We start from the raw sequence: 69,491 nt of genomic DNA on the forward strand, positions 1-69,491 counted from the left end.
CCTCCACTTCCTCCATTTGTAAACCCCTCCCCAACACTCATCCTGATCTAACATCCTGTTCTGTAACCCAGTGGTTTGCAACCTTTTTCATTTGTGGACTCTTCCAAGCATTTCAAATGGAGGTGCAGACCACCTTGGACATCTCAGACATGCTCTGCAGACCTCCAGGGAGCCACGTACTCTAGGGTGAAAACCACTGACCTAGACCCCCCCCGAACATCTACCCTCAGCTTCTCTGTCCTGTAGACCCCCTGCCCACTCCTTCTTTCCTGCTCTAGCCTTCGGAGATGAAAGGGGTCTGGTGGCTGGGGCCTCTGCCATCACCCCTGGTGGATTGAGGACAGACTGGCCCGTGGCAGGGATCTCCCAGTACAGTTTAACCAGCCAAGACTGAGGTGGAAAGGGCGGGGGCGCCATAGTGGGTGAGTGGGGCAGGTGTGGGGGGGAAGCTGGACATCATGGCGCAGTGTGGGGTTGGTAGGAAGGGCTGGGGTTGGATGGATGGTGTGGCATAGTGTAGAGTGAGAGGTCTGTCTGGCTAGGAATTAATAATTGGGTTTAGAATACAGACATCAAGAGCCAAATTCTAAATGGCTGTGTACTGTACACACCTTCCCAGAAAATAGATCCATAGGGTGTGTGCCCAGCTTGCTCCTCTGAATGTGAAGGGCCCGTGCCGCAGGAAAGCTGAAAGAACATCCTGGTCTCTAAGGAGTGAAGGGAGGTCTGGTTGTATGTGTGTAGCTGAAGTTGCATAACTTAGATCAGTTCCCCTTCTCCCCCCGCCCAGTGTAGACCATGCCATAGAGAATTGCCAGTTTAGGCCCACAAGGTAGCGAGCTGACTGCTTGTCCCTTCCATGTCTTTAATACATCAGGCAGAACAATAACCCCCTCTGAGCTCATCAGTGTCACCCTGGATATACCTTAGTGCCCCTACACAATGGCTGGTTTTCCTGGCTACTTCCCCTCAGAGTCCGAGTCCTCCTCAGAAATCTGTAGACACAACCTACTTGTGTTAACTAAAGTGAGAGTTCAGTGGCCCTGTATTCTCCGCTTTTTTTTCCTGAACAGGGATTAAAAATAGTTTTCTTTCCCTTAACTCCTCCTCCTCTCTCTTTCACTCTGAATTCCTAGCAATTGCCTGAGGTTTTTTCCCCTGAACCGTGAAGTGTCATGTTGTAACTGTATTACTTTTAGTGCTGTATTACTGCTTATTTTTTAAAACCAGACTCATAAAGAGCAGCCTAGTGAGCCGCATTATCTGGTTGCCAATAGAGTGCCCTTGCTTGGATTTGCTGTGTATAGCTCTTGTATATGTACATAGCTTCAGATTTCAAGGACTGAAGTTTGAGGTTTTGAATTTGGGTTTTGAACCAAGTTCTCTTTGCTAATCTGTATATTATGGGGGCAAAGAATAAAGTAGTATTTACTCCCCGTCTTTATTCAGGCCTAATCTGATGGTGTTCAGTTTGCGAATTCCAGTAATGCACTTTCACCTTGCAGTCTGGTTTTGAAGTTTTTCTGTTGAAGAATGGCCACTTTTAGGTCTGTTTTTGAGTAACCAGAGAGGTTAAAGTGTTCTCCTACTGGTTTTTGAATGTTATAACTCCTGATGTCGGATTTTAGTCCATTTATTCTTTTGCGTAGACAGCCCTGTTTGGCCAATGTTGCCCTCACGTTGCCCCTTTCAAACATGGCTGCCGCAGAGACCATGGCCCCGCTGATTGGTGTGAGAACGAGCCAATAACCCTCCAGTCTCAGTCCTCACGCCGAGCCACTCTCCTGCTATGGAATTAGAGGAAAGGCTTTGAGCAGTGATTGATGGCCCCTCCGCAAATAGCGATGGGACTCCTGGGGTCTCAGACCAATAGGGAGCGGAGGGGGGCGGGGCAGTGCTTCCAGGTTGGGGAGTGAAAAGGGCTGGAGCTGGGGCCTGAGCGCAGGTAGTAGAGCGAACCCTTCCCAGATGCCTGGGTCCGCTCCGTGTCTGGGGGTGGGGGAAGCCCGGACGCCTGGGTCTGCTCTGTGTCTGTGAGGGTCGGGGGAAGCCTGGACGCCTGGGTCGGCTCCATGTCTGGGCGGGGAGCCCAGGTGCCTAGGTCTGCTCCGTGTCTGAGGGGGCGGTGGGAGGCCGTATGCCTGGGTTCTGTTTTTGGCTGTGGGGCTGTACTGGCTCCCGGTTGATTTGAGGGGGTGCCCCATGTCCCCTTGTAGGGAGGAGCCCCGCATCCGGCCCTGCCATGGAGACTCTGATCCCCGTTATCAACAAACTGCAGGAGATTTTCAACACCGTAGGGGCCGGGGTGATCCAGCTGCCCCAGATCGTGGTGATTGGGGCCCAGGTGAGACTCCACTCTTCCCGCCCTGGGGGGATCCAGCTGCCTCATTGGGGCCCAGGTGATACCCCTGCCCCCCTCATCCCACCCTTCCCTTCCTGGGGGAATCCGGCTGCCCCAGATCGTGATTGGGGCCCAGGTGAGACCCCCCCATCCAACCCTTCTGTCCCTGGGGGGATCCAGCTGCCCCAGGTCATGGTGATTGGGGCCCAGGTGAGACTCCAATCCCTCCCTTCCTGAGGGGATCCAGCTGCCCCACTGGGGTCTAGGTGAGACCCTGCCAACACTCTTTAATCTCTGAAGCCCCAGGCTCCTCTTCTCCCTCTGCCCACCACGTCTGGCTGCCCCTCACCCTCCTGTCCCTTCCAGCCTTAACCCCGTCTCTCCCCTCCTCACAGAGCAGCGGGAAGAGCTCAGTTCTGGAGAGCATTGTGGGTCGTGACTTCCTGCCCCGGGGCTCAGGCATTGTCACCCGGCGGCCCCTGGTCTTGCAGCTGGTGAATGTGCCATTTCTGGAGGAGCGGCAACATGCAGCCAGTGGGGAGACAAGTAAGGGGGTGCTGGGAGGCATGGTGGGCTCTCCCTGGGCTGAGGGGACAGGAAGCAGAAGGTTGTGGGAGGCCAGGACTCCTTGGGTGTAACCCAGCTCTGGTAGGGCAGTGAGGTATAGTGGTTAGAGTGGGAGTGGGGGGCTGGAAGCCAGGACTCCTGGGTTCTCTCCCTTGCTCTGCAGTACCATTCACTGGGAGGCCTCTCACCCCCTCCCTGCTCTGGGAGGTTGAGAGTAGAGACCTCAAGGGCTGAGGTGGTGAGACCACGAGATGTTTGGCTCACTGTGACTCCCTCTCTCTCTGCTGCTGGGGAGCCCGTGTCTGTGGGTTGAAGCCAATGATTCCTATGGGGAGCCAGGGTCCAAAACAGCTGCTTTCAGTGGGGCTGCGCAAGCCCCTGAAGCCCTGTCCACACCCTGGGGGGCTGAGAGTGACCCCAAATTGGCTCTCCGTGCAGGTACCCTGGCCGAAGAGTGGGCAACCTTCCTGCATTGCAAGCACAAGGTAGGGGCCCTGCTCGGGATCTGGGGGTGGCCACCTCAACCCCTGTCTGAGTCTTAGGGGGGAAACATGGTAATTAGAGGGGTGGCGGATGCCCCTTCCTGACCTGTCTGTCAAGGAATAATGGGGGTGATATTCCCAGCACCCATCCCTGTCCTTTGCTGGAGATTGGGGCAGCCTCCCTTACCCATCCTGGCTGTGGGTCATTGCATGCCCCCTGTCCATGTACTGTCAGCTTCGGGGCAGAGGGAAGTGCCGCTGGGGCCATGGAGCGTGTCTCAGGGCCCGCCATGCCTCCCTGTCCCCTCTCAGACCTTCACCGACTTCAGTGAGATCCAGCAGGAGATAGAGACTGAGACCGAGAGGACGACAGGAACCAACAAGGTAATGAACACCTGTGACAAAACCTCCCCAATGTTTGTGTGTGAAACCAGGAGTCCTGATCCCAGCCTCCCACTACTATAACCCACCAGACCCCACTCTCCCTCCCAGAGCTGGGGAGAGAACCAGGAGGCCTGGCTCCCAGCACCCTCTAGTATAACTCTGTTGGTTATTGCCCTGCAGGGGATCAGCCCGGAGCCCCTGTATCTGAAGATCTACTCCCCACATGTCCTGAACTTGACACTGGTCGACCTACCGGGGATCACCAAGGTGAGAGGCGGGCGCCCCATGGCATTGAGGGATGGGATGGGGAGGGATCCTTGGATGGGGTGGGGAGGGGTAATGCCCCACTGTGGGTGTCTGTCAAAGCTGCCGCTAAAGGGATATTTCCAAAATCTGGCTTATTCCTGTTCTCACTGGGAGACCTTCCCAACTATGGACCCTCAGCCAGTCGATGTCTATAACCATGAGTCCTGGCTCCCAGCCCCTCCTGCTCTAACCACCTGCCCCTGCTGTCATCCCAGAGCTGGAGAGAGAACCCAGCAGTCCGGGCTCACCTGTATCTTGTCTGGCAGGAGCCTGCACTCACTCTTCTCTCCCATCTCCAGGTGCCTGTGGGGGACCAGCCCCCCGACATTGAGGGCCAGGTGCGGGAGATGATCCTATCCTACGTCTCCAATCCGAACTGCCTGATCCTGGTTGTGACAGCTGCCAACACCGACGTGGCCACCTCTGAGGCGCTCAAGCTGGCCCGGGATGTTGACCCCGATGGTACTGATGTGAGGGGCTACCCCAGGGGACCTAGGGCATGGGTGGGGCTGAGAGCTAGTGGGCTGTGAGCCCTGCATGGGGGGAGTGGAGGCAGGTGGTAAGGGGGATGCAGTGGATTTACTGAGTGTTTGGTGCTGCAGCCTTCACAGTCTCTCTTTAGGGAGTGCCGCCCCTTTTAATGTGCTAGGCTCTCGCTTTGTTCCCCTGTAAGTCCCTTGGGGTCCAGCCCCCCTGTTCCTCTCTGTGGCTGTCCACCACTCTAGGGGAGTTTGGGTCCCTAGCGGAGACTTCAGCCCTGCCAGGAGTACTGCAGGCAGCAGGGACCAGGAGAGATGCAGGGCGGCCATAGCAAAACCTGCTGATGTTTGTTGGACCCCTGCAGTCTGGGATCAGAGGGCCCAGGCTAGAGAAGAAAAGTCAGGCTTAGGTCAGAGTCTGTGTCGGCTGAATCCCCTGCCCTGCTGCTCCAAAACTTCCTGGGGGTCTGCCTCCTGCCCTGGCTGCACTGTGTGGGCTCCAGCGGCTGTGCCGGCCCAGACATGGGTACCCGATTGAGGGGCTTTCCTGGTGCTGTAGGAATGCCACCTAGTGCCAGAAACACTGGTCTGCCAGCACAGCAGTGTCTGTGCTGGGGGTTAGGTCGCCCTTTGGTGTTTCACACCCTGACCCAGGTCACTAGGTGGGTAAGTGTAGCTTGGGCCTAGGTCTCCATCTCTGAGCCTGGGCCTGCCTGATCATCCCTACCCTCTCCACTCCTGCAGGATGCCGCACACTGGCCGTGGTCACCAAGCTGGACCTGATGGACGCTGGGACGGACGCCATGGACGTTCTGATGGGCCGGGTCATCCCTGTCAAACTGGGCATCATTGGGGTGGTGAACAGGTGGGTAGGAGGGTGTTGGTGTCCGGGGGGAGGGATGTGGAGATGTAGGGCATGGGGGTCTGCTGAGAGGTGGGAGGGGCTGGAGTTGAGGGGGAGGAGGGTTCTGGAGAATGTCTTTGGTGGTGGGATGGGGGTGCTGTGCTGGAGTTTGGGGGATTGGAGGGGCTGCAGGGGGCAGCAAACCCAACGTTCCCCACCAGCCTGGAATGGGTGCGGGGAGTGGGAACAGACAATGACTCTGTCCCGACCCTCCCAGGAGCCAGCACGACATCAACACTTGGAAGAGCATCACTGAGTCACTGCAGGATGAGCAGGTCTTCCTGCAGAAGCGATACCCATCGCTGGCCAACCGCAACAGCACCCGGCACCTGGCCAAGACCCTCAACCGGTGGGTGCCAGCTTGGGCTCTGCTCTCCCTGGCGAGGGGCACTGGGGCCAGAGGACTAGGGCTGGGCAGGGGGCAGTTAAGGGATCTGTTGCAGAGGAGGGAAAGGACGGAGGGGTGTGTGCTGCCCCAGCAGACGGAATAGAAGTGAGCCCATTTACAACTGACCAGAAAGGGGGGTGTGGGTGAGTATCATACCTGACATTCTCTAGCAGAACTCAGTGCCGCTAGAGAGTGGCCAGGAGCATGGGGGGCAGCAGGAGGAGCAGGGCAGCACATGGTGGCAGGAGACCCTGGAGTCACCCCAGCGGAGGAGTTGAGCCCTGGCTGTCAGCGCTAGGTGCTAGAATGATTCCCTGGAAATTCAGGAGCCGGGAGGCTGGGTTAGACGGGCCCATTCCTGTGCCCTGCCCCAGGCTGCTGATGCATCACATCCGGGATTGCCTGCCGGAGCTGAAAACCCGGGTGAATGTGCTGACGGCCCAATATCAGTCAGTGCTGCAGAGCTATGGGCAGCCCATTGAGGACAAGAATGCCATGCTGCTGCAGATCATCACCAAGTTCGCCACCGAGTACTGCCACACCATCGAGGGCACGGCCCGGAACATTGAGACTTCAGAGCTGTGAGTGCTGTGGGGGAGGTGGACCTGCCCCCTCAAGGGCAGGAATTGCGGTGCAGATACCTGGGAGCTGAGAAGTCAGGGGGCATGAGGGTGGGCGGTGCTGAGAGGCAGGGGTGTGTGGCCATTTTGGTGGGGGGGGCTGTGCTTTGGCTACTGTTTCTATGCTCCCTCTGAACTCTTCTGTGTCTCTTCCCCCCCACCCCGCCATCCCCCAGCTGCGGGGGTGCCCGCATGGGCTACATCTTCCACGAGACGTTCGGCCGGACGTTGGAGTCCATCGACCCGCTGGCTGGGCTCACAATGCTGGACATCCTGACGGCCATTCACAGTGCCACGGTATGGTACCCCCCTGGGCAGTGCCCCCTCCACCGGCCCCTGTTCTATTAATTTAGGTGGAATAAATGGGCCACAGATGTTCCCATGGCCCACTCACTGTCCCACATTGAACAGTGCGACATGAGGTTTGGTACCCAGAGACCTCGGCCTGCCCAGCACCATAGCAAATACCACCCGCTGTCCTCGTAAACTGTTGTTAATGCTAAAGAGGAGACTGCAAAGCCATGGGCGGCGTCTGAACTGCTGGCTTTGGAAGGCTAGCCCCTGGCTTGGCCCGTACCACCCTGCCCCTTCTGTCCCCCTTTCTTTGCTGGAGCCCGAGCACCCCTGCCTCTGTGTCTGTCAGCCCCCCTCCATGGTGCCTCTTACCAACCATGCCCCAGCCTTGCATGGTACGATAACATTGCCTGATTCTACATGGTAGGGGCCCCTCCCCGACATGTACCACATTGGGGAAGGTACCGAGCCATGAAGGAGGGGTAACAGACCATAGTGGACTGCGGGGCGAGTGTGTGTATGTGCCCCCCTCCCAGTCCCCTGGAGTGGGATGTGCCCACCCCACAACACTCTCAGTCCCATCTCGCTACGGCTGCCTGGGACCGACTAGCCCCCTCCTGGCTTTCTGTGCCCCACGAGAGTGGAGAATGGGATGAGGCTGGGTGGTGACAGGGGGTGGGGTTGTCTCTCTCTCTAGCCCCACTGGAGAAGCCACTGCTCTAATGGGGTCCCTGCCTCCCCCTCAGGGCCCCCGTCCCGCCCTCTTCATGCCCGAGGTCTCCTTCGAGCTGCTGGTGAAACGTCAGATCAAGCGTCTGGAGTACCCGAGCCTGCGCTGTGTGCAACTGGCGCTGCAGCTCCTCGTGCACATCATTCAGCACTGTTCCACGTACAACACACAGGTGCCCCCCCGCAATCATCCATCCCTGCTCCATGTACAACATGTGGGTACCTGGGACCCCCTCCCCCCACAGCCCATCTCCCATCATCCATCCCTGCTTCACCTATAACACACAGGTGCCTCCCAGGGGAGTGTCTGACCTTAGGCCAGTGCCTGTGGTTTGCCCCACGTTTTCCCCAAGGGGCTCTGCCGGGGCTAGCAGAGCCCATCCAGCTTTCCCTGCTGCACAGTGCATTCATCTCAGATAAAAGCGTTACAGTGAGAACACAGCGTGAAACCATCCCCCTGTCGCCAGACCTGCTGTGCCCCTGGTGTCCCCCATCTTCTCCCTGAGCTCTCCCAAGTGCCTGCTGGATTTGCCCCCTGGTTATGGTCTCATGTCTGTTTCTGGGTTACATTCATCCTTGATACCTGATACCAAGGACCCTTCTCTATCTCCTGGGCGCCTCAGGCCTGCTCTGACCCAGTTTGTGCAATCCCCCTGGGGTGTGTGTGATGGTTTGGGGGGTCCACCCAGACCAGCGAGGGGTTCTGTGACCCCTGCCCTGTAACCTGGGTGCTGCGCAGCTGGGGTTGGATTCCCTGACCCCCATGGGCTCTGACAGTAAAATAACATAGCATGCAATCAGGTGGCATAACTACTTTTTTTACCTCTGGCCTGCGCTCATCAAACACAGCTGGAGCAGTCTCTGGCTAATCTGTGGGCCCATTTGTGTCCAGCACATCTCAATAGCCATCTTTTGAAGTTTCAACGTTTCCAAGATCTTTCCTCTTTCTCCCCCACCCCCCGCACCAGGAGCTGCTGCGCTTCCCCAAACTGCATGAAGCGATTGTGGAAGTGGTGACAGGCGTCCTGCGGCAGAGGCTGCCCATCACCAATGAGATGGTAACACCCCAGGGGGAGGGGGCTGCTATGGGACATCTGGGATCCATGCAGGGTAGGGGCCTGATATGGGAGTGGGGGTTGAAGTCTTTGTCCTAGGGGAGACTGATTGGATTTAAATCAGCAAGTGGGAAAATGCACTTTAAAAAAAAGTTGGATTCTCACTGGCTGATAACCAATAAACCATGTTAATTTGCAGCTAAATATAGTCTTTACACTAAGTGTGGTGCTTCTTTCTGCAAAGCAGGTGGATACACTAGAGTTATACACGTTTATTTAAACAATTATGTAGTTGAACCTACATTTATTCAGAGTTTAATTTTCTGGTATTAGAAAATGGTGAATGATGCCTTGTTATTAACTAGATAATTAATAAAAACAATTAAATGCTGTTTCTGGGCATTTTTAATGGAATTCCAGTTTCCATCCAAATAGAGCTTGACACAAATTACAAGTAAGAAAATTAAATTACCTTTAAATGTGCTGTGTCCAGAAGAACAAATGTCAAGCAAAACATGTTTTGCACTGAAAACTGATCTGTTCAACACAGGCCTTTCCTTTTGTCCTTTGAATGAAAGTTAAGTGTAAGAGGGGGAGGGATAGCTCAGTGGTTTGAGCATTGGTGTGCTAAACCCAGGGTTGAGAGTTCAATTTTTGAGGGGGCCATTTAGGGATCTAGGGCAAAAATCTGTGTGGGGATTGGTTCTGCTTTGAGCAGGGGGTTGGACTAGATGACCTGCTGAGGTCCCTTCCAACCCTGGCAGGTCTATGATCCTAAGAGGACATGCGGTTTGATGTCCTTAAGATGTCAGCAGCAAGCATGTACTGCTCTTGATTAAAATCCATTACAATTCTGACAACTTGTGTTAAGGGCTAAGCTTACAATACTCTCAATATTACTTTAAACAGTTTCACAACAAAAATCACATTTATTGAGTTTAAATTAAATCTTGTTTTGTTTTGAATCCACCATGCTGGGCTCCATCCCATCTCTCTCCCATACAGGTTCATAATCTGGTTGCAATCGAGCTTGCCTATATTAACACCAAGCACCCGGACTTCCTGGACACAGCACTGGTGTCTGCCTCTGTCAGCACCAGCAAGGTAATGCTTCTCTGCTCCTATATCCCACTGCTGAGCCTCTTCCCCCCCTCCTCCTCCACTGGATACCAGTGTCACCCCTCTTGACGTGGCCAGCTGGTCTCTGCTGTACCCAGAATGACCCCCCTGCGGAGGGGAGCCGGCGTTGGAAGAGTGACAAAGTGGAGGATGCTGGCATGGAGGAGAAGCCCAAGGGGAATGCCCAGCCCCCCTTGTATTCCAGCCCCTGTCGCTCCCATGCTGTCAATCTGCTGGACACACTGAGTTACACCCTTCCCACACAGGCAGGTGATAGTGGGGTAGTGACAGCAGGAGAGCTGTATCTGGGCCAACCTCAGTGCTCTGGCTCCCATTGCGCCTTTTCAGAGCTGCTTTGCTTCCAAGGCCAGCAGGGACCATTTTGATCATCTAGTCTGACAAACACACCCTGCAACACCCATAGGCCAGAGAACTGCCCCAAAGTTATTCCTAGGGAAAAGCTGGCCAGTGCTGGACAATGCACCACATTCCATTCTTTCACTCTTAATGATTTCTGCCTTCTCTCCAGTCTCAATGTCTCCAGCTTCAGCTTTGACCCACCTCGTTGGAGAATGTTCTGACCTTTGCGTGTGATCCTAACGTTGTGCTACTGGAACTGGAGATTGCCTGGCTTTATAACCTTACTACTGTTATCCCTGGGAGAAGGCCCTGCGTGGTGGGACCCCCCCGCTTTCCCTTGAAGGCCCATGCCCTCTCTCTTTTCCCACAGCCCATGCCGGCCACATGGAACCTGAGCCAGCAGGAGCAGCAAGATTGTGAGGTGATCTGCAGACTCATCAAATCCTATTTCCTCATTGTGCGGAAAAGGATCCAGGACAGGTAAGATTGAGGGGGTGGGGGGGGAACGACAGACAAAGGTGTGTGGCTGCAGCCCCTCTCCTGGACCCTTAAGGGCCATGGGGAATTGAAAGGGCTTGAGATGGGTGCCCTTGTGACCTCTGCCCCTCCTCCACAGCGTCCTCAAGACAATCATGCATTTCCTGGTGAACTATCTCAAGGACCATCTGCAGAGCCAGCTGGTTGGACAGCTATACAAGCAGCAGCTGCTGGATATGCTGCTTACAGAGTCAGAGGACATGGCACAGCAGCGCAAGGAGGCTGCTGGGCTGCTCCAGGTGAGGGAGGAGGGGGGGTGTCAGGTCTCTCTGCCACCCTACCTTTGCTAATGTCTTCTGTCTCCCATCAGGCCTTGCAGCGAGCCAGCCAGACCATCTCTGAGATCTGGGAGACACAACTCTGGTGAGGATGGCTGGAGAAGCTGAGTTTCCAGACACCACACACACCCCTCCCTCTGGTTCTTTGCTGCCTATATATCTGAGCCGGTATGATGGTGGATTGGTGTTATGAAATAAAACCTGTTTGCACAAAAAGCTGGCTTGAATTCACTGAGTGGCTAATGCACTATGGGCACCAGCCTGGCTCATAAGAATGCTTTTTAAAGAACTTCCTTGCATTTGTTTTAAACCTGCTGTCTATTATGGGAATAAGTAAATAAGGAAAAGTTATCTACTTTCTCAACATCACTCATGATTTTATATACCTCTATCATATTCCCTCCCTCCCCCTTAGTCTCCTCTTTTCCATGCTGAAGAGTCCTAGCCTCTTTAATCGTTCCTCATATGGGACCAGTATGCTCCCTACTCTGTTAGCAGCCTATACTGCCATTTTGTTCTGTCCTTTGGTGCACAGTTGTAGTTGTCCTTGTCAGCATGACCTGCAAGCCCAGTCTCGTATGTTGGAATAAAGGATGGGAAATGCCCCCAGCTCTGAGCAACCCCTTTCAGGTGGCATCTTGGGCTGAAATGCAGGGATGATAACCATAACTACACAAGAGGGTCTTAACATAAACCAGAACCTAGGAAATGTAGAAAATTGATAAGGGAACAAAGAGAATCTAAAAACGATTGAAGTTCTTCACACTTTGCTTTGGGCTTAACTATCATTCTGAGAGAAACCTTAATGACTAGTTCTGCAACTTCACATTTCCTCAATTTGTCACCTACAAAAGCCAACTCAGATTTGAGAATCTCTCTAACATCCTCAGCTGTAAAGTCTGAAGCAAAGTTTTGTATCTCCATCATCAAGGGGCCCCACTGGTTGTTGTTTAGCAGGCTTCCTCCTTCTGATGTACTTAAAAAACATTTTATTACTACCTTTGGAGTTTTTGGCTAGCCCTTCTCCTGACCTGCTCCTCCAACTTATCCCAGAAGGACTGGGAAAGAGATCAGGCTACTCTCCCTCTCCCTGGGGGGCAGGGGTGCCCCATATCCCCAACTTACCTTTCTTTCTCCAGCTGGAGACAAGCCTCTGCCCTGCCCAAATTCCATTGTCTGCCTATGGCCCTGACAGCCAGGGGAGAAGGCCTGTGGCCAAGCCCCACAGTCTGTGCCTTGTCTCAAACTGCTCAACAATCTCACAAAACTAAATGATTTGGGCAACAAAATAACTCTGGCTATACATATAATATGATAAGGGCTGATTTAGCTACAATAAGACAGTTTGTAGAGGCTGTCAAAAAAGCAAACAGGATGTTAGTCTCAGGAATAACAAATAAGACAATCTTATTGCCCTTTTATAAATCCATAATATGCCCACATCTCGAATACTGCATACAGCTGTGGTCGCCTCATCTCAGAAAAGATCATCTGGCACTAGAAAAGGTTCAGAGAAGGGCAACTAAAATGATTAGGGGTTTGGAGAGGGTTCCATATGAGGAGAGATTAAAGAGGCTAGGCCCCTTCAGCTTGGAAAAGAGGGGACTAAGGGGGGCTATGACAGAGGTCTATAAAACCATGAGTCATGTGGAGAAAGGGGAAAAGGAAAAGTTATAAGTGGGGTTTACAAGGGAACTGGATAACTAGCCAGGCTGGGTAAGGAATGGGGTCCCCAGCCTCTGTCTGTCAGGGGGTGGAGATGGCTGGCAGCAGAGATCCCTGGTCACTGCCTGCTGGGTTCACTCCCTCTGGGGCACCTCCGCAGCAGGACACGGGGGGCTTCCCCCTGCCTGGCGCTGGCCCCCGCCTTCTTCCCTGCTCGGAGGCAGCAGCCACCGCTGCTCCCTGAGCGGGGGGCGCCCCCTGCTTTATCACCGCGCTATTGGCCGCCTCTTGGCCACGCCTGCCAGGCGGCCGCGCCGGGTCCACGGCCTGTTGTCAGCCGGGGGGGGGGGGAACCTGGTGCCGCTGTGTCCTGGCCCGGGGCTGGGAGTCCCCTGGGGGGGGGCTTTGCGCACCAACTCACCAGCTGCTGAACCCGCCACTGATTGAACCAGGAGCCAGGACGGGGCTGGGACACCGGCTCTGCCCGGAACCCCGGTTTCCCTCCCGGTCCGCCCACAGGGACCTGCAGCTGGGGCGTCTTTCTGCGCCAGCCCCCTCGCTGCCCGTCCGCACCCGGCCCCCGCAGCCACTGCTTGGCCCCCAGCACCAGGCTTCTCCCTCAAGCTCCGGCTGCTCCTTGCCCTTCACGAGGCAGCCGGAACCTCAGGATCGCTGCCCATGGGCTGAATTGCGGCCGCTCTCACCGCAGCTCCTAAGTAATCAGCAGCTACTTCGACCCCCCCAGAGCGCCGCCCAGAGGAGCAGCCCCAGGAACGTCCTAGGAGTGCGGGGGGGGGTCTCTGGCCCCAAGTCCTGCATGAGCCGAGGGCCTCGCCCCACCTCGGCAAACATCAGTGTGAGCTGGCTGACCCCATGCTGGGCTGGCTGCTCCCAACAGAGCCCTGGGCCCCATGTACAAACCTTGGGCAGATTATGTCCCCAAACAACCTGCAGCTCAAATGCGACGAGGTGCAGCCCGTTGCCTCTCTTCTCTCCTGGGTCCGGACCAGGACTGGCGCACACCCCTTTGCTTTGCACCGTCGCTGAACTCCTGGCGCTCAGCAGAGTCAGTCCTCAGAGCTGTTGTGTGGATGAGCCTACGCAGGTGTTAATAGCTCAGCTGCCAGTCAGCGTCCCACGGGTGGGGAGGGGGAGAGCGAGCATGCTTGTCGGGGCATACCAGCCACAATCTCTTAGGCCTGGTTTGCACCAGGAATTTACATCAGTGCAGCTACAGTGTGAAGAACCTGAGAGAGGCAGCAACACTGACCCACCCCTGGTGTAAACAGCACTAAGATGGAAGAATTCTTCCATCAACCTGGCTATAGCCTCTCGGGGATGTGGATTACCTATGACGATGGGAAACCTCCCCCCGGCCCCCTGTCAGCATGGGTAGCTGACACGGCACTGATGGGGTGTTTGAAGTGCGGACATCCCCTGCACAACCAAACCTGTACTACACATGGCATTTGGAATCCCTCCGACACCTGTCTCAAATACGAGCTCTCAGGCAGTGACTCTGCCAGCATTCCTGGTGCAGCTTGCCCCACTTCAGTGCTGGGACATCGATTCCAGTGCATGGGGGCAACAGAATATTAAGGGCTGGAGTGACAAGGGGGCACTTCCAGCATTTATGCCTCCCCCCAGCATTAACAAAACCCCCACTCAGCTGCTCCCAATACTGCAGGCATCTATGTCCCCCCAGGAAGGGGCCACAAAATAAGGGAGGATCATATTTTTAACTAAAAAATGGAGATTTTTTTATAATTAAATACATTTTTGTTTTTAAAAATAAAAATATAAAATTACTTGTGAAATTAGCTCCACCTTCATGAAGGTCACCCCCCCAATTCCTTGTCCCTCCCTCAGGGGCCCACCCTACAACCCTGGCCACATGGGTGTCTATGGAACAGACCACACTACAGTGACTCCACAGCATGGACAGAGACTGCACTGATGGAAGGAGGCTTTCCAGCAGTATAGGAACACACACCGGGGGGGGGGGGGGGGGGCTCCAGCTCCCGCTCCCAGCACAACCCTCTCTCTCCACCTCTGCTTTCCAGCCAGTGTACCCTCATCCTCTTCCTTTATAGGAGCCAAGCCTGCACCTCCCCAGCTGCTGCTCATCCTTAATTAGCTGCCTTCCATCCCTCTCCAGGATGGGCTAATTGGACCACTCAGCTGCCTGTTAACTCTTCCCCTGCCAGCATGGAGCACATGTCCCTTTGCGGGGGTAGGGGGTCTGCAGAGGTGGATTCTGGGAGACGCTGTTTGTGGGTCTTTGCGAAAGTCCCATCTCCCATACTGGGCGGAAGGAGGATCCCAGGGAGGGCTGCGTAGCGGCCGCAGGGCTCATTAACCAAAGGGAGGGGAGAGTTCCTGAGAGGGAGGCTGTATATGGGGGCGGTCCTGGGACAAGGTTGATCCCAGCAGGCTGTGCTGGGGGAGGTTCCAGTGGGGTGGCTCCAAGGGGTGGATTACAGCCTGGGGAGGGGATGGGAGGGTCTTTTTCCTGCTTATATTCAGACAGGCAGGGGTTTCTACTGCAGCATTTATTGCAGAGTTCATCACAACATGGGTGGGGTTTATACAGAGCCCCCTGCATAGAGTCCTGCAGCCCCCCCACTACAGCCCCCCAGCAATGTGCACCCCCCCCGGGCTCATCTAGTCTCTGAGCTGAAACCAGTGCAAGATGCCCCAGCCTCTCCCCCCGCACAAGCTGTGACCCACACCCCCAGCTTCTCTTCCCCCTCAGTCCCAGGGGCCCCAGCCTCTTCCCCCCTACAAGCTGTGACCCATTCCCCTACTGCCCCCCCAGCTTCTCCACCCACTCAGTCCCAGGGGCCCCAGCCTCTTCCCCCACCCAAAGCTGTGACCCATCCCCCCTCCCCCAGGCCTCCACTCATGGGAATCTCTGCAGGCATGACAGGACACCCGCTGGCTGACCCCAGGTCTGCCCTTGGGAAGGCAATCAGCTGGGGATGGGGAGAGGAGTGGGCCTGGCCCCCAGGAAGGTTGAAACGGGAAGGTGGGGGTCCCACCTGCTCGAAGGGGCTTTTGTCCTCCACCCCCTTGACCCCCACGAAGACCCAGCTGTCGCGGAATCCAAGCTCCTTGGCCACACTGCTGCCAAGCTCGCTGAAAATCCTCCACATTTCTTTGTTCATCCGGGGGGCAGAGCCCTGGCTCAGCAGGAGGATCAGGGCCTTGCACCAAGCCAGCCAGGGCCCTCACCTTGGGGCTAGATGGGAGCTAGCACCTGCCAGAGGGGAAAGACCTCAGGCCCCATTCCCCACCCCACCCCTCAAGGCAGCTAGTCCCTGCCCTGGGGCCAGATGGGAGCTGGTGCCCCCTAGAGGGGGGAGGACCTATATCCTGCCCCCCTAGCCAGATAGGCCCCCAACACTGGCCCTGAGGCTTGATGGGAGTCAGCACTCCCAGAGGGGTGAGGCCCCAGGCCGCATTCCCACCCCCCTAAGTCAGCCAGTCCCCGCCCTGGGGCTGAATGGGAGCCGGCACCCTCAGAGGGGAAAGGCCTCACTGGTCCCGCGCCCCACACCCACTTGGTGGCTGGGTCGTCGTATGAGGCCACGAACACCAGGCTGCTCGTGCTGCATCCGAATGAACTTCAGCAGCTCGTTGACGTCTGGGGTGAAAGATGCAGGGTCAGTGCAGGCCTGGACCCCCCTGACCCACGGGGTTCCCCTGAGCCTCCCCCCAGGTTCCTGCCTATCACACAGACCTCTCATACCAGGGTCTCCCAACTGGAGCCCCCATCGATTCCCCCCGCCCCCCAAGCCCCTCCCACAACATCCTCAGTGGCTGCCCCATGACTCCCTGCCCTCCTGCCCCACAGGGCTTCCGAGCCTCCTCCCCCCACACATTCCTGCCTCTCACAGACTATCCACCCCTGCGCCAGGGTCTCCCACCTGGAGCCCCCAACGATTCCCCCCCGACATCCTCAGGTGCTGCCCCCCTCTCACCTCCAGCCCACATGTCGAAGGACCTGGCATCAATGAGCTCCCCATTGACCCCTGGAACCAGAGAGAGAGTCAGAGCCTGTCCTGCTGCAGCCCCCCTCCTTCCCCAGACCAGCTCCCCTTTCCTGGTCCCACTGCCCCCTCCCCAGCTCCCCCTACCCTCTGCAGCCCCCCTCTTCCCCAGTCCCCTCATACCCTCTGGCCTACCCAGTGCCCCACAACAATGTTCCCCCTCCCCACCTCACCATTCACCAGGGCCATGTTCAGGCCCCGCCCCACATTGTTCTTCACACTGCTCATTATCCTGGAATGAAAGTGAGGTGAGAACGGCCCACCCACCACCTACAGGGGAGCCAGGACACCTTGGTTCTCTCCCTGGCTCTGGGAGGGGTGTGCAGTCCAGTGGGCTGGGAGGGAGCCCAGACTCCTGGATCCGCCTCACAGTTCTGACCCTGATTAGCATGCTGCCTTCTCTCACCTCCCATGCTGAGCCCCAAACCTGCAACTCACATTTCATCGTCCAGGTAGATCTTGGGCCCGATGACATTGGTGACACCGCTGACCAGGCGGAAGGCGAGACACTGTTCGGGGCAGGGCTGCGGGAGGCCACATTATATCTCCTGGGCCGCGGCTCTGGGGTTGGGGGTGGGGAGATGTGGGGAGGTCGCCAAGACACGCTCATGTCACACACCACCCCTGGTTCCCTGGGCTAGACAGCTCCCACACCAGTCAAGGGTGCCATGTCCCCACCATGGGGGGGACAGGCTCCTGGGAAGGGGGCACTGGTGGGGGAACGTGAGCTGAGAGACACAGGACCATGGGAGTCATCTATTAAATGGGGGAGTGCTCCTCCCTCACCCTATGGGACTGGGACACCCTCCACCACTGCCGGTAGGGACACCTGAGGTGATGCAGCAGGGTCCCTGCCCCTGTATCTGGGACCCAGCCCCCTGCTACCACCCCCATGGGGTCCCAGCTCCCGGCCTGGGACCCAGCCCCCTATGGGGTCCCTGCTCCCAGCCTGGGACCCAGTCCCCTGCTACCACAGCCCCCCATGGGGTCCCTGTTCCCAGCCTGGGACCCAGTCCCCTGCTACCACAGCCCCCCATGGGGTTCTGGCTCCCGACCTGTCCACCTGATGGAGACCGGGTCACATCCCCCTATAAGATGTTCCCCTTTTCGGGTCATCGGGAAAACTGCCCAGGACCTAGAAAAAGAGGTCAGAGACATGCTGGCTTTGGGGGTGATCCAGCCGTCTTCCAGCCCTTCGGCGTCACCAGTGATGCTGGTCCTCAAAAAGGATGGGTCTATCCGGTCCTGTGTAGACTATTGAAAGCTCAATGTCATCACCATATATGTTGCCAAACCCATGCCTAGGCCTGATGAGCTCCTAGACAAGCTGGGAGGCGCTCGGTACCTCACAACCATGGATCTGACAAAGGGCTACTGGCAAGTGCCGCTGGACGCAGGTGCCAGGCTGAAATTGGCCTTTATCAGCCCTCTGGGGCTCTATGAGTTTCTGACCCTGCCCTTCGGCCTCAAGGGAGTGCTGGCCACCTTCCAGCGCCTGGTAGAACAGCTACTGAGGGGGATGGAGAGTTTTACTGTGGCGTATATTGCCAACATCTGCGTCTTTAGCCGGACCTGGGAGGACCACGTGTCCTAGGTTAAAGGAGTGCTGGACCAACTCCGAGAGGCTGGGTTAACCGTAAAGGCTGAGAAGTGTAAGGTGGTGATGGCTGAAGTATCTTACCTGGGCCATCGGATGGGGAGTGGCTGCCGAAAGCCAGAACCAGCCAAGGTGGAGGTGATCGGAGACTGACCTGCTCCCCAAACCAAAAAGCAGGTCCAGGCCTGGTGGGGTACTATCGAAGGTTCGTGCACCACTTTAGGCCCATAACCGCCCCCATCACTGAGCTGTGCAAGAAGGGGAAGCCAGACAAGGTGGTCTGGACAGAACAGTGCCAGCAGGCTCTCCAGGCGCTGAAGGAGGCTCTGGTTAGTGGCCCAGTTCTGGCAAACCCAGATTTCGACAAGCACTTTATAGTGTTCACTGACGCCTCAGACACGGGACTAGGGGTGGTGCTAATGCAGGAGGATGAAAAGGGGGAGAGACACCCCATCATGTACCTGAACAAGACGTTGCTATCCCGGGAGCAGAACTACGCAGCCATCGAGAAGGAATGCCTGGCCATGGTGTGGGCCCTTAAGAAACTAGAGCCATATCTCTTTGGGCGACACTTCACCATGTACACCGATCGCTCTCCCCTGACCTGGCTGCACCTGATGAAAGGAGCCAACGTCAAGCTCCTGAGGTGGAGCCTGCTCCTGCAGGACTATGAAGTGAAGGGAAGTGCCAACCTGATAGCAGACGTGTTGTCCCGGAAAGGGGGCCCTGAACTTCCTCAGGTCACTGGGCAGAGTGACTCCACTGAGTTCAGTCTCGAAGGGGGGAGAGATGTGATGTAGTAGGGACTGTCTGTGTGGGGGATGGGAGAGCTGGGGAGGACATTAGGTAAGGGACAGGATTTTTAAGCCTGTAACCTGAGCCAGGTACAGGGGGAGGGTGTCTGCACCTTTTCCCGCGAAGCTGGACAAAGGAATCGGCCGGCTGGAGGAAGGGCAGTTCAGTTTCTGTTTTGGGCTGGGTGGTTGGAATTCAGGGTTTCCCAAGCTGGGATCCAAGCACCCTGAACACCCAGAAGAAATAGATTGAGTGGTCCTGGTTGTGCCTCCAAGCTCTGCTGTAACCTGCATTCCTGTTGTCCAATAAACCTTCTGTTTTACTGGCTGGCTGAGAGTCACTGTGAGTCCAGGAAGAGGGGTGCAGGACCGGACTCCCCCGCACTCCGTGACAGGCAGGGCGCTAGGTCGCTGCCCAGCTCTGCGAGCGGACTGGGGAGTAGACATTCCTGTGGGGGTGGGGGTCTGCCTTCCCACCTCGGCTCTGCAAGGGGACAGGGGAGCGGCCATTCCTGCGGGGGCGGGGCGCTGGGTTCCCCTCCCTGCTCTGTGAGGGACTGGGCAGCTGTCGTTCCTGCAAGGGTGGGGCGCTGAGTTCCCTTCCCAGCTCTGCGATGGGACTGGGGAGTGGCCGTTCCAGCGGGGGCGGGGTGCAGGGTTCCCTCCCCAGCTCTGTGAGGGGTGGGGAGCAGCTGTTCCTTTGGGGGCGGGGCACTCGGTTCCCCTCCCAGCTCTGTGAGGGGACTGGGGAGCGGCCGTTCCAGCGGTGGTGGGCGCTGGGTTCCCTCCCCAGCTCTGCAAGGGGACTGGGGATCAGTCGTTCCTGCGGGGCCGGGGTGCTCGGTTCCCCTCCCAGCTCTGTGAAGGGACTGAGGAGTGGCCGTTCCAGCGGGGGCTGGTGCTGGGTTCCCCTCCCTGCTCTGCGAGGGGACTGCGCAGCTGTCGTTCCTGCGAAGTCAGGGTGCTGGGTTCCCTTCCCAGCTATGCGAAGGGACTAGGGAGCGGCCGCTCCTCCGGGGGTTGGGCGCTGGGTTTCCTCCCCAGCTCTGCGAGGGGACTGGGGAGCGGCCGTTCCTGCAGGGGTGGGGCGCTGTGTTCCCGACCCAACTGTGGGAGGGGACAGGGGACAGGGGAAGGGCAGTTCCAACGTGGGTAGGGTGCTGGCTTCCGTCCTGTCATAAACAGACATTTAAGGGTTAATGTCTCTTTTACCTGTAAAGGGTTAAGAAGCTCAGTGAACCTGGCTGATTCCGTGACAACTGGTGGCAGGGGCAGGATGTACTGCACCCCGTGAATGGTGCTGCTTGCAGTAAGTGACTGGGGAGTAGTAAAACAAAGGGGGGATAATGAGGATCAGGTGTGCTGAAGGCTCAGAGAGGGACGGTTTCAGAGGGTAGTTAACCTCTGGGAGTGTGTGACCAGCGAGAAGGACTGTTGGAGTAAAAGGGTCCCCCTGAGCACTGCAGCGAGCAGTCTCAGTAGCGGAGGAGCTTGCCACTCTGCCCTGGGAGGGAGGATTTTTGCAGTAGCAGGGTTCCCCTGGGAATGGCAGGAGCAATTCCAGGGACGGAGGAGTCGGCAGCTCGACCCTGGCAAAGAGGTGGTGACCATGAGAAGGGCTGGCACACCAGGGGTTCTTCCTGGAAACCATGGGGGAGTCAAGAGCACACAGGCCTGTGAGTCCAGAGCCACTTGGGAACGGTGAAGTGATGGCCTATCACCATCTCCTTGAGAAGGACATTGTGATCCTGTGCACAAAGAGAGGGTTACACATGGGGAAGTTCACCAAGGCACAGTTAATCGTGCAGTTGGAGGAGAAGGACTGCTCTGAGGAGCAGATTCCTGACCCAGATGGGGCTACAAGAGGATCTGGGAGCAGCTGGAGCAGCAGCCAGGCATCCCCGAGAATCTGGTGCCCAACCAGATGATGGTTTTCATGACTGGGTTCCCCATCAGAGGATCGGAGATGTATGGGATGGGAGCAGAGCCTGAGAGTGTGAGAGGATCGTGAGAGAGAGCAAGAGCCTGAGGAAAAGCTGCAGGAGAAGCAGCAGCAGCATGGACTTGGAATGGTGGAGCAGAGAGACATAGGGGGCTGCCCAAGGGTCAGTGGGGAAACATGCCCGGGGTGGCAAGACCCTGGGACAGAGAGAACTGTGGTGGTGCAGCCGCAGATGCTGAGGGGCTGTGGGACCTGGGTGACGGTCCCTGGGGTGAAGGAAATGCGGTAGATATAATTTACCTAGATTTCAATAAGGCGTTTGACACGGTTCCGCATGGGGAACTGTTAGTTAAATTGGAAAAGATGGGGATGAATATGAAAGTTGTAAGGTGGATAAGGAACTGGTTAAAGGGGAGACTCCAGCGGGTCGTATTGAAAGGTGAACTGTCAGGCTGGAAGGAGGTCACTAGTGGAGTCCCTCAAGGATCGGTTTTGGGACCGATCTTATTTAACCTTTTTATTACTGACCTTGGCACAAAGAGCGGGAATGTGCTAATAAAGTTTGCGGATGACACAAAGCTGGGGGGTATTGCTAACACGGAGAAGGACAGGGATACTATTCAGGAAGATCTGAATCATCTTGTGAACTGGAGTAATAGAAATAGGATGAAATACAATAGTGAAAAGTGCAAGGTCATGCACTTAGGAATTAATAATAAGAATTTTAGATATACGTTGGGGGCGCATCAGTTGGAAGCGACAGAGGAGGAGAAGGACCTTGGGGTATTGGTTGATAGCAGGATGACTATGAGTCGCCAATGTGATACAGCTGTTAAAAAAGCAAATGCGATTTTGGGATGCATCAGGCGGGGTATTTCCAGCAAGGATAAGGAGGTGTTAGTACCGTTATATAAGGCGTTGGTGAGACCCCATCTGGAATACTGTGTGCAGTTCTGGTGTCCCATGTTCAAGAAGGATGAATTCAAACTGGAACAGGTTCAGAGATGGGCTACTAGGATGATCCGATGAATGGAAAAACTGCCTTATGAAAGGAGACTCAAAGAGCTTGACTTGTTTAGCCTGGCCAAGAGAAGGCTGCGGGGGGATATGCTTGCTCTATATAAATATATCAGGGGGGTTAACGTTAGGGAGGGAGAGGAATTATTTAAGTTTAGTACTAATGTAGGCACGAGGACGAACGGGTATAAACTGGATATTAGGAAGTTTAGACTTGAAATTAGATGAAGGTTTCTAACCATTAGGGGAGTGAAGTTCTGGAACAGCCTTCCGAGGGAAGTAGTAGGGGCAAAAGACTTTTCTGGCTTTAAGAGAAAGCTTGATAAGTATATGGAGGGGATGTTATGATAGGATCGTTAATTTGGGCAATTGATCTTGGATTATCACCAGATAGGTCTGCTCAATGGTCTGCGGGGAGATGTTGAATGGGATGGGAACTGAGTTACTGCAGAGAATACTTTCTTGGGTGCTGGCTGGTGAGTCTTGCCCACATGCTCAGGGTTTAGCTGATCGCCATATTTGGGGTCGGGAAGGAATTTTCCTCCAGGGCGAATTGGCAGGGGCCCTGGAGGTTTTTCGACTTCCCCTGCAGCGTGGGGCACGGGTCACTTGCTGGTGGATTCTTTGCAGCTTGAGGTCTTCAAACCAATTTTGAGGATTTCAATAACTCAGTCCTGGGTTAGGGGTTGTTATAAAATTGGATGGGCGGGGTTCTGTGGCCTGCCTTGTGCAGGAGGTCAGACTAGATGATCATATTGGTCCCTTCTGACCTATGAGTCTATGAGTCTATGAGTCCTGTCTATGGCCCGGATCCCTGTGCGGACCCAGGAGGGGTCTGGCTGGCTGGTCGTTGGGGTTCTCCAGGATATGGGCTGGGAGGCCCCATTGGGGGGTGACTGTGTCTCTCTGGGACAGGATCCAGGCCCTGCTCCTGTAACAGTCGAGGATTTGAATTCAAATCCAGGGAACCAATTGAGTAAGATGGAAATGGTCAGTGAAAATGCAAATGTTGTGGCTGGCGGGGGGAGGGGCTGCTGGGCTCCGGATACCTGCCTACCTGTAACCAGCCCCCTGGGGCTGAGTGGGAGGGAGAGATGCTCCCTCCCCTGCACACTGGAGAGGGGGTTCACGCTGGCTCTGAGGCTGTGACCAAAGCAACGAGCTCGCTGCCTGCCCTCACTTCAACTGCCACTCCCTAGGTCCCTCCCACAGCTGGGGAGGGAAGCCAGCATCCCGCCCCCACTCGAGTGGCCACACCTCACGCCCCTCCCAGAGCTCGGGAGGGAAGCCAGCCCCCCAACCCCCGCTGCAACTGCCACTCCCCGCTCCCCTCCCAGAGCTGGGGAGGGAAGCCAGCGCCCCACCTCCGCTGGAGCCGCCACTCCTCAGTCCCCATCCAGAGCTGGGGAGGGAAGGCAATGCCCCTTCCCCTCTTGAACTGCCACTCCTCAGGCCCTGCCAGAGATGGGGAGAGAAGGCAACGACCCCTTCTCCCGCTCAAATCGTCACTCCCCAGGCCCCTCCCAGAGCTGGAAAGGGAAGCCAGCGCCCCACCCCCGCTGGAACTGCCATTCCCCACTCCCTTCCCAGAGCTGGGGAGGGAAACCAGCACTCCACCCCCACTGGAACCGCAACTCCACAGGCTTGTCCCAGAGCTGGAGAGGGAAGCCAGCGCCCCGACCCCATTCGAGCGGCCACACCCCATGCCCCTCCCAGAGCTGGGGAGGGAAGCCAGTGCCCCGCCCCCACTCAAACCGCCACTTCCCACTCCCCCGCAGAGTTAGGGAGGGAATCCAGCGCCCTTCCCCTGCTGGAACCACCACTTTCCGTTCCCCTCCCAGAGCTGGGGAGGGAAGCCAGCACCCCGCCCCCACTCGAAACGCCACTCCCCAGACCCCCCACAGAGCTGGGGAGGGATGCCACACTCCACCCCTGCTGGAACCGCCACTCCCCACGCCCCTCCCAGAGCTGGACACGGAAGCCACCTCTCCCACAGGAACCTCTCCTTGAAACTTTCCTCATGGACTGTACCGCATTGAGGTTATCCAGGTCCCTTGGCCTCCGCAAGGAGGGATCTTTCTGCAACTGGCCCTGGAACTCAGCAGCTGGGACAGGGATGGGGACCTGCTCTCTCTCGTCGGCTGGGTCTGAGGTCGTAGCCTCTCTGAGCCGTGTCCCTGGGCGTTCCCTCTCCACCAGGTTAGGGTCCTGCGCCTAGGGCACAGTACTTTCCCCGTTGTCCGGGCGCTGTGTCCTGTGCCGACTCTAACTACGGGTCACAACCAGGGAACCCTGGGCGTTGCTTGGCCAGAGCTCCAGGTCCCCCCCATTAACACCTCCGTGGGGAAATGTGGGTGTACCCCTATGTCCTTGGGGCCCTCCTTGGCCCCCCATTTCAGGTGTACCCTCACCACGGCCACCTCAAATGGGGTCCTGCCCACACCCATCAGGGTCAGGTAGGTGTCGGGCACCATCTGATCTGAGGCCAGCACCTCGGGCCGGGCCATCATCACCTCTGCGCCCGTGTCCTTGTGACCTTCCTCCCATCTACCTCCAGGGAAACAAGGCACTTTCTCCGGAAGGGCAGCCCCTCTCCCACCCTGTAAACCAAAAACTCAGAGCCTGGAGCATCCAGCCCCCCAGAGGAGCTGACCTGGGGACCTCCTCCCTCTTTCACCGGTGGTACACTGCCAGCCCCCCTTTCCTGGGAATGTTGCCCCTCATCTGACTGGGTCTTTACCCAGTCAACCCTCTGCGGGTTGGGTCTGCTCGGTCTGTCCCTGAGCTTGGGGCACTGGGCCGGTATGTGGCCTCGTTGGCCACAGTGATAGCAGCCCATGTCTCGTGGGTCCCCTCGAGTGGGACAGATGGACCTGAGGCTGGATGTTCCCTTTTGGTGGAGCTCCTCCATAGGCTCTGCTGGGAGGTCCCATGGTGACTCTCTCTCTGCGTTGAGGCAGGCCTGCTCTTTCAAGACTCCTCTCTGTTATCCCCTGACCGACTGTCCACAAATTGTTCGGCCAGCTGGCCTGCGTGCTATGGGTTCTCCGGCTTCTGGTCCATTAACCACAGCCTCAGGTCAGACAGGCACTGCTTGTACAGGTGCTCCAGTGTGAATAGGTCAAGCAGGTCCTCTTTAGTTTAGGCCCCAGCTGTCCACTTGCGGGCGTACCCCTGCTCCCGGTTGACCAGTTGTAGGTATGTGACCTCACAGGTTTTACGCTGACTCTGGAACATTTTCCAGTACATCTCAGAGTCAGCCCAAACTCGCCGAGCAGGGCCTGTTTGAACAGTTCATAGTCCCCTGCCTCCGCCCCTTTCTTCAGCTGTACATCTCCACGGCTGTGGAGTCCAGTAAACGAGTGAGAAATGGGATCCTGTCTGCAGGGTCAACCCTGTGCATCTCGCAGGCATTCTCAAAGGCCGTCAGGAAGGTGTCTATGTCCTCCCCCTCCTTACGCCGAGCCAGGAAGCACTTATCAAAGCTCTTTGTAGGCTTGGGTCCCCACTCACTCGCCACAGCCAGGGCCCCACTGCTCCTCAGCCAGTCCAGCTCCCGCTCATGCTTACGCTGGATCTCCTTCTCCTCCCGCTCATTCTGGCGCTGGTTCTCCTCATGTTTACACTGATTCTCCCACTCCTTCAGTTCTTACCTCCTTAACTCAAGCTCTTCTTGTCTCAGCTCCCTGTCATGTTCCCTCCACATCCATTCCAAGGACGGGGAGCTCCGCCGGGACGATCCCCTGCTGGCCACCGGGGTCAGGATGCCCTCGGTATTCACTGGGCTTCCCCTAACCTCTTTCCTCGGTATAGGTGGGAAGGGTCTCAGGGGTTCTCGGCAGCAGTCTGGCCCCTCCCAGCCATGTCAGGCCCCAGGGCCCACGCTGTGTCCGCTGGGCAGCTTCCCTCATGGACCAAGCTCCGTTCACCCAAGCGATCCTTCTCCTCCAGCTGGGCAATTAGCTGCTCTTTGGTGAACATCCCAATGCACAGCCCCCTCTGCTTCCACAGCTCCACCAGGTCTTTCAAAAGGCGCTTAGCATAAATCTTCCTGCTGGCAACTCGCCGGCCTGTGCTCTCAGCTTCCACCAGTTCCAGGGAGACCTCTCGTGCACCAGCCCTCTTTTCGGTCACCCCCTCTCTGCCAGGGTTGAGCTGCAAACTCCTCTGCCCCTTGGACCGCTCCTGCAATCCCCCCGGGGGACCCTGTTACTGCAAAGTCCTTCTCTCTGGTCACACACTCCCAAGGGTTAATCACCCCCTGACCCCGTCTCTCTCTGACTCTTCAGCCCACCTGGTCCTTGTCAGTCCTCCTTTGTTTTACTGCTCCCCAGTCAGTTACTGCAGGAAGCGCCGTCTACGGAGTGTAGTAAATCCCACGGCTGCCACCAGTTGTCACGGAGTGTGGAGGAGTTGGGGCCCTGCACCCCTTTTCCTGCTATTCACCAGGACTCTCAGCCAGCCAGTAAAGCAGAAGGTTTATTTCGATGCCAGGAACACAGTCCAAGACAGGTCTTGCAGGCCCAGACAACAGGATCTCCCCAGTTAGGTCCATCTTGGGGCCCCAGGAGCACCACAGCCCCATTTGGGGTGGGGGGTCAGAGCACTGTCTATCCTTCCCTTCCTCCCCCAGCCAGATCCAGACTGCCAAACACTCTTCAGCCCCTCCTCCTCTCTCAATTGCTTTTTCCGGGCCAGGAGGTCACCTGATCCCTTTGTCTCCAACACTTTCAGCTGGCATCTTTGCAGAGGAGGGGCCCAGGCCATCAGTGGCTAGGAGACAGAGTGCCAGGCATTTTCGGTGAACTGGCCCTTTGGTTTGCTAGATACTTAAGAACTGCCATGGGGACACTGAGGCACCAACACAGTATTCACAGATCACAGTAAGAACAGTCCCAGTTCGTCACACCACTTGGCTGCAGGGAGACTGGGATGTGTTGGGCTGAGGGAGGCCAGGCTTGAGACCCTGAGAGTTTCCTGTGCTGGGTTCAACTCTCAATAAACCCTCCTGTTTTATGCTGGCTGAAAGTCACTCTGGGCTAGAGAACAGGAGGTATCAACCCCTTCGGGGGTGAGGAGGCCCGGGGGGTCCAGAGCGTGTGGACTCCCTGAGGGGGCCCACAGCAGAGACAGACGTGCTAAGGCTCAGAGAGGTGCGGCTCCATGATGTGGAGGGGCCTGATCCAGAGTGAGAGTGGACCCTCGAGAAGGGCTGTGTCACTGAAAGTGACACACCCCACAGACCATACAAGGCCATGGGTTGGCACGATCTGTGAGTCCGTGATACAAGGTACGTGAAGGGAGTGTAGATCAGGACAGGGGGAGCAGGGGACGATCAGATGCGAGGGGGGGGCGGGACGCAGGGGCCGATCGGATCTTGGGTTGTGGGATGCGGGGTGGTTGGACCTGAAGGGGCGGGATGTGGGTCGGGAGGCGGTTGGACCCTGGGGTTGGGCAAGTCACAGGGCAATGGGGCAGGTCGGACGCAGGCAGGGGGCACATCACAGGGCCGGGGGGGTGGGACATGGGATGGGGGGCACTTGGACGCAGATGGAGTGGGGGGCGAGGTGGACCAGGGAGAGGTGGGACACGCGGGGGAGGGTGCGGGACACGAGAGTTTGCGGGAAGGTGCTGAGGGGCAGTGGTCTGAGAGGCACTGTCTGTGAGTTTTCTGCAGGGGAGGGGATGAACGGGGGATCTGAGAGGGGCTGGCTGGGGGGTCTCTGCAGGGGGAAGGAATGAGCGAGGGAGGTTTGAGAGGTGCTGGCGAGGGGGGGGTTCTGCAAGGGGCGGTGATCAGCAGGAGGGATCTTAGGTCAGGTGTGCTTGATGGCACTCGCAGGTCGCACGTGGGAAGGATTATGCAGCCCGAACACTTTTGCCACCCCAATACCCCTGGGGTTCAAACTGGGATTGAGTCTTTTCCCAGCTGTCATGGTACAATTCCCCACTCTGAACCTTAGCGTCCAAAAGATGGGGTACCAGCATGAATTCCTCTAAGCTTCGTTACCAGCTTAGTACTTGTAGCGCTGCCACCAACCAGGAATTCCAGTGCCTGGTACACTCTGGTCCCCCCAAAACCTTGCCCGGGGACCCCCAAGACCCAGTCCCTCTGGATCTCAACACAAGGAAAGTAAACCCTTTCCCTCACCGTTGCCTCTCCCAGGCTTCCTCTCCCTGGGTTACCCTGGAAGATCACTGTGTGATTCAAACTCCTTGAATCACAAAACAGAGAGGACAATTCACCTTCCTCCCTCCTTCTCTTTCCCCCTCCCAGACTCTTTCTGAGAGAAAGTAATCCTGGCACAGAGAGAAATTAGCCTTTCTCTCCCACTTCCCTCCTTTATCCCCACCAATTCCCTGGTGAATCCAGACCCAGTCCCCTGGGGTCTCACCAGAATAAAAAAACAATTAGGTTCTTAAACAAGAAAAGCTTTTAATTAAAGAAAGAAAAAACAGTTAAAAGTTATCTTTGTAAATTTAAGATGGAATAGGTACAGGGTTTTTTAGCTACCGGCACTGGGAACACCCTCCCAGCCTAAGTGTTCAAGTACAAATAAAATCCTTTCAGCAAAAATACAAATTTGAACTCCTTTCAGTCAAATACGCAATTAAACTCCTTTCAGCCAAATGCACATTTGCAAATAAAGAAAACAACCATAAGCCTAACTCGCTTTATCTACCTAGTACTCACTCGTCTGAACTTATAAGAGCCTGTATTGGAGATATTGGAGAGAAACCTGGTTGCACATCTGGTCCCTCTGAGCCCCCAGATTGAACAACAACCAAAACTAACAGCACAGCCCCAAAACTTCCCTCCCTCAAGATTTGAAAGTATCCTGTCCTCTGATTGGTCCTCTGGTCAGGTGACAGCCAGGCTCACTGTTCTTGTTAACCCTTTACAGTCAAAGAGATATAAAGTACTTCTGTGCTATTAACTTTTCTTATCTGTTTATGACACCAGCACTCTGGGCTGCCATTCGGGTTCTCTTGGTTAAGAGCCCCCCCTCTTGGCTTTTGGCCAGCTTTGCTTTTGGGCAGCCGCTCCCCACCTGTTGGCCCAGATTCAACACCTCTGCCGTGCCCACCTTATACTTTTCAGCTTTTACCGTCAGTCCTGCCTCCTTGAGGCAGCCCAGCCCCCTCTTCACCTGGGACACCTGTTCCTCCCAGGTCTGGCTAAAGACACACATGTCATAGTATGCCAGGGCCATGTTCTCCATTCCCCTCAGCTTGTCTAGAATCTCCCCAGGCCTAGGGATGGGGTATGCATTGGACACTGCGATGGCTTTAAGCTTTCGATAGTCCCCACTAAACCAGATCATCCTGTCTCCCTTGGGGATCAGCCCCACGGGTGAGGCCCATGGGCTGTAAAATGGCTGGATCACATTTAAAGGCAGCATGTCCTTGACCTCTCTTTTCAGCTTCTGGGCTGCTTTCCCAGTGACTCTGAACAGGGAACTCCTGACGGGGAGATTGAGTCCCACCTCAGGGAAGAGATCCCCCAGGGGGTCTTCCCCTTTCTCCTCCCAATCCTTCCCTTCCAGGTTCAGGGGTCCCCTCACTCTCCTCCCGTCCAGCAGCTCGAAAGGGAAGAACCCTGTGGATTCCTGGGACATCACCAGCTGCCTCTCGATTCCCCCCAGTTCTACTCCCATTGGGGAGCCCATTCCCGGTACAGGAATCCCTTCTCCCGCAGGACTCTGTCTCTGCAGCCTTCCCCAAGGGGGTTTTCAGCACTGTGGCCAGCAAGTTCCTCAGCTTCCCCAAAGAGGGATACCTCTACAGATCACCCCAATGGTTGGGAGGGGACTGGGGAGTTGCTGTAAAAGCTGAGGTGGGGCGCTGGCTTCCCTCCACAGCTTTGCCAGGGGCTGGGGACCGGCCGTTCCTGTGGGAGCGGGGCATTGGGTTCCCTTCCAGGCTCTGCGACGGGACTGGGGAGTGGCCGTTCCTGTGGGGGCAGGGTGCTTCCCTTCGTCCCCAGTTCTGCGAGAGGACTGGGGAGAGCCTGTTCCAGCGGGGGTGGGGCGCTGCCTTCCGTTCATAGCTCTGCAAGGAGACTGGGGAGCGGGTGTCTCAGCGGAGGCGGGGCACTGACTTCCTTCCCCTGCTCTGCGATGGGACTGGGTAGCAGCTGTTCGAGCAGGAGCGGGACACTGGGTTTCCTCCCCAGCTCTGCCAATGGACTGGGGAGCGGCCACTCCTGCGGGGGCGGGGTGCTGCCTTCCCTCTCCAGCTCTATGACGGGACTGAGGAGCGGCCTTTCCTGTTGTGGTGGGGCTCTGCGTTCCCTCTCCAGCTATGCAAGGGGACTGGGGAGTGGCCGTTCCTGCAAGTGCGGGGTTCCCTCCCCATCTCTGCCAGGGGACTGGGGAGCGGCCGTTCCTGCAGGGGCAAAGCGCTGGGTTCCCTGCTCAGCTCTGCCAGAAAACTGGGCAGTGGCCATTCCTGCGGGAGCCAGGTACTGGGTTCCCCTCCCAGCTCTGTCAGGGGACTGGGGATCGGCCGTTCCAGCGTGGGTAGGGTGCTGGTTTCCCTCCCCAGCTCTGCTGGGGGACTGGGGCGTGGCCATTCCAGCGGGGGTGGGGCGCTGGGTTCCCTTCCAGCTCCGCGAGGGGATTGGGAAGCGGCCGTTCCAGTGGAGGCGGGGCACTGCCTTCCCTCCCCAGCTCAGCGAGGGGAATGCGGAGATCCGTTCCAGTGAGAGTAGGGTGCTGGGTTCGCTCCCCAGCACTGCGAGGGGACTGGGCAGGGGACGTTCCTGTGGGGGTGGGGCACTGGGTTCTCTCCCCAGCTCTTCGAGGGGCCTGGGGAGCGGCTGTTCCAGCGGGGGTGGGGCTCTGGGTTCCCCTCCCAGCTTGCGAGGGGACTGTGGAGCGGTCGTTCCTGTGGGGGCGGGGGGCTGCCTTCCCTGCCCACCTCTGCGAGGGGACTGCACAGCCGCCATCCCAGCGTGGGCGGGGCGCTGCCTTCCCTCCCCGGCTCTGCGAGGAGACTGGGGAGCAGACGTTCCTGCAGGGACGGGGCGCTGTCATCCTTCCCCAGCTCTGTGAGGGGAACGCGAAGCGGCCGTTCCAGTGAGGGCGGGGCGCTGGGTTCCCTCCTCAGCTCTGCAAGGGCCCTGGGGAGCGACCGTTCCAGCTGGGGCAGGGCGCTGTATTCCCTCCCCAGTTCTGCCAGGAGACTGGGGAATCGGCAGTTCGTGTGAGGGCGGAGTGCTGCCTTCCCTCCCCACCTCTGCGAGGGGACTGTGCGGCACCATTCCAGTGGAGGCGGGATGCTGGGTTCCCTCCCCAGCTCTGCGAGGGGACTGATGGTCCTCCATTCCAACGGGAGCAGGGTGCAGCTTTCGTTTCCCAGCTCTGTGAGGGGACTGGGAGCGGTCGTTCCTGCGGGGGCGGGGCCCTGGTTTCCCTCCCCACCTCTGCTAGGGGATTGTGGAGCATCCGATCCTGCGGGGCTGGGCGCTGGGTTTGCTCTCAGCTCTGCGAGGGGAGTGGGGAGCGGTTGTTCCTTCGGGGTTTGGGGCACTACCACCCCTCCCCAACTCTCTGAGGGGACTGGGGAGTGGACATTCAAGCGTGAGCGGGGCGCTGGGTTCCCTAACCGGATCTGGGAGGCGACTGGGGAGAGACCGTTCCTGCGGGCGCCGGGCACTGCCTTCCCTCCCGAGCTCTGTGAGGGGACTGGGGAACGGCCATTCCTGCTGGGGCAGGGCGCTGGGTTCCCTCCCCAGCTCTGCGAGGGGACTGGGGAGCAACCGTTCCTGTGGGGCGCGTTGCTGCCTTCCCACCCAAGTCCCAAGTTCTGCAATGGGACCGTGGCTCCGCCATTCCAGCAGGGGTGAGGCGCTGCTTTTTCTGCCCAAGTCTGCAAGGGGACGGGGGAGCAGCTATTCCTGTGGGTGCGGGGCACTGGATTCCCTCCCAGCTGTGCGAGGGGACTAGGGAGTGGCCGTACCTGTGGGGGTGGGGCGCTGGGTTCCGTTCCCAGGTCTGCCAGGGGACTGTGGGGCCACCATTCCAGTGGGGGCGGGGTGCTGCTTTCCCTCCCCAGCTCAGCAAGGATACTAGGGAGCAGCCGTTCCTGCGGGGAGGGGTGCTGCCTTCCCACCCCAGCTCTGCGAGGGGACTGGGGAGCAGCCGTTCCTGTGGGGGTGGGGCACTGGGTTCCCTCCCCAGCTCTGCGAGGGGACTGTGGGGCCTCCATTCCAGCGGGGGTGGATGCTGCTTTCGCTCCCCAACTCTGCGAGGGGCCCTTCCAGAGGGGGTAAGGTGCTGGGTTCTCTCCCCTGCTCTACTAAGGGACTGGGGAGCGGCCATTCCTGCAGGAGCGGAGTGCTGGGTTCCCTCCCCACCTCTGCGTGGGGATTGGGGAGTGTGCATTCCAGCGGGGGAAGGGCGCTGGGTTCCCTCCCCAGCTCTGCAAGGGGACTGGGGAACGGCCATTCCTCCGGGTGCTGGCGCTCCCTTCCCTCCCCAGCTCTGCTATGGGACTGAGGAGCATCTGTTCCTGCTGGGACGGAGCGCTTAGTTTCATCCCCTGCTCTGCGAGGGGATTGGGGAGCAGCCGTTCCAGGGGGGACGGGGCACTGGGTTCCCTCGCCAAGTCTGCGAGGGGACTGGGGAGCGGCTGTTCCTGGGTGGGTGGGGCGCTGGATTCCCACCCAGTTCTGCAAAGGGAGTGGGGATCGGCAGTTCCTTCGGGGTTGGGGTGCTGCCTCCCCTCCCCAGCTCTGCGAGGGGACTGGGGTGCTGCTGTGCCAGTGGGGGCGGGGCGCTGCCTTCTCTCCCCAGCTATGGGAGGGGACTTGGGAGCGACTATTCCAGCAGTGGCGAGGCGTTGTGTTCCCTCCGCAGCTATGCAAGGGGACTGAAGAGCGGCCATTTCTGCCGGGGTGGGGTACTGGGTTCCCTTCCCAGCTCTGCGATAGGACTGGGAAGCGGCCGTTCCAGCGGAGGTGGGGCGCTGTCTTTCCTCCCCAGCTCTATGAGGGGACTGGGCAACGGCTGTTTCTGCAGGGGTGGGGCGCTGCCTTCCCTCCCCGCTTCTACTAGGGGACTGGGGAGCAGCCGTTCCTGTGGGGGCGGGGCGCTACCTCCCCTCCCCCGCTCTGCGAGGGGACTGGGGTGGGGCCGTTCCTGCGGGGACGGAGCGCTCCCTCCCCACTCCAGATCTGCGAGGGGACTGTGGAGCGGTCGTTCAAGTGAGGGAGGGGCACTGGGTTCCCTTCCCATCTCTGCCAGGGGACTGGGGAGTGTGAAAGTAGAATGAATTATATTGTGAAAATAGAAAGGATTAAAGAAATGCTGTCTGTACCTTTAAACAAAATTGTTGGAATGCTGCAATCCAGCTGTTAGGAATACATACATTAACATAGTACAATTGCACCGTTTAAGGGCAATTGGTGAAGTATTAGCCTTAGATCGATAAGAGTTAGTAAGGAAGTAGGATATGCATGCTGTGCCCCAGCTGAATTTTACTGTTTTGCTTTCTTTGTCCCTTTCTCTAATTCCCGCTCTTTTATCTGTATAAATAAGATAGTTTGTGTCTTGCATGGTGCTCACATTATCTGGGTGTTGTCAGCAGAGCGCTGTGCTAATAAAACTGAGTGGTCTGACAAACTGTGAGTCCTGAGTCTAACTTTGACAATTTGGAGGTTCCACCGAGATGGCAACCGTCTTCACTGGGGCCGTGTGATTCCTGACCGTTTTTGTAGGATGACCGTGGCAGCCGGCACCTGGGCATTTGGCCCGAGCGGTCCTCCACTAGGGCAGAAAGGCGCATGACCACAGTGAAATCTACGCCATCGAACCTGTTGGTTCCCACTCTGTTCTGTTAGGGATCCCGGGATCTGACATCAGGAATCTGGTCAGGTAATTATTTCTGTGTTTTGTCTGGACTGAGGACTGTCCTGTCACCGTGTCTATCCATCCTCTTGTGGAGTGTTTGAGTCTGGGTGCCGTCTCTCTCTGGGGATCAGCTGACGAAGGGGTACTTGTCCTCGCGGTCTGAGTGAGTGGAATCTGCACAATCGCAGCTACACCACACTTTGGGTGAAACCCCTGGTGTGAAAGCAAGGACAATTGAGGCAGTAGGTGGAATAGTACTCATGACTGGAGCACGGGTATTGAAGGCTTTGTGCTGTTTAGAAAAGACAGGAAGAAAGGCAAAGGTGGTGGAGTAGCCTTGTACATCAATGATGAAATTAGCTGTAGCGAAATAAGAAGCGATGGAATGGATAAGACAGAGTCTGGCTGGGCAAAAATCACACTGGGTAAAAAAGCAACTAGAGCTTCCCCTGAGATAGTGCTTGGGGTGTGCTACAGACCGCCGGGATCTGATTGGGATATGGATAAAGACCTCTTTAATGTCTTTAATGAAGTAAACACAAAGGGGAAATGTGTGATTATGGGGGACTTCAACTTCCCGGATATAGACTGGAGGACGAGTTCTTGCAAGAATAATAGGGGTCAGATTTTTCTGGATGTGATAGTGGATGGATTTCTTCATCAAGTAGTTGAAGCACCTATGAGAGGGGATGCCATTTTAGATTTGGTGTTGGTGAGCAGTGAGGACCTCAGAAGAAATGGTAGTAGGGGACAACCTTGGTTCGAGTGATCATGAGCTGATTCAGTTCAAACTAGATGGAAGAATAAACAAATGTAGATCCGGGATTAGGGTTTTTGACTTCTCGAGGGCTAATTTTAAAGAGTTAAGGAAATTAGTTAGGGAAGTGGATTGGACAGAGGAATTAGTGGATTTAAATGCGGAGGAGGCCTGGAATTACTTTAAGTCGCAACTGCGGAGACTGTCGGAAGCCTATATCCCGAGAAAGGGGAAAAAAAACATGGGCAGGAGTTGTAGGCCAAACTGGATGAGCAAGCAACTCAGAGAGGGGATTAGACAAAAGCAGAAAGCTTACAGGGAGTGGAAGAAGGCAGGATCAGTAAGGGAAGCTACCTTGGTGAGGTCAGAACATGTAGGGATAAAGTGAGGAAGGCTAAAAGCCGCATTGAACTGGAACTTGCAAAGGGAATCAAAACCAATAGTAAAAGGTTCTACAGCCACATAAATAAGAAGAAAACAAAGAAAGAAGAAGTGGGGCAGCTATACACTGAGGATGGAATGGAGGTTAAGGATAACCTAGGCATGGCCCAACATCTAAACAAGTACTTTGCCTCAGTTTTTAATAAGACTGGTGAGGAACCTTGCATTGATGGAAGGATGATAAACGGGAATGTGGATATGGAAGTGGATATTACCGCAACTGAGGTAGAGGCCGTACTTGAACAGCTCAATGGGATGAAGTCAGAGGGCCCGGACAATCTCCATCCGAGGATAATAAAGGAACTGGCGCGTGAAATTGCGAGCCCGTTAGCGAGAATTTTTAAGCAATCGACAAACTCGGGGGTTGTGCCATATGACTGGAGGATTGCTAATGTAGTTCCTATTTTTAAGAAAGGGAATAAGAGTGATCTGGGTAATTATAGGCCTGTTAGCTTGACGTCTGTAGTATGTAAGGTCTTGGAAAAAATTTTAAGGGAGAAAGTAGTTAAGGACATAGAGGTCAATGGTAATTGGGACAAATTGCAACACGGATTTACTAAAGGTAGATCATGTCAAACCAATCTGATCTCCTTCTTTGAGAAGGTGACGGATTACTTAGATAAAGGAAATGCGCTAGATATAATTTACCTAGATTTCAGTAAGGCGTTCGACACGGTTCTGCACGGGGAGCTGTAAGTTAAATTGGAAAAGATGGGAGTGAATATGAAAGTTGTAAGGTGGGTAAGGAACTGGTTAAAGGGGAGACTCCAGAGGGTCATATTGAAAGGTGAACTGTCAGGCTGGAAGGAGGTCACCAGTGGAGTCCCTCAAGGATCGGTTTTGGAACCGATCTTATTTAACCTTTTTATTACTGACCTTGGCACAAAGAGCGGGAACATACTAATAAAGTTTGCGGATGACACAAAGCTGGGGGGTATTGCTAACACGGAGAAGGACAGGGATACTATTCAGGAAGATCTGAACCATCTTGTAAACTGGAGTAATAGAAATAGGATGAAATACAATAGTGAAAAGTGCAAGGTCATGCATTTAGGAATTAATAATAAGAATTTTGCATATACGTTGGGGGCGCATCAGTTGGAAGCGACGGAGGAGGAGAAAGACCTTGGGGTACTCGTTGATAGCAGGATGACTATGAGTCGCCAATGTGATACGGCTGTTAAAAAAGCAAATGCGATTTTCGGATGCATCAGGCGGGGTATTTCCTGCAAGGATAAGGATGTGTTAGTACCGTTGTATAAGGCGTTGGTGAGGCCCCATCTGGAATACTGTGTGCAGTTCTGGTGTCCCATGTTCAAGAAGGATGAATTCAAACTGGAACAGGTTCAGAGACGGGCTACAAGGATGATCCGAGGAATGGAAAAACTGCCTTATGAAAGGAGACTCAAAGAGCTTGGCTTGTTTAGCCTGGCCACAAGAAGGTTGCGGGGGGATATGCTCGCTCTATACAAATATATCAAGGGGGTTAACGTTAGGGAGGGAGAGGAATTATTTAAGTTTAGTACTAATGTAGACACGAGGACGAATGGGTATAAACTGGATATTAGGAAGTTTAGACTTGAAATTAGACGAAGGTTTCTGACCATTAGGGGAGTGAAGTTCTGGAATAGCCTTCCGAGGGAAGTAGTAGGGGCAAAAGATTTTCCTGGCTTTAAGACAAAGCTTGATAAGTATATGGAGGGCATGTTATGATAGGATAGTTAATTTGGGCAATTGATCTTGAATTACCACCAGACAGGTCTGCTCAATGGTCTGCGGGGAGATGTTGGATGCGATGGGTACTGAGTTGCTGCAGAGAATTCCTTCTTGGGTGCTAGCTGGTGACTCTTGCCCACATGCTCAGGGTTTAGCTGATCACCATATTTGGGGTCGGGAAGGAATTTTCCTCCAGGGCGGATTGGCAGGTGCCCTGGAGGTTTTTCGCCTTCCCCTGCAGCGTGGGGCATGGGTCGCTTGCTGGTGGTTTCTCTGCAGTTTGAGGTCTTCAAACCATTTTTGAGGATTTCAATAACTCGGTCCTGGGATAGGGGTTGTTATAAAATTGGATGGGTGGGGATCTGTGGCCTGCCTTGTGCAGGAGGTCAGACTAGATGATCAGATTGGTCCCTTCTGACCTATGAGTCTATGAGTCTATGAGTAGCCTGTGGGCTCCTTTTGTGTGTTGCAGCGGGCATCGCTCTGATGAACCTGAATTTCCTTCTTGTGTGATTGGTGTGTGAAGTCCTCCTGTATTGGTAACCAGACGTCTAAGTCGGGACAGTTCCCTAAATGAACGCTGGCTCATTTTATGTATTTAGGATGGGTCCCGACTCCTGTAAAAAGGGTCCAGACTCCCATAAATTTCTGGAAAAATGGTGTAGGCTAACTCAGGGGGATCCCAAAACTCAGTGGCCACTGTTATATCTCGGAACAAAGACTGAGCGGACGTCTTAAAAGACAAACTCGGCCAACCTAAAACTAAATTGGCTAAAGGAGAGGTTAATTGTTTCATGCAGTGGTGGGAAGAGGCAAATCGTAGGTGGACAAAATCAAAACTTACCTCTCTCAATTATTCAAATAATAAGTTAAAAGCTTTATTAAAAGCCTCCTCTCCCACCACCAGACCGAGCACTCCCCTTTATCTCATTCTCCAAACCCCGGTCCGATCCAACCCCCTTCATACTCCCATCTCATTGTAAAAAGGACAAAAAGCCCCTTGTTCTGTTCCCCTTTGTTGTCTGCCTCAAAAACTGATTCTTTACTGTTCCACTACCACTTCAGCAAGGAGGGTGGGCTCCTCAACTAGCCCCCACCCTTCTTGTCCCTTTCCTTTAATATTTCTTTCAAAATTGTGAAATGACCACAATATCACTCACAAACGGTTCATTGGAAAAAGCAGGATTGGGCCCAGACAAACAGGCAAGCAACAGATAAAGAAACAGGTTGAAAGCCCTAAGGGAATAGTGTCAGCAGTAAAAAAAAAAACAGTAAGTGCAGGTATGAACCCCTGGAACAATACTTAAAATGGTGAAATCTGAGGTGATAAAGTTGTCATTTTGGGACATAAACAAGTGATTTAAGAAAAGAGAGTGAAAAGTTAACTTTTCAGAGGCTGGAGAGAATTAAGCAGTTAACTTTGTGAAAATGTTTAAAAGGACCATATTAAAGAGAGAGAATTCTTGGTTTCTTTGCAGCCATTCTGAAGGGAAAATGGGCCCTTTTCCAGGAGAATGACTGTAAATAATCCAAATATATATACAGCTATGTAAAAACAAAGCAGTGTAAAGGAATGTTAAGGAAAAGAAAATGTGTATGTATCTATTTGTCTGTGAAAATATGTAAAGTTCTAAGAATCTAAACCAGCACATCTGGTTTGTAAAACTCCTGTTTTGTAGGTGTAAGATAAATTGATTTTGATTTGTTTTCAATGCCACTACAAATTCATTTGACTCTTTAATTCAAAATTGCAAAACTGACAAATCTTTTTGCAAGACACAAGTAATTAGTGTTGTTTGGCTTTGGGATTTAGCATTTAACCCTTAAGGGGTAACTTGATTCTTCACAAAATTAAAATGTTTTTAAATAAAGACCAAGTCATGGCTGCAATAGGGCAGTCAAAATCAGGAGAATTGGTAGAGATTCTGGAGTCTTTTTGTTTGTTTGGGTTTTTTTTTTTGGTAACAATAGCAGATAAGAGCTGTCATGAAAGAATAAGAAATTAACAGTGACCCTCTGAAGCAACAGCAGAGGTGAGGTGCACAAAACAAAAAGAAGCAATGTTAAAAACACTGAGCCTTAAAATGGCTCTGTGTAATCAGACTGTCACTTTGATAAGGGTACATGAAAACTCTGTAAGAACAAAAGAAACAGTTACACTTTATGTAAAAATTAATATGGCTAATGTTTTTAATAAGTTATAGTATAGAAGGAATGTGCATTTTCCCTAGGACATGTGGAGTGTATATTGTAGAAAAGGGTAAAAAAAAATGCAAATGAAACGTGCTGCTGAATTAAAATCCTATTAGGGCTCCAAAAAGAGCCGCAATAGGCTGTTGTTGTACCAATTATATTAGACCAGTAAAAACCAGCAGGATCTTATTAAAGGGAACAAGACAAAGATGCCACATTTATTATGATAACTATTTATGACTAATAACTAATATCTTAATTCTTATACACACACATTATACCTATTACCTATACACAGACACACACACACACACACACACACACACACACACACACATCCATCAGGTGTTCTGCAGCTGCTGCAGTTACCAGTCCTGAAGATAGCTTAAGTTCCTGGCTTGATTTTGCAGCTTGGGTTTGTACCTTGTGGCAGCTAACTGGCCAGGAAAGCTGGGCACAAGGCTGAGCTGGATCTCTGTTGGGCAGACACCGATGTTCTTCCATGTTGGCAGCAGAATGTTACCCAGAGTCTCTCATCTCACCCTTCTTTTTATAGGCTTTTAGTTTGGATTCAAATCTATAGGTCTTGCTGTGTCACGCTGCCTCTGGATTTAGATTGATCACCCATCAATTGCAGGTGTGACTTTCAGCCTTGGACCTGGCTTTGATCTTCTTTCTGTTGTTCTGCTGTCCTTTTCTTTTTAGGGTGGATGCTTCTTACTTTGTTTAGGGCTGTTGTCTAGGTCTTCAGCTGTTGGTATTTGAACTTTATCTCATCAGGACAGGCTGGGACTGGAGGTTGATTCTGTCATTCATACATACCTCATTCACACATCTAAACTAAACTAATAAGATTACAGCAGAGTTTGCAAAAATGAAGGTTGGAGGAAGCTTTTACAAAATGGAGTGAGTGTTTTAAAATGGGGTTTGAATTACAATATGGAACAGAAGTTACAGTATAGGCAAGTGTAGTGAATGGTGAACAGAAGTTACATTAATAAAGTGAACAATTGAAAACAATTTCATTTATCAGTTCTACACTGTGTTTTATTTTTCAGATCCCTGTGTGTTAAGACAGAGTCACTGAGCTCTGCTGATGGCTTTGAATCCAAAAGCCAAGCCTGTGTTGATGCAGATTACCGAACTGATAAAGAAAGATGAGAACTGCCAGCACAAAAGCAGCTGCAAATAAAGAACATACCTGGTCAGCAAACAAATTGCCTACACAAAAGGCATGGTATAACAAGATACCTTTAATAGATTTGATGCTAATGTTACTGTTGATATTAAACATTAAAATAACTTTAATGTTAGTAAATACCCCTGTAACAACTTGTAGTGTGTATGATTTTTGGAAAAATCCTTTAAAGTAATATGGTAATGATGCTTCTCAGCTATTACGTGTGAATAAACTTAAAGCTTAACACAGCAGGAAAAAACATTACAAACTTGGTCTGCTATATAAGAGATAAAACTGGAGGTACACCACCTCATAAATTTAGTAAATAAACAGTGGAATAATTTCCGCATAACCCTTAAAAAGTAGAACCCATTATAACCTGGCCTGCCTATAGAACAAAAAACGCAAAAAAATGGGGGTAATTCCTCTGTTTTGCCTGCAATCAGCAAGGGTATTTGTAAAAGAAAGAAATCTTTTAAGTAATAATCAATGCCACCCCAAAAGGGGTAGAAAAATGTTATTTTTGTCTTTCAGATAATCCAAAGTACTGTATCATGGGCTATGTGTATGTGTTAATTCTTGGGGAAAAGTGTTTAAAAAGTGTTAGCAATGCACCAGAAGACAAATGTAAATGTACTGTAAGTACTGTGTTTACCAATAATCACATTTACTGTTTGCCACAACAACAATAACAACAACAAAAGAGTCTCAGCTTACTGTAAGCACTGATTTAGTTGAGTTCGCTATCAATCTTGGCATTGAATGGCAAACAGTTACCAATCATCTGTTAAAAGGTAACATAGTTCCTAGAAAAAAAAATGTGGAAAACTGGACCATTCATATTATACACGCAAATGGGGACATGTTAAGAATTGCCACTGCATAAAAACATAACAGCCTACCATTGGTATAACATATTTACTGGATGGTCTCCCACAACTACTGGCATACTAATGTTACTACCCCTAATTGTTTTTGGTTTTAAATTGTATGTGTTTAATTGAAATGTTTCAAATGTGCTGGTGGATAAAACAAATGTATGCAAAGCTAAAGCCACAGGCCCAAATCACCTTTCAGTATTTTCTATTACGTGGACTAAATAGGAAGTGACACTGGCGATTAATAATCTTAGTGTCAATAGGGGGATTTGTAGGAGCAGGATTTTATAATGTCCCATAAGAATTAAAGTATAATTTGATTTCATCCTGCTAGTCACCTTTTTTAAATAGCAGAAAGAAATGACCCCCTGGGACTATAAGATTCTGTTTTCCCATATGCATTACAAATTGGACCCTCTCTAACTCTTTGTTTTACAATTTAGGTAGTAAGAGACAGGATTCTCTGTTGTGTCTATGTTAAGTAAATTAGAGAAAGATTGAAGGCCTGGGTCTCGATGTAAATTGTCTTGGTTATTAATTGTAAAACTTAGCAAGGTTTAATTTGCAATGCTTCTTTGCTCGATATAAAATACTACTGTTTGTATTCTCAATTTATTTGTGTGAATGAGGAATGTATGCATCAGGAAAAGATAAGGTGTGAAGGCCATTGTTATAGCCAGAGTCAAGGAAGAAGTAGTAAAGAGATTTAAATAACATCAAAGAATCACCAGGCACTGCTTACTACCCCGACGGCTGTTAAACTCTCTGGCATCCCAGAGTGGATACATGCTTTGCCGTGTAAAAATGCACCACCCTCAGTGAACCAATCATCACCTCAGGACCACGCAGAGTCAATTGTGACTCCAGAAGAAGACGTAGAGGAACAACCTGCAATACTTTACAATCTACGTTCTCATAAGGGTTGCCAGAAGCAGACGACAACCTAAAGTAAGGCCCAAGAAGAAGCAGTAGTGAGCCTAGCGCCTGCTGCCTGGTGGACATAAAACTGTGACTGCGCTTTCCTCAGTTGAGGTTTTCAGAACCAGAAGGGCCCAGCCTCCAACATGCACCTCTGGTGGTGCCTGTTCCTCAACTGCTGGTGTCTTAAGGTCTGGGGAGTCCACAACAATGACAATTCTTTTATCCAGCAGCAAGTTTGGATAGCTCAGACCCTTATTATTTCTAAATGCTGGGTCTGCAGCCACATCCCAGCCCATTCTCAAACTGGTGTTACTGTCCTGGCTATCCCATTCAACTCCCCAGACCTCACTGGAGGACCTTGTCCGTTTAACACAATATGGAACAGTAATGACACCTGGGAAGGGGCTATTGGCAGTTCCTTTATCCCACTTGGGGCAGTAATAGACCAGGCAAAAAGGCTCCTGAGGTTATAAGCAGTAGTTAAAATAATGGCAAATAAAACCGGAGAAAGTTTAAGAGCCCTGGCCAAAGAAACAGGGGCGATCCGACAGGTGGCCCTCCAAAACCGTCAGGCATTAGACATAGTACTGGCAGCCAAAGGAGGGACCTGTGCTCTCATTGGAAAACAATGTTATCTGTTTATACCTGACGATAGCAATGAAGTAATAGATCGCGCTAGCCACTTAGAACAAATCGCATATCTTCCCCAAGTAGAGCCAAGTTCTTTATGGAAATGCCTAAGTAACCTGTTCAGTTTCTCTGGCATAGGAAACTAGTTGTATCAGGGAGCCCTAATATGAAGATTTTGAATATCGCTGATGAACAAAGAGATAAGGAATGGTTAATTTGTGGAACCCAGTAATTGTTGGTCATGGCATGCTCTTGACCAAAAGGAGGGATTGTGAAAGTAGAATGAATTATATTGTGAAAATAGAAAGGATTAAAGAAATGCTGTCTGTCCCTTTAAGCAAAATTGTTAGAATGCTGCAATCCAGGTGTCAGGAATACAGACATTAACATAGAACAACTGCACCGTTTAAGGGCAATTGGTGAAGTATTAGCCTTAGATCGATAAGAGTTAGTAAGGAAGTAGATATGCATGCTGTGCCCCAGGTGAATTTTACTGTTTTGCTTTCTTTGTCCGTTTGTCTAATTACCGCTCTTTTATCTGTATAAATAAGATAGCTTGTGTCTTGCATGGTGCTCACATTATCTGGATGTTATTAGCAGAGAGCTGTGCTAATAAAACAGAGTGGTCTGACAAACTGCGGCCTTGGCTACACTGGCACTTTACAGCGCTGCAACTTTTGCGCTCAGGGGTATGAAAAAACACCCCCTTGAGCACTGCAAGTTACAGCGCTGTAAAGCCTCAGTGTAATTAGTGCAGCAGCGCTCGGAGCGCAGCTACCAGCGCTGCAAGCTACACCTGTAGAGGATGTCGTTTACGTGCAATGCTGGGAGAGCTCTATCCAAGCGCTGGCGCTCCAACCACACTCACACTTCATAGTGCTGCAGCGGCAACGCTTTGAAATTTCAAGTGTAGCCATACTCTGTGAGTCCTGAGTCTAACTTTGACAGGAGCAGATGTTCAAGTGGGGGCAGGGCGCTGCCATCCCTCCCCAGCTCTGCGAGGGGACTGGGCAACGGTCATTCCTCCGGGGGTGAGGCATTGGGTTCCCTTCCCAGCTCTGTGAGGGGACTGGGGAGCGGCCGTTCCAGTGGGGGCAGGGCGCTGGTATCCCTTCCCAGCTCTGCGAGGGGTCTGGGCAGCAGATGATTCTGCGAGGGCAGGGCGATGGGTTTCCTTCCCAGCTCTGTGAGGGGTCTGGGCAGTGGCCGTTCCTGTGGAGGCGGGGCACTGCCTCCCCTCCCCAGCTCTGTGAAGGGACTGGGGAAAGTCAGCTGAAGAGGCGGTGGGGCACTGGGTTCCCTTCCCAGCTCTACCAGGGGACTTGGGAGAGGCCATTCTAGGGGGGAGGGGCACTGCCTTCCCTCCCCAGCTCTGCGAGGGGACTGTGGAGTGGCCGTTCCTGCGGGGGCGGGGCGCTGTCTTTCCTTCGCAGCTCTCCCAAGGTACTGAGGAGCGGCCGTTCCTGCAGGGGTGGGGCGCTGGGTTCCCTCCCCAGCTCTGCGAGAGGACTAGAGAGCGGCCGGTCAAGCGGGGGCGGGGCGCTGCCTTCCCTCACTGGTTCTGCAAGGGGACTGGGGAGAGGTCGTCCTGTAGGAAAGGCCGCTCCTCAGTCCCCTCACAGAGCTGTGGAGGAAAGGCAGCATCCAGCCCCTGCAGGAACGGAGGCTTCCCAGTCCCGTCACAGAGCGGGGGAGGGAACCCAGTGCCCCGCGCCCGTATGAACTGCCACTGCCCAGTCCCGTGGCAGAGCTGGGGAGGGAAGGCAGCGCCCTACCCCCACTGGAACTGCTCCCCAGTTCCCTCGAAGAGCTGAGGAGACAACGCAGTGTCCCACTCCCGCAGGAACGGCCGGACCGCAGTCCCCTCGCGGACCTGGATAGGGAAAGCAGGGCCCCGCCCCCTATGGAATAGCGGCCTCACGCTCCCCTCACAGAGCTGAGGAGGGAAGGCAGAGCCCCGCCCCCGCAAGAACGTCCGTTCCCCAGTCCCCTCGTATAACAGGGGAGGGAAGGCAGCACCCCGCCCCTGCTGGAAAGGCCACTCCCCAATCCCCTCGCCGAGCTGGGAAGGGAACCCAGTGCCTCGCCACAGCAGGAACGACCACTCCCCAATCCCCTCGCACAGCTGGGAAGGCCACTCTCCAGTCTCCTAGCAGAGCTGAGGAGGGAACCCAGTGCCCCACCCCCACTGGAACTGACGCTCTCCAGTTCCCTCGGAGAACTGGAAAGGGAACACAGCGCCCCACCCCCGCAGGAATGGCCGCTCCCCAGTCCCCTCGCAGAGCTGGGAAGGGAACCCATCGCCCCACCCCCGCAGGAACGGCCGCTCCCCAGTGCCCTCGCAGAGCAGGGGAGGGAATACAGTATCCCGCCGGCTCAGGAATGGCCTCTCCCAATTCTCCTTGCAGAGCTGAGTAGTGAACCCAGTGCCCCGTCCCTGCTAGAATGGCTGCTCCTCAGTCGCATTGCAGAGCTAGGAAGGGAACCCAGCTCCCCACCCCCACAGGAACAGCAACTCCCCATTCTCCTAACAGAGCTGGGGAGGGAAGGCAGTGCCCTGCCCCAGCTGGAACAGCCACTGCCCAGTCCCCTGGCAGAGCTGGAGAGGGAACCTAGTGCCCTGCCCCCGCTGGAACGGCAACTCCCCATTCCCCTAACAGAGCTGGGGAGGGAACCCAGTGCCCTGCCCCCGCTGGAACGGCTGCTGCTCAGTTCCCTCGTAGAGTGGGGAGGGAACCCAGAGCCCCTCCCCCACAGGAATATCTGCTCCCCTGTCCCCTGGCAGAGCTGGAGAGGAACCCAGTGCCCTGCCCCCGCTGGAATGGCTGCTGCTCATTTCTCTCGTAGAGTGGGGAAGGAACCCAGAGCCCCTCCCCCACAGGAATGTCTGCTCCCCTGTCCCCTGGCAGAGCTGGGGAGCGAAACCAGCACCCTGCCCCTGCTGGTATTGCAGCCCCACAGTCCCCTCGCAGAGGTGGGGAGAGAGCCCAGCGCACCGCCTCCGCTGGCATGGCCACTCCAAAGTCCTCTTCCAGAGCTGGAGAGGGAACTCAGAGCCCCACTTTCACAGGAACGGCCGCTCCCCAGTCTCCTGGCAGAGCTGAGGAGAGAAGGCAGCGCCCCGCCCCCCCCCCCCCCGCAGGAACGGCCGCTCCCCAGTCTCCTGGCAGAGCTGGGGAGGGAAGGCATCGCCTTTCCGCCGCTGGAACGGCTGCTCCCCAGGCCCCTTGCAGAGCTGGGGAGGGATGGCTGTGCCCCACCCCCGCTTGAACGGCCGCTTTTCAGTCCTCTGGCAGAGCTGGGAAGGGAACCCAGCGTCCTGCCCCGCAGGAAAGACCACATCCCAGTACCCTAGCAGAGCTGTGAAGGGGAGGCAACACCCCAACCCCGAACGATAAGCCACTCCCCAGTCCCCTGGCGGAGGTGGGGAGGGAAGGTGGGCCCCGCCACTGCAGGAACAGCCGTTACCCAGTCCCCTCACAGAGCTGGGGAGGGAACCCAGCGCCCCGCCTCTGCAGGAACAGCCACTCCCCAGTCCTCTCGCAGAGCATCTCTCCCTCCCACTCAGCCCCAAGGGGCTGGTTACAGGTAGGCAGATACCCTGAGCCCAGCAGCCTCTCACCCCTGCCAGCCAGGTCATTTGCATTTTCACTGACCATTTCCGTCCTAGCCAATTGGTTCCCTGGATTTGAATTCAAACCCTCGTCCATTACAGGAGCAGGGCCTGGATCCTGTCCCAAAGAGACACAGTCACCCTCCAACAGGGCCTCCCAGCCGATATCCTGGAGAACCCCAAAGACCAGCCAGCCCGACTCCTCCTGTGTCTGCACAGGGATCTGGGCCACAGGCAGGATGAGGGGCTTCACCCTGGGGACCTTCACCCAGGTCCACAGCCCTTCAGCATCTGCGGCTGCACCACCACAGTTCTCTCTGTCCCAGGGTCTCTCCACCCCAGGCGTGTCTCCCCACTGACCCCTGGGCAGCCCCCTATGTCTATCCACTCCACCATCCCCAGTTCATGCTGCTGCTGTTTCTCCTGCAGTTTTTCCTTGGGCTCTTACTCTCTCTCACGGTCCTCTTGCTCTCTCGGACTCTGCTCCCATCCCATCCGTCTTCGATCCCCTGATGGGGAACCCAATCTTGAAAACTCTCATCTGGTTGGAGACCAGACTCTCGGGGATGTCTGGCTGCTGCTCCAGCTGCTCCCAGATCCTCTTGTAGCCCCATCTGGGTCAGGAATCTGCTGCTCAGAGGGGTCCTCCTCCTCCAACTGCAAGATTAACTGTGCCTTGGTGAACTTCCCCGCCCGTAACCCTCTCTTTGTGCACAGGATCACAATGTCCTTCTCAAGGAGATGGTGATAGGCCATTTCCTTACCTTTCCCAAGTGGCTCTGGGACTCACAGGCCTGTGTGCTCTTGGCTCCCCCATGGTTTCCAGGAAGAACCCCTGGTGTGCCAGCCCTTCTCGTGGTCACCACCTCTTTGCCAGGGTCGAGCTGCAGCCTCCTCCACCTCTGGAACTGCTTCTGCAATCCCCAGGGGGACCCTGCTACTGCAAATATCCTCTCTCCCAGGGTCGAGCGGCAAGCTCCTCTGCCCCTGAGACTGTCCGCTGCACTCCTCAGGGGGACCCTCTTACTCCAACAGTCCTTCTCACTGGTCACACACTCCCAGAGGTTAACCGCTCCCTGAAACCGTCCCTCTCTGAGTCTTCAACACGCCTGGTTCTTATTATCTCTCCTTTGTTTCACTGCTCTCCAGTCACTTACTGCAAGCAGCACCATTCACGGGGTGCAGTACATCCCACCTCTGCCACCAGTTGTCATGGAGTCACCGGGCGATGCTCTGGAACTGCTCCCTACCAATCCAGTCAGGACTTTGAGGAGCCTCCTCTCCCTTGGAGCAGACTTTTTTAGGGCAAGAAGCTCACATGTCTTCACCTCCTGGGTCTCTCCTTGGAGCATTCAGCATCCTCTGACCCTCCGTGCGCTTCCCACAGCGAGTCTGCCCAGGCAAGGTCCATTCTGGGGGGGTTTGAAGGTTCTTTCCCCACTTTGAACTTTAGCGTCCAAAAAGTGGGGACCTGCATGATCACTTTTAATCTTAATTACCAGCTTAAATTTGGTACGCTGCCACCAGCCAAAAATATAGGGTTTGGCACACTTCCTGTTCCCCCAAAACCTTCCGTGGGAAACCCAAGACCCAAACCCCTTGGATCTGAAAACAAGGAGCAACTAGCCTTCCCCCCCTCTTTTTCACCCCAGACTTTCCCCTCCCTGGGTTACCCTGAGAGGCTACACTGATCCAAACTCTTTGGATCTTAAAACAGAGGAATTAACCTTCCCTCCCCTCCTTTTCCCCCCACCAATCTCTGGTGTGTTCAGACCCAATGCCTTTGGGTCTTAAAACAAGGAAAAAAATCAATCAGGTTCTTAAAAAAGAAAGTTTTTAATTAAAGAAAGAAAAGGTAAAAATTAGCTCTGTAAAATCAGGATGGAAAATGTTTTACAGGATATTCAGATTTATATAGCTTAGAGAGACCTCCCCCGGACTTAGCCTGAGATTCAAAGTTACAGCAAACAGAGGTAAAAATCCTTCCAGCAAAAGACACATTTACAAGCTAAGAAAACAAACATAAGACTAATCCACGTTTCCTGGCTATACTTTCTATTTTGAAACATGAGAGACTGATTCAGAAAGATTGGAGAAAACCTGGTTGTACGTCTGGTCCCTCTTAGCCCCAAGAGTAAAAAAAGAACAAAACAAACAACACAACAAAGACTTTCCTCCATCGAGATTTGAAAGTATCTTGATCCCCAATTGGTTCTCTGGTCAGGTGTCAGCCAGGTTCACTGAGCTTCTTAACCCTTTACAGGTAAAAGAGACATTAACCCTTAAAAGTCTGTTTATGACAGGAGGGAAGCCAGCGTCCTGCCCCCGCTGGACCCGCCACTCACCAGGCCCCTCCCAGAGCTGGGAAAGAAAGCCATCGCCCCGCCCCCGATGGAACTGCCCCTCCCCTGTCGCCTCCCAGAGTTGGGTCGGGAACACAGCGCCCCTCCCCCTCTCGAACGGCCTCTCCCCAGTCCCCTCCCAGTGCTGGCAAGGAAACCCAGCGCCCAACCCCCGCTCGAACAGGCACTCCCCAGGTCCCTCCAAGAGCTGGGAAGGAAAGCCACCGCCCCACCCCCGATGGAACTGCCCCTCCTCTGTCACCTCCCAGAATTGAGTCGGGAACACAGCACCTCTCCCCCTCTCGAACGGCCACTCCCCTGTCCCCTCCCAGTGCTGGCGAGGGAACCCATCGCCCGGCCCCTGCTCGAACAGGCACTCCCCAGACCCCACCGAGAGCTGGGGAGGGAACCCAGTGCCCCGCCCCCGCAGGAACGACTGCTCCCAGTCCCCTGGCAGAGCTGGGGGCGGAAGGCAGTGCACTGCCCCCACAGGAACGGCCGCCCCCCAGTCCCCTAGTAGAGCTGGGGAGGGAACCCAGCGCCCCTCCCCCACAGGAACGGCCACCCTATAGTCCCCTGGTAGAACTGGGGAGGGAACCCAGCGCCCTGCACCCACTGAAACGGCTGCTCCCCAGTCCCCTCACAGAGCTGGGAATGGGAGGCAGCGCCCCGCCCCTCAAAGGAACGGCCGCTCCCCAGTCCCCTGGCAGAGCTAGGAAGTGAACACAGCACCCTACCCCCGCAGGAATGTCCATGCCCCAGTCCCATCACAGAGCTTGGGAGGGAAGGCAGTGCCCTGCCCCCGCAGGAACGGCTGCTCCCCCGTCCCCTGGCAGAGCTGGGGAGGGAACCCAGCGCCCTGCCCCCGCAGGAACGACCGATGCCCAGGCCCCTCACAGAACTGGGGAGGGAATAATGCGCCCCACTCCTCCTTGAACGACCGCTCCCCAGTCCCCTGGCAGAGCTGGGGAGGGAAGGCAATGCCCCGCCCCTGCTTGAAGGGTCGCTTCCCAGTCCCCTGGCAGAGGTGGAAAGGGAACCCAGTGCCTCATCCCCTCAGGAATGGCCTCTGCCCAGTCCCCTCGCAGACCTGGAGAGGGAACCCAGCGGGCCCCCACACACACAAATGGCTGCTCCCCAGTCCCTTTGCAGAGCTGGGGAGGGAAGTCAGCACCCTGCCCCCACCTGAACGGCCGCTCCCCAGTCCCCTGGCAGAGGTGGGAAGGTAACCCAGAGCCCCACCCCCGCAGGAATGGCCGATCCCCTGTCCCCTGGCAGAGCTGAGGAGGGAACCCAGTGCCCCGCCCCCGCATGAAGGGCCTCTCTCCAGTCCCCTGGCAGAACTGGGAAGGGAAGGCAGCGCCCTGCCCCCGCTGGAACGCCGCTCCCCGGTCCCCCTGCAGAGCTAGGGAGGGAAGGCAGCGCCCCAGCCCCGCAGAAACGGCTACTCCCCAGTCCCCTCACAGAGCTTGGGAGGGAAGGAAATGCCCTGCCCCCGCAGGAATGGCCACTATCCAGTCCCCTGGCAGAGCTGGGGAGGGAACCCAGCTCCGCACCCCTGCAGGAACGGCTGGTCCCCTGTCCCCTTGCAGAGCTGGGGAGGGAAGGAAATGCCCTGCCCCCGCAGGAATAGCCACTATCCAGTCCCCTGGCAGAGCTGGGGAGGGAACCCAGCTCCGCACCCCTGCAGGAACGGCTAGTCCCCTGTCCCCTTGCAGAGCTGGGGAGGGAAGGCAGCAACCCGCCCCTGCAGGAATGGCCGCTCCCCAGTCCCCTCGCAGAGCCGGGGAGGGAATGCAGTGCCCCGTCCCCGCAGGAACATCCTCTTCCCAGTCCCCTGGCAGGACTGGGGAGGGAACCCAGTACTCCTCCCCTGCAGGAATGGCTGCTCCCCAGTCCCCTCGCGGAGCTGGGGAGGGAAGGCAGCACCCTGCCCCCGCAGGAATAGCTGCTCACCATTTCCCTTGCAGAGGTGGGGAAGGAACCCAGCGCCCCGCCTCCACAGGAAGGGCCGCTCCCCAGTTCCCTCTCAGAGCTAGGGAGTGTTGGTGTCACTAGGCATAACCCTAGGTAACTCGGGTGGGTGGAAGGCCATGAGTGTCGATGAAGCCCTCCTGTTCTAGGTCAAAGCGAACCAAAGCCCCTCCATGTTGAACTCCACTCGACCTAGAAAGCTATCAGTTGCAGCACAGGTCAAACTTGTCTAAAGCAGTAGTGATAAGGCCTCCTTGTTGAAGGACAAGATAACTTGCAGAAGGAAAACTTACTAATGAGCTGCCGCAGCCAAGATTACTTAATGAACCTGCACTTTCATAATTGCTACAGGGAAAGGAGGGGGGGGGAAAGGAAAAAGAATTTAAAAAGGGAAAAGCCGCTTGTATGTGTGTGCAGGATTTGAGATTGTATTCTCCCTTGCAGCTTATTTGAGCTCAAATAAACTTGTGTTTTGCTTCTCCACCCTAGTGTGTTTATTTGAGCCGAGCACACCGGGCCACGAACTGCTGTTGGTTGGCCTCGGGCACTATCTATGCCGGCACAGTTCTTGGAATCCCTGGGTGGACTCGAGGCTAAAATTTGCCTTGCCTGGATCCTTCCTTGTGGTCAACAGATCGTGGCGATGACCCGACGCCCAGTGAACACCAGTGACTTCACCAGGGGCTCGTCGGAAATGCAGTTCGACTGACCCCGGAGGGCGCAAAGGTGCAATGTGCTCGAGTAGTGGAGAAGCAGTTGTGGGCGACAGTGAGGAACCGGTCCCTTCGATAAGGTAAGAATAGTCCAGTGGTCTGGACTTTGGCTGTGGGCGACAGTGGGGAACCGGTCCCTTGGATAAGGTAGGAACAGTCCAGTAGTGTGGACTTTTCCCCGATGCTGGGGACGCCCAGTCGTTGTAATTCCCATTAGACAATAGAGCGTCATATAATGGGTCAAGGGCATGGTATGGGTTGCCAGGTACAGAGTACACTCTTAGAATGCATTCTAGTGAATTGGAAGGTGTTTGGTTCGGATCAGATGACTAAGCATAAACTGAAAAAAAGGCAAAGCAAGATCAGATGCTGAATGGTACTGGGGGCCAGTGTGAGTGACTGTTACCGGAAGACGCCCAGAGTACCCTGTGAAGCAAAAGCTTGTGACCAGGACTACACTAACGCAAGCCCAGTAACTAGTGGATCTTTAGGAGGTCTGACTCATGGTGGGCTGACTCGGCCTGGCATCGTCCAGTGAGGAAGCTACCTGGGTCTAGGAGTGTGTGTACCCATCTTCCCTTCCCTTTTCCTTTCCGTGTGGGCTATTGACATTCTGATCATCTCACTGGATGCAAATAGAGTAAGCGGCACCATCTCCCAGAGACTAGCCGACGCTCTTTGCTGAAGGGAGGCGTAGGAGGGTCGTGGCTATCCTCGTTAGCCTCTCCTGTGTGAGTACCCTGTAGGGAAAAATCCTTAGTTTATGAGCTGCTAGCGCAGAGAGGGCACCCTCCCTGTGTGTGTAAGTGGAAAATGGGAGGGGGGAAGTCTAAACATTCCACCTCACTCCCTAAGGGTACCCCCACATATTACATGTATGTACATTATTGTTCAACAACCTGCAGGTATTTAGAGAATTGGAATATTTACATCTAAACAACGCCCACTAGAAGGTACTTCAATCTAGATAAGATCATACATCTAAGAGGAGCGTTTAATCACCAAAAAGCCCTGACACAGCGTGAGCAAATTTGTCTATTGAGGAAAGGAACAGGTTAATTTGAAATTCAGCTTGGCCCAGGGATAAAAAGAAAGTTGCTCTGCGTTCAAGGACAAGAGTCAACACAGACTATGCTAAGTACGAAGAAAAACTGCTTTTGGCCCCAGCTGCTGTTGAAAAAGGAAAATTGACAGAGGTGAACCAAAGGCAATACAAGTTACAGAACTGAGATTACATTTGCAAAGCTTAACTGTCCAGTAAGATCCAACAGTATGCCTTTGTGACCCCGGAGCCAGTGTGGCTTGGTGACACCAAAGAAGCCACAGGCAGCTGACCTGGACTGGAATCTCTGAAAGAGACACCGCAGGAGATTCCAGGGTGTAAGAGAACAGCCCTCCCAAGAGTGGAAGCATTTTGGAAATTCTGGACAAGCTGTATACAGGATAATCTCCTGACCAACTCTCCCCCTTCTCTGAACATTATACACAGAAGTGGCCAGTCTGGACATATGTGTGTGAGTATGAAAGGGGCTTAGGGCTTGGAGCATTAATATTTTTCCTGACTAATGAAGCTTTAAAATTCAGTTATATGGTGTGTTTTCTTTATCTTCTCCCAATGATCCTGTAGTGTCAGCCTGATCACCTGATACGAGGGATAGATTGGTAACAGAAATTTGTTACAGTTTGGTGAGCAATTAAGAAGGGGGGAGCCCTGCAGAATTTGCACCATCTATTTGTTTTACCCTTGTTATTTTATGTTTCCTTTGCTTGGTACTGTTGGTGTTATATGTTGAGAAAAGCATGATTAAAAGTGAGCCCTAATAGTATAAGGAAACGCTATCTGGTTCTGGTTCTGGTCTGTTTAACCGGTTACTGTTGTTTTTCTGCTCTGTTCATTTGGGCGTTAGGAGTGTGGGCAGAACTGAACCTCTCGTTCGTAATTCCTCTGAGTGGAAGCCATGCGTGCGAGGAAGCTCTGAGGTCGAATTGAGATCCTTCTGTCCCGTCCCCTGTAGCGGTCAGTGTATAGAAGTGGGAAAACCTGGCTTAACCTGTAATTCCCTCTGCTCTCTGTGTAATTCTCTTTTCTGTTTAAATGTCAGCAGACAGATGGGTGGGTCTCTGGGTAAACCCTCTAAAGGGGTTTGGATTATATGTTAAATAAATGGCCTTTGCCCAATGGGCCATGTGTTTTTGTCCAGGTGGCAAGCCTCACGAGGAAGGACTCAGGTAGTCTTATGAGTAAGAATGTTTAAGGGAAGAAATCAGGAGGGGTAGGGGCTAGTTGAGAAACCTACCCTCCTAGCTAAACTGGTAGTGGAACAAGTTGGTGCCCATGGAAGGGACGGTTCAGCGAGAAAGGCAGGATCGGGCCCAGGCGGGCAGGCAACAGACAGAGAGATTGGAAAACAGGTTGAAATACTTTGAGGGTGTAGTGGAAGGAAGGAGTCAGTAAGTGTAAGCATGGGCATTTCAAATACCCAGGACTTACTTGGAATGGTGATTTGAGTTGATAAAAGTGGCTGTTGGGAGACAAGCAAGAGATTTAAGGGAGAGTGAGAAGTTAACTCTGTAGTTGCAGGAGGGAATAGTAGTTGAACTTTGTAAAAATGCTAAAGAGGAAAGTTCTTGATGTCTTTGAAATGTTTGTTAATAAATTCAGGCAAAGAAATTATTGGATTGCAATCATTTGGCTATGAACAATTTAGTTGAATTAACTGAAGAATGTAGACAGTGCTATGTAATTGAAATTTTATTAGACTCTAAGGGAACTATAAGTGGTGATGTTTTCTTTCAGTGTTTGAAAGCAGGAGTTAAAAGTAAAAAGCAAGCCAGAAAGCATCTGTATTAATGCAAATTATCTAACTGATAAGGTAGGAGCTACTGAAACCTGGGCTGTCTATGAAACACATACCAAAAAAAAAAAAAATGGGGAATTCCTCTGTTTTGCCTGAAGTCAACAAGGGTATTTGTATATTTTAAGCAATGATTGTCTGCCCAGAAGGGGTAGACCTCTGGTCTTTTTTTGTCTTTCAGATAATCAGAGAAAACTGATGCCAGCTGAACAGCATTCAACGTACCATGCATTTACTGGCACAATGAGAATTGTGTTTTGTGTTTTGTGTTCTGTCTTGTGGTGTTTGTCTCATGGCCGGAGTTGTTGTGTTTGGTGTTTTTGTGGGATGGTCTGGTTTGGAATCAGGAGAATGTGATATACTAAAGTCTAATACATTTCCTTAAGTAAGAAAAGGGATCTTCATTGGCCAAATCTTTTAATTAAAAATTGTTATTACAATTTGCATACCAACAGTCTTTGAAAGCAAAGACATGAAAAGTTAACCCACTCCCCACATTGTACATGGGATCCTTCTGGCTACCTGAGATTTCTAGCCAGAGGGCTGGGGATGGTGGGAAGCTATTGGACTAGAGGTTGTATTAAGTGAACTCCTCAAAGTGGGTGTGCTTGTCCTGGCTTGTTGCTCCAAAGCTCTATAATAAGGTTATTTTAGTGGAGGGGTATATGTGGCATACATTCATTAAATAATAAGACTAATGTACTGTATAATGGCAATATTTATGTGTTCATTGTTGGAAAAAGGTGTATAAGTGAAAAGTGGAAGTTTCCTTTGTAGGTTAAAAGAAGCCAAAAAGGGGAAAAGGAAAAAGAACAGAATGAGTTAACTGGAAAAAAAAAAGAATTAGCTAGCAAGCTCAGGCTATAGATAAAACACTGACTCCATTCAAGGACACTGCTCACAGTTAAGACTTGGCTAACAACCAGGAAAAGGAGGGCTTGAATTTGCCCATGCAGCTATAAGGTTTGCAAAACACTGCCAGGCACTAATGAAATGTGTTAGGTTTCTTTTCTCACAGGTAAAGAAGCGCTACCCAAAGACCCTAGCAGCCCTGCCACTCCTTGGAATCAGGAAACTGGATTGATGTAAAGGTCCACCAACGAAAGACTGCCTTGGCTCCATGCTGGAAAGGCCCTTATTAAGTCCTGCCGACTACCAACACCACTGTGAAGTGCCGAAGACTGACTGCCTGTACCCATGATTCTCACTGCAAAAAGACCCCTCCACATTGGGAGAATTCTCCTACTGAAGATCAGCCTATTTCGCCTTGTAGCTCCACTGTGTCTTCTGGACAGCAGGGAAAAAGTACAAAGTGAAGTGCTAGTAACCTCTCCCTTGTTCACTGACAGATCTATTGTGCCTTTGAATTTTTCTAGAAAAAGCAAAACCATTACAGGGTGATGTGCTGGTAACCTCTCCCCTGTAGGATGCTGCACCACGACTGTTTTTGGGAAAGAAATAGAAACACTCGCTCCACTGAAATTGCCAAAGTCCAGGAATTCCTGACTAGAAAGGACATTAAGAACTGACCCTGGTGAAGAAACAAAGAATTATACACTGGCCGGAGGACATTTGTGGGACCCATGCTTGGAAATGTGGTATTGATTGGGTTTGGGGGTTTATTCTACAGGCTGTGCCCTGTGTTCTGGATAAATCCTTCAGCATGTATTGCTCTCTCTAATTGGATTTTAAATAACAAGTACCCGAAGAGTTTGTTCTGCCACTAGAAATTTTACCCGTATTGAAATCATTCCAGTGACTAATAATGTAACCCCCTCCTACGCTATTAATGTTAATGCCTTTTGACAGTACCTGAGAATAGTTAAATAACGGTGTATTATAGTACTACACCAAAGAAAGATGGTATTGAATATCACTGAGGCTGGGAAGGCATTGCAGTGGCATCTAGTATGTGTAGGAATTCAGGATTTCCTGAATGACCAGCTGATGGCCATTATAAGTGATCTTGAGTACGAGACTTGGCCCACTGCCCTTACAGATGCATCAGGAATACCATCTGATCTGTGATTATGGAGACATACTTGGACACTTTCTGGATGGAAGTGTGGCTTCGCAGGGCGGGGTGTGTGCCCTTATAGGGGATGAATGCTGTACTTATGTCCCAGAAAACGCACACGATATTAACAAGCACATCATGTCAGCTGAACAGACTTTTGAACAGTGGAAAGCCGAGGAAAGGGAACCCACTATTTCTCATTCCCTCTGGGGCTGGTTACTCAACCTGGGGAAACTAGGGGAAGGCATTGTTCGCCTCCTGCTCACTGGTGTGGTGTTGTGTATCATTACTCTTCTCTTGCTTGCTTGCTGTAAAGCACTCCAGCTCCTTAGAGCTTAATCACGTGTTATCCTTTGAATGTGAGAACACTCAGCCAAAAGTTTGTTGAGTATTCTCAAAGGAGGGAGTTGTTGGTGTCACTAGGCATAAATCTCGGTAGCTCGGGAGGGTGGACGATCATGAGTGCTGATGAAGCCCTCCTGCTCAGGCCTCAATGAACCATTGTTCCTCCATGTTAAACACTTTGTGTAACCTAGTGTAACCTAATGTACTAATAGCTGCAAAAATGTAGTGTTAGCATTTAGTTTTTGGTTGTAACAGCCAATTTTCTGCTGTAACACGCTGAAGTGAGCTCAAGGTCGTTTTTGAATACTGTATACATGTCTCAGCAGTGGAGAGGGGGGAGGAAGGGGGAAGACAAAAGACAAAAGGGGGAATGAGAAAAGATACTGCAGCTGGATGGGAAAGGAGGGGGGAGTGAGAGATCAGCTAGTCAGCAAGAAAAAGTTTTGTAGTAAACAACTGGGATATAAAAGGAAGAAACTGCATGTTTTAGGGGTGCAGGATCTGAGATTGTTATTTCTCCCTTGCACCTTATTTGAGCTCAAATAAACTTGGTTGTTTGCTTCTCCCCCCTGGTGTGTTTATTGGCGCTACGCACTCTGGGCAACGAACCCCGCTGTTGCTTGCCTTGGGCACCGTGTGCTGGCATCACCACCAAGTACAATGCTTGTTGATACCGGTTCTTAACCCCACTGAGAATGTTTTAGGGTGACTCCTTGTCTTTATCAACCTAGAGGACTGAGAGACTAGTGCTCCAGTGGCACAATTGGTTAGTATACAGGGCAGTGCTGAGAGGAGTTATGCTGAGATTGTGAGTTCAACTCTCACCTAGAGCACTGGCTTTCATTAACCAAAAGGCTTCACCCCCTCATTTGGCCCTATGGAAGTAGAATTCTAGCCCTAGGGACATTAAAGCAGAGTAGGAATCAAAAATGCCCCCTTCACTTATTGCCTCCTCTCCAGAGTGCAGGTCAGAATCTACAATACTTTCTCCCCCACCAGCCCCTGTGCCAGGATCCCTCAAGCAGAGCCTGGAGTCCTGCTCATCCTTGACCCCTGAGCCTGGAGGGAGAGGAGCAAGGAGTCATTGTTAGAGGGCTTTCCCTTCCACTTCCCTGGCTTTTGTCATGCAGACAGCAAGCAGCAAAAGACCAGAAGTCCAAAGTGCAGACAAAGGGATGTTTACTGGGGTTTGTTTCCAAGCAAGCAGATTTCAAAGCCCGTCAGGCTTATCTCTATACACAGACAGAGTCTGTTGCCCAGTGTTCCCTTCCCAGGTCTGACACCACAGAGCGTTTACCCCACATCCCTACAGACAATTCTTTCCTAGGTGCTGGCTGGTGAGTCTTGCCCACATGCTCAGGGTTTAGCAGATCACCATATTTGGGGTCAGGAAAGAATTTTCCTCCAGGGCAGATTGGCAGAGACCCTGGGGGGTTTTCACCTTCCTCTGCAGCATTGGGCACGGATCACTTGCTGGAGGATTTTCTGCACCTTGAAGTCTTTAAACAACGAGTTGAGGACTTCAATAGCTCAGACATAGGTCAGGGTTTTGTTACAGGAGTGGGTGGGTGAGAGTCTGTGGCCTGCGTTGTACAGGAGGTTGGACTAGATGATCATAATGGTCCCTTCTGACCTTAAAGTCTATGAGTCTATGAGCTCTGACACTGCAGAATTTTTACCTCATATCCCCCTTCCCGGCTCCGACACTGCAGAGCCTTGCCTGTGTCCCTGTTCCCCATTCCCTATTCCCATCCCCCGACATTAGCAAGCATGAGTCCAATTTCCCTGTCCACTTCCTTTTTCACCTCAGTTTATACAGTAATATTCTCAGCTAGAACTTAAACAATCATTTTACTGAAATGTAACTAACCAATTCTAACCTATTGTAACAGAATTCTCTAACCAATTACATCCCACTCCCCTAATTAACTTACACCCAGCAAAATTAATTCTGCAGCAGACAGAAACAATTAGAGAACCAAACAGATTGACAATAGAAAAGTGGGGGCCATAAAGATAAACCCTAAAGAAATGAGGGTTTCACAACCGCAACCATGGAGAAGGGATTTCTTGCTAAATTAGATGCTCCCTTAAGATCATGCATCCGACAAAGTGGGTAATCACCCATGAAAGCTCATGCTCCAATATGTCTGTTAGTCTATAAGGTGCCACAGGACTCTTTGCTCCTTAAGATCTGTTTCTTTATCTGGTGGTGATGGGCACTATCGGGACAGGATCGTCTTCCTAACAGCCCAACCCCACTTTAGTTCAGTGTGACGGGTTTGGGAGGTGAGGATGTGACCGTTCGCTTCCCAGCGTATGGCTGCCCCTGCTGCTTAGCCAAAGGCCTTAGCCTACAAACAAGGGCTCAGACTCTCCTAGGGAGAGAAGGCCCAGACACAGGCAGACTGGGATTTTGGTTCTTTGTTTTATACCCCTGTCACTGGCTAAGTGATAAAAATACACCTAAGTTCTTGAAGTCTAGGCCTGTATAGGCAGCCTGAATATCTCTGTTCTAACAGCCATCGGTCCCTGTGGAAAAAAGATCTATTCAGGGTTGTCCCTAGACATTTTGGTTCCCTACACAGCACCCTCGTCCCCCAGCCCGAGCTGGCAGAGCGAAGCAGGTTGGGGCCAGGTCACTCAACTTCCTGCAGCCCGGTAATTGCAGGGCAGGCCCGACCTCACACTCACAGGGCGGCGGGAAGTGGCATGATCCGGCCCCAGCCTGCTGCACTCTGCCCTCAGCCTTGGAACTTGGGGGGTGGGTGGAAATGCCCCCCAGCACTCACCAGTGGCATGGCTGGGAGCTGGTAGAGCAGAGCAGTCTGGGGCCAGGTCGTTCCACTTCCCACCGCCCGGTGAGTGCAGGATGAGCCTGATCCCTCCTGCAGTCCATTGGGATGTAGCTCAGGGGAAGAGGTGGAGTAGGGGGAGGAATGGAGTGGAGCAGGGGTGGGAAGAGGCGGCATGGGGGCCGAGCAGGGGTGGGGGCTTCGGGGAAGAGGCGGAGCAGGGGAAGCTATACTGGCCGACTCAGCCAGCCGGGGGATCGGGCTGGCCACTGGAGCAGTACGCAGCTGCGTAGGGCTCCAGGAAAAATGGGGCAATTTGGTGCCTCCACATCCCTTAACCAAGTAGAGTCCCTGTAGTGTGTGCTGTCTTCATAGGTCCTTTCTCAGTCTTTCTCACCCTCTTGTCTTGAGTCTCCTGTGTCTCTGGTTTCAAACACAGACTTACTCTGGCAGTTCAGGAGAGGGGAGGATCATGCCTATGTGTGGCCAGCAGACAGCAACAAAGACTCCCGGCCAGCCTGCTCCCTGCCATGCCAAACACCCACTGAAGGTGACCCGCAGACCAGCATGCGGGGCGGCTGCTGATGCTCTGTGGCCAACATCAGGAGATGGTAGGAAGGCAGGGCCAGCCCCCGTGGTGGGGCCTCTTACCATTCCCACTCAAGGTGCTCAAGTTTTGCAGTGGGGCAGGAGATTTTACCCCAAGAGGCTTTTCCCCAGCTGGCGAGAAGCAGAGAAAACCCAGGCTCCCAAGGTGCTATTTAACAAACCCCCTCAAGCACAGGGACAGGCGCACATTTGGAAGAGGGAAACTGCTCTACGTACTAGCCCGGGCAGCCACTCATTTTCTTTGGCAAGTCAGGAAGGGCAAAGGCTAGACTGGAAGCAACAGGGGCTCCTGCCCCAGCCTTTGTGACACCCACCCCCCAACTCCTTCCTAGGGCTCTAGCTGAAGCCAGAGCAGCCAAGAAGAGGTTCCAGCCCTGAAGGGAGCAGGACTTTCAGCACAATGGTTAAAGTGCACAAGCACAACTATGAAAGAGCTCGAGCCCCCAATCAGCGGATTTGAAGTCAGATGCCTTATCCATTAGGCCATGTGTTCACATGAGCAAAAGCCCTCCAGGCACTTCTTTGGAAAAGGCAGACACTGATGCATCCAACAAAGTGGGGATTCACCCACGAAAGCTCATGCTCCAGTACGTCTGTTAGTCTATAAGGTGCCACACGATTCTTTGCTGCTTTTGCAGACACTGTGTTTCTCAAGTCAGCTACTGAGGGGGGCCGAGACTCTCTGGGCACAAGAAGTGGAGTTCCCAGTGAGACTTAATTCTCTGGAGCCAGGTGCAGGGCTTTGGCAGGGAGGCTCAGGCATGCGGGATTGTGGTGCAGCAGACGGACCAGCTGTCTAGGTGTGGAGATTTAATCTCACAGAGGAGGAGGAGGACGAATCCTGCTGATAGGCAATGGCCAGGGCCGGTGCAACCACTAGGAGAACTAGTCGGCAGCCTAGGGTGCCAAGTGGTTGGGGGAACCAAAAAGTGCGCTCAGGGGAGGCAGTGGAGTGGAGGTGAGGGGCAGGGGGCTGGGGGAGTGCGCAGGGAGAGGGCTGCCTGCAGCAAGTAACGGAGGGTGTGTGTGCAGGGGAACTGCTCCCTGCCCAGTTCACCTCTGCTCCGTCTTCTACCCTGAGCTCGCCGCCCCTACTCTAATTCTCCTCCCCTCCCAGGCTTGCCACACTAAACAGCTGATTGGCACAGCAAGCCTGGGAGGCGGGAGAAGTGAAGCAGTGCTGGCGTGCTCAGGGGAGAAGGTGGAGCGGAGGTGAGCTGAGGTGGGGAGCTGCTGCAGCGGGGGCTGCCCAGCTTTTCCCCATAGCCCCGGCCCCTGCTCCGCCCCAGCCCCCCCCCGCACTCACTGCATGGTAAGTGGAGTGACCCAGCCCCAGCCTGGTCCACTCCCCTGGCTCCCAGCCATGCTGCCGGCGAGTGCTGTGGGGTGGTTTCCCCCTCCTCTCAAGCTTAGGAGCCAGGGGAGCAGAGCAGGCTGGGGCCCCAGTCCTCCATGGGGGGAAGCAGAAGGGGGCTGGCCTCAGGCCACCGTGGGACCAGGGGTGCTGGCTACTTCCTTTGGGAAGTGGAGTGACCCAGCCCCAGGCTGCTCTGCTCCCCTGGCTCCCAGGCTTGTGTTGGTGTTGGCTGGATTTGTGCGGGTGATTGTGTATATTAGCAATTGTGTGTGTGTGGCTGGATTCATGCATGTGTTTGTTTGCAATTGTGTGTATGTGCATGCTCTGCTGCCCTCTGCCGGTGCGACAACCGTTTCTCTGTATGTCACAGCCCCCATATTGTCGACCCCGATGGTGATTTGCCCATCTTACAACGGCTGGTTGGCCTGACCCTTCTCCCCTCTGCAGAGTGTGGCAGGGGCTTCAGCTCACCCCCTGTGGGGCAGGAGTGCCAAGGTGTGGGGTGCTGGTCTTCAATGCACCTGGAGAGCAGCTCAGGTGAGGCGGGGCAGGGCGTGTGGTGTCCGTTCTGTGTTGCCTGGTGCTGGGCCATTGCACAATCCCCAGCCACGCCACACAGCGTGCCCTGAGAGGGAGAGGGGGCCAGGCAGATGATCCAGCATGAGGGGATCATTCTCATTCGTAGCTGTCCAGCTGTGTGGGGCAGGAGGTCCTTGTATTTGGAGCAGTGGGAGTGAACTGCGTGCGGTTGTGTCTCTGAGCACAATTGTGAATATTATAGTGTGTGTAGGGGGGGTGATTGTGAGTGTGGCTGGGGGGTGTGATTGTTTCTCTCTTTGGGGGTTGGGCTAGCATGTCCCTCTGGGTGTGTTGTGTATGAGTGTTGTTGGGATTGTGTGAGTCCCTTTGTGTGTGTGTGTGTCACTTGCTGCAGAGTACAAAATCCTGCAAAGCCATTTCTTACTGGTTAGCCCAGCAACACACTGATACAAACAGTGTCACAGACTCACACACACACAGAGCAGGGCTCAGCCCCTCCAGCAGAGGGCAGCAGGGACACACACGTCTCTCCTGGGCCAGCTTGGACAATTTCCCATCACGACTCGGCAGTGCTGATGCCCCCACACGGGGTGGGCAGTGACGGGGCAGCGTGGGCAGATGTGCAGGATCTGTAAAAGCAGCAAAGAGTCCTGTGGCACCTTATAGACCAACAGACGTATTGGAGCATGAGCTTTTGTGGGTGAATCCCCACTTCGTCAGCTAGATTCAGAAGGAAGCACTTTGGGAAAATCAGTCAAGGCCCTTAGCAGAGCTGAGACACGGACCCAGTGACCCCATCCTGGGAGGGCAGTGGGGTTTAGTGGTCAGAGCTGGGAGGGGGCTGGGCACCAGGACCCCTGGGTTCTATCCTTGGCTCTGGAAGTAGAAAGGGTCTAGAGCAGGGGGACTGGGATCCAGGACTCCTGGGTTCCATAGGGGAGACTGTTTTTCCCTGTGCTTCCCTCCCTAGAGATCCCAGCCCAGCCCCCTAGTGGAGACTGAGCAAGAGTGGGGGAGTTGTTCTCGCACTTTGGAGTTATGATTCAAATCCCTCCCCAGGGACTATGACATCACAGAATCTCCCCCCCAACACAGAGAAAACTAGTGGGGTTAGGAGAGTTCTAGCTGCAAACACCCCTTGTCATTGCAAGAAGCCCCCCAAACCTACTTGCACCCACAAAACACCCTCTCAGGGGATACGCCTCCTGCTGGGACAGGACCTCTTGCTCCCACCCCTTTTCTTATCACCACAAGCTGCTCCCAGCCAGGCACCACACCCCATTCACACACCTTTTGTCACTACGTAGCTCAGTGGCAATCACTGCCCCAAAGTGACTCTGGCGCAGGCGCTCCCCACATGAACTTCCCACACCGGATTCTGTCCACATGCAGAGAATTCTCTCTGCCCGGCTCCTTCGGTTCCTCTCGCTGCTCTTCCTACTGCCTCCAGCCACGGCTCATCTGCATAACCCCGCCCATAGACACGTGACACCTTCTGTCCTGCTGGTTTCAAGTGAGTGAGTTGCCCTTGGGGAGTGAGCAGGTCACAGCACATCACAGCCCCAGTGCACGTCACAGCCCCAGCCAGGGCCGGTTCCAGGCACCAGCTCAGCAAGCAGGTGCTTGGGGCAGCAAAGTGGAAGGGACGGCACGTCAGGCTCTTCGGCAGCAATTCAGCGGTGGGTCCCTCGGTCCCTCTCGGAGGGAAGGACCTGCCAACGAATTGCCACCGAAGAAAAAGGCAGCACAGTGGAGCTGCTGCTGATTGCGATCGTAGTTTGCTTGTTTTTTTCCCACCACTTGAGGCGGCAAAAACCCTGGAGCCAGCCCTGGCCCCAGCACACCTCACAGCCCCAGCACATGTCATGGCACGTCACAGCCTGGGGCAGGGAGATATTGGTTGAGGGGATGGGGGGAGAATGTGGGAGGGAGAAACCCAGCCTCATAGACCCATAGGGGCAGGGAAATATTGGGGTAGGGGATGGGGGAGGGAGAGACCCAGCCCCATAGACCCGTAGGAGCAGAGGATATTGGGGTCAGGAGGAGAGGAGATGGGCTTGGCAGAGACCCAGCCTGGGGTGCAGGAGAAATGGGGTGGGGTGGAGGGAGCTGGGGGACAGAAAAGACGTGTGGAGTGGTGAAATGTTGGTCCAGGGAAACTGAGTCATTCCCAGGACATGCTGTGCAGAGGGGAGCACAGGGGCAGGGAGAGAGACCCAGCCCCACAGAGCCCAAGAGAGATATTGGGGGCAGGGGAGGGGATGGAGGGATGAGAGACCCAGGCCCATAGACCTCTCCTGGCTCCCAAGTTTGAGGGGAGGGGGGAACCACCCCACTGCACTCGCCGGCGGCGTGGCTGGGAACCAGGGGAGTGGACCAGGCTGGGGCTGGGTCACTTCACTTACCATGCAGTGAGAGCAGGGCAAGGGGGGCGGGGCTGGGGCGGAACAGGGACGGGAGCCATGGGGAAGAGCCAGGCAGCCCCTCCTGCAGCAGCTCCCAATCCCAGCTCACCTCCACTCCGCCTTCTCCCCTGAGCATGCCGGTGCCGCTTCACTTCTCCCGCCTCCCAGGCTTGCGATGCCAATCAACTGTTTAGTGCGGCAAGCCTGGGAGGGGAGGAGAATGAGAGCGGGGGCGGTGTGCTCAGGGGAGAAGACGGAGCAGAGATGAGCTGAGACTGGGAGCGGTTCCCCTGCATGCCCCTGTCCCCATTACTTGCTGCAGGCAGCCCTCTCCCTGCACCCCCCCAGCCCCCTGCCCCAGCTCACCTCCACTCCACTGCCTCCCCTGAGTGCGATTTTTGGTGCCCTCAACCACTTGGCACCATAGGCGGCCGGCTAGTTCACTAGCGGTTGCACCGGCCCTAGACACTGCCTGTCAGCAGGATTCCTCCTCCTCCTCAGTGAGACTAAATCTCCGCACCTAAACAGCCAGTCCATCTGCTGCACCACAATCCCCCATGCCTGAGACTCCCTGCCAAAGCCTTGCACTCGGCTCCAGAGAATTAAGTCTCACATCTCACTGGGAACTCCACTTTTTGTGCCCAGAGAGTCTCAGCCCCCCTCAGTAGCTGACCTGAGAAACACAGTGTCTCCATAAGCAGCAAAGAGTCATGTGGCACCTTGTAGACTAACAGATGTACTGGAGCATGAGCTTTCGTGGGTGAATCCCTACTTTGTCGGATGTATCAGTGTCTGCCTTTTCCAAAGAAGTGCCTGGAGGGCATTTTCTTGTGTGATCATGTGGCCTAATGGATAAGGCTTCTGATCTCGGATGAGGTCATTGAGGGTTTGAGTCCCTTTGTAGTTGTGCTGGTGCACTTTTATCTAAGTGCTGTTTCCTTCAGGGTTGGAACCTCTTCTTGGCTGCTCAGGCCAATGCTATGCCTTCAGCTAGAGCCCTGGAAAGGAGTTTGGGGTTGGGTGTCACAAAGGCTGGGGCAGAAGTCCCAGGTGCTTCCAGTCTAGCCTTTGTCCTTCCTGACTTGCCAAAGAAAATGGGCTGCTGCCCGGGCTAGTGTGTAGAGCAGTTTCCCTCTTCCAAATGTGCGCCTGTCCCTGTGTTTGAGGGGGTTTGCTATATAGCACCTTCGGAGCCTGGGTGTTTCTCTTCTTCTCACCAGCTTGGGGTAAAATAGATTCATAGATTCTAGGGTCAGAAGGGACCAATGTGATCATCTAGTCCGACCCTCTGCACAAAGCAGGCCACAGAACCCTACCCATCCACTTCTATAACAAACCCCTAACCTATGCCTGAGTTATTGAAGTCTTCAAATTGTGGTTTGAAGACCTCAAGCTGCAGAGAATCTACCAGCAAGTGACCCATGCCCCACGCTGCAGGGGAAGGCGAAAAACCTCCAAGGCCTCTGCCAATCTGCCCTGGAGGAGAATTCCCTCCCGACCCCAAATATGGCGATCAGCTAAACCCTGAGCATGTGGGCAAGAGTCACCAGCCAGCACTCAGAAAAGAATTCTCTGCAGTAACTCAGATCCCATCCCATCCAACATCCCATCACCAACCACTGGGCATACTTATCAGGTGATAATCAAAGATCAATTGCCAAAATTAGGCTCTCCCACCATACCATCCCTTCCATAAATTTATCAAGCTTAATCTTGAAGCCAGATATGTCTTTTGCCCCCACTACTCCCCTTGGAAGGCTGTTCCAGAACTTCACTCCTCTAATGCTTAGAAACCTTCGTCTAATTTCAAGTCTAAATTTCCTAGTGTCCAGTTTATACCCATTCGTTCTTGTATCTACATTGGTACTAAGCTTAAATAATTCCTCTCCCTCCCTAATATTAATCCCTCTGATATATTTATAAAGAGCAAGCATATCCCCCCTCAGCCTTCTTTTGGCTAGACTAAACAAGCCAAGCTCTTTGAGTCTTCTTTCATATGACAGGTTTTCCATTCCTCGGATCATCTTAGTAGCCCGTCTCTGAACCTGTTCCACTTTGAATTCATCCTTCTTAAACATGGGAGACCAGAACTGCACACAGTATTCCAGGTGGGGTCTCACCAGCGCCTTATATAATGGTACTAACACCTCCTTATCTTTGCTGGAAATACCTCGCCTGATGCATCCTAAAACCACATTAGCTTTTTTCACGGCCATATCACATTGGCCGCTCATAGTCATCCTGTGATCTACCAATACCCCAAGGTCCTTCTCCTCCTCTGTTGCTTCCAACTGATGCATCCCCAATCTATATCTAAAGTTCTTATTATTAATCCCTAAGTGCATGACCTTGCACTTTTCACTATTAAATTTCATCCTATTACTATTACTCCAGTTTACAAGGTCATCCAGATCTTCCTGTATGATATCCCGGTCCTTCTCCGTGTTAGCAATACCCCCAGCTTTGTGTCATCTGTGACATTTATTAGCACATTCCCGCTTTTTGTGCCAAGGTCAGTAATAAAAAGGTTAAATAAGATGGGTCCCAGAACCGATCCTTGAGGAACTCCACTAGTAACCTCCTTTCAGCCTGACAGTTCACCCTTCAGTACGACCCGTTGTAGTCTCCCCTTTAACCAGTTCCTTATCCACCTTTCAATTCTCATATTGATCCCCATCTTTTCCAATTTAACTAATAATTCCGCATGTGATACTGTGTTAAATGTCTTACTGAAATCGAGGTAAATTAGGTCTACCGTATTTCCTTTGTCTAAATAGTCTGTCACCTTCTCAAAGAAGGAGATCAGGTTGGTTTTGCACGATCTACCTTTAGTAAAACCATGTTGTACTTTGTCCCAATTACCATTGACCTCAATGTCCTTAACTACTTTCTCCTTCAAAATTTTTTCCAAGACCTTACATACTACAGACGTCAAACTAACAGGCCTATAGTTACTCGGATCACTCTCTCTCCTTTTCTTAAAGATAGGAAATACGTTAGCAATTCTCCAGTCGTACGGTACAACCCCTGAGTTTACTGATTAATTAAAAATTCTCGCTAACGGGCTTGCAATTTCATGCGCCCGTTCCTTTAATATTCTCGGATGAAGATTGTCCGGGCCCTCCGATTTTGTCCCATTAAGCTGTTCAAGTATGGCTTCTTCCTCAGATGTGGTAATATCCACCTCCATATCCTCATTCCCGTTTGTCATCCTTCCATTACCCCTAAGCTCCCCATTAGCCTTATTAAAGACTGAGGCAAAGTATTTATTTAGATATTGGGCCATACCTAGGTTATCCTTAACCTCCTTTCCATCCTCAGTGTGTAGCGGTCCCACTTCTTCTTTCTTTGTTTTCTTCTTATTTATATGGCTATAGAACCTTTTACTATTGGTTTTAATTCCCTTTGCAAGGTTCAACTCTACTTGGGTTTTAGCCTTTCTCATTTTATCCCTACATGTTCTGATCTCACTAAAATAGCTTTCCTTGCTAATCCCACCCTTCTTCCACTCCTTGCAGGATTTCTGCTTTTTCTTAATCACCTCTCTGAGATGCTTGCTCATCCAGCTTGGTCTACAACTCCTGCCTATGTTTTTTGCCCCTTTCTTGGGATGCAGGCTTCCGATAGTTTCTGCAGCTGCGACTTAAAGTAATTCCAGGCCTCTTCCGCATTTAGATCCACAAGTTCTTCAGTCCAATCCACTTCCCTAACTAATTTCCTTAATTCTTTAAAGTTAGCCCTTTTGAAATCAAAAACCCTAGTCCCAGATCTATTTTTGTTTATCCTTCCATCTAGTTTGAACTGAATTAGCTCATGATCACTCGAACCAAGGTTGTCCCCTACAACCATTTCTTCTATGAGGTCCACACTGCTCACCAAAACCAAATCTAAAATGGCATCCCCTCTTGTCGATTCTTCAACTACTTGGTGAAGGAATCCATCAGCTATCACATCCAGAAAAATCTGATCCCTACTATTCTTGCTAGCACTTGTACTCCAGTCTATATCTGGGAAGTTAAAGTCTCCCATGATCACACATTTCCCATTAGTGTTTACTTCCTTAAAAACATTAAAGAGGTCTCTATTCATATCCAAATCAGATCACGGTGGTCTGTAGCACACCCCAAGCACTATCTCAGGGGAGGCTCTAGTAGCTTTCTTTCCCAGTGTGATTTTTGCCCAGACAGACTCTGTCTTGTCCATTCCATCACTTCTTATTTCTTTACAGTTAACCTCCTCATTGACGTACAATGCTACTCCACCACCTTTGCCTTTATTTCTGTCTTTCCTAAACAGCACATAGCCTTCAATACCTGTACTCCAGTCATGACTACTATTCCACCACGTTTCTGTAATCCCTATAATATCCTGTTTCACTTCCTGCACCAGTAGCTCTAGTTCCTCCATTTTGTTCCCTAGGCTCCTCGCATTAGTGTACAGATATCTTAATTTTTGCCGTTTGGCTTCAATCACATTCTGTACCCTGTTAGGCATGGACATTCTACCACCACCATCACCTGTTAGTCTGTTATCTACACTACCCTTCCTCCTTATGTCAATTCTTCTGTCTATGGCTGTATCCCCTCTTACTTTGTTTACTTCCCTCTCAAGGTTAAATTCCGGCATGGAGATCTCCCGAATATCTCCCAACCATCTCCCCCAAATTTCTAGTTTAAAGCTCTCTTAATCAGGTAGGCGAGCCTCCATCCTAGAAGTCTATTTCCCTCCTTGCTCAGGTGAAGTCCATCCCGAGAGAACAGTTTTCTGTCCGTAAATGCTTCCCAATGGCCGTACAACCCAAAGCCCTCCTTATAGCACCACTGCCTGAGCCATCTGTTGATCGCCATAATCTTGTCACACCTTTGTCGCCTTTCTCTAGGAACCGGCAGAATCTCACTGAAGATCACCTGAGCCTCGATTTCCTTAAGCGTCTTCCCCAGTCTGGCATAGTCTCCCTTGATACATTCCAGAGAGTATCTAGCCATATCATTCGTTCCCACATGAAGGACAATCAACGGATTCTTCCCCGCTCCCGCTAGTATCCTTTTCAGTCTCAGGTCCACATCCTGTATCTTAGCACCCGGCATACAGCACACCCTTCTGTTCTCCCGATCAGCTCTAGTCACAGGCCTGGGAAAAAGCCTCTTGGGGTAAAATCTCCTGCCCCACAGCAAAAGTGAGCACCTTGAGTGGGACCAGTCAGAGGCCCCACCATGGGGGCTGGCCCTGCCTTCCTACCATCTTGTGATGTTGGCCACAGAGCATCAGCAGCTGCCCCATGTGCTGGTGACCTTCAGTGGGTGTTTGGCATGGCAGGGAGCAGGCTGGCTGGGTGTTTTTGTGCATGTTTGAAGGCCACACCTAGGCATGGTCCTGCCCTCCTCTAGCCCTGACCTCAGTTGCTCTGTGGCTTTTAAGCCTTCCCTTGGAGCTGTCAGCACCAGC

General features: G+C 53.4%; 2 protein-coding genes and 1 pseudogene across 2 annotated transcripts; 2 read left to right on the plus strand and 1 right to left on the minus strand.

The window, feature by feature from the left end:
• Positions 1-2,145: 2,145 nt before the first annotated feature.
• LOC127033555 (dynamin-1-like protein) lies at positions 2,146-8,648 on the plus strand. The gene is made up of 12 exons (XM_050921487.1): positions 2,146-2,344; positions 2,737-2,887; positions 3,347-3,393; positions 3,703-3,774; positions 3,955-4,041; positions 4,380-4,542; positions 5,304-5,424; positions 5,681-5,812; positions 6,226-6,432; positions 6,648-6,768; positions 7,512-7,667; positions 8,463-8,648. The coding sequence occupies exons 1-12, from the start codon at positions 2,243-2,245 to the stop codon at positions 8,646-8,648; spliced, it is 1,545 nt and encodes a 514-aa protein (XP_050777444.1). The 5' UTR covers positions 2,146-2,242.
• Positions 8,649-9,333: 685 nt separating this feature from the next.
• LOC127033556 (dynamin-1-like protein) lies at positions 9,334-10,996 on the plus strand. The gene is made up of 6 exons (XM_050921488.1): positions 9,334-9,363; positions 9,555-9,653; positions 9,767-9,934; positions 10,399-10,508; positions 10,645-10,804; positions 10,876-10,996. Exons 1-6 carry the CDS (start codon positions 9,334-9,336, stop codon positions 10,930-10,932), a joined length of 624 nt encoding a protein of 207 aa, XP_050777445.1. The 3' UTR covers positions 10,933-10,996.
• Positions 10,997-12,589: 1,593 nt separating this feature from the next.
• On the minus strand, positions 12,590-17,170 carry LOC127033557 (protein FAM3A-like; annotated as a pseudogene).
• Positions 17,171-69,491: the final 52,321 nt, after the last annotated feature.

Source organism: Gopherus flavomarginatus, chromosome 13 (assembly GCF_025201925.1).
Source record: "Gopherus flavomarginatus isolate rGopFla2 chromosome 13, rGopFla2.mat.asm, whole genome shotgun sequence".
NCBI classification, from domain to species: Eukaryota; Metazoa; Chordata; order Testudines; family Testudinidae; genus Gopherus; species Gopherus flavomarginatus.

Bases quoted from the DNA above. Each gene is read 5' to 3' on its own strand.
- LOC127033555 (XM_050921487.1), top strand. From the start codon at position 2,243: ATGGAGACTCTGATCCCCGTTATCAACAAACTGCAGGAGATTTTCAAC. The intron at 4,543-5,303 runs GTACTGATGTGA...CCACTCCTGCAG, and splicing joins CCGGGATGTTGACCCCGATG to GATGCCGCACACTGGCCGTG. The intron at 6,433-6,647 runs GTGAGTGCTGTG...GCCATCCCCCAG, and splicing joins AACATTGAGACTTCAGAGCT to CTGCGGGGGTGCCCGCATGG.
- LOC127033556 (XM_050921488.1), top strand. From the start codon at position 9,334: ATGCGGTTTGATGTCCTTAAGATGTCAGCA. The intron at 10,509-10,644 runs GTAAGATTGAGG...CCTCCTCCACAG, and splicing joins CGGAAAAGGATCCAGGACAG to CGTCCTCAAGACAATCATGC. The intron at 10,805-10,875 runs GTGAGGGAGGAG...GTCTCCCATCAG, and splicing joins AGGCTGCTGGGCTGCTCCAG to GCCTTGCAGCGAGCCAGCCA.